This window comes from Argiope bruennichi, chromosome X1, assembly GCF_947563725.1.
Source record: "Argiope bruennichi chromosome X1, qqArgBrue1.1, whole genome shotgun sequence".
Classification (NCBI taxonomy): Eukaryota; Metazoa; Arthropoda; class Arachnida; order Araneae; family Araneidae; genus Argiope; species Argiope bruennichi.
The window spans coordinates 5,299,033-5,371,121 of NC_079162.1; the positions used below are offsets into that span (position 1 = coordinate 5,299,033).

Here is a 72,089-nt window from a genome sequence, read left to right on the forward strand (position 1 = left end):
TAAAGACCTATCTTTTGTGTTTTCTACATCATATGCTCCATAAGTACAGTAACAGTACTTATCCTGCAACAGAAGATATATCATAAAGTTGTGTTGTAATGTATATGACTTCTTTGTACTTTTTGAAAAAAATATTTCCAGCAAAGTTTTATCTAAATTCTCTTATAAATTATTAAATTCATTGATTCGGATGATCTCCAATGACTGCATCCACTCACGAAAATCCTTATTAAAGATTAATTCAAAAGATAAGCTTACATTTATTAAATAATGTTTTGTAAAAGACAATGTTCGATAAACAAAGGCAATGAAGATTAAAAAGGATTTCCATGAGGAACGGTTGTAGAAAGAACGCAGTTGTTTCCATTATTCACTAAGCTAAGTTCCTGCTTTTCACCAGTAGTAAGAACTTTACTGGATGGCAAAATTCCATCTCCATATCTACTCAACTCCATAGCTGGTATCCAGCTTGATTTCTTTGAAACATGGAGATCCACATTAGCTTCAGCAGAAGAAAATTCTCCATTACCTATAACACATTAGAAATAGAAGATAGAACAACATATAAGAAATGAGAGAATACTTCACATATAAAAGTACAAATGCATATATACATACACTGCAACAAATGCATCCTCAATATCACACCTGAAATCATGTGTTACATATGAAATTTTCTAATAAATAAGATTAATAAAAAGCTATTTAAAAAGCTGAACAAAGATATCAGTACAATAACTGTTACAATACCCAGATCGCCCCCCCCCGGGGGCCGAGAGAATCTAACAAACGAATACCTTGATTTTGTTCAATTTTCTCTTCTAGCACTCGGAACCAAAATCTTATCTAAATATGAAATAATTTTTTTTTTATTTAAATATCAATGACAAGTATAATGGATGGAGAAATAATGAAGCCTGATTTAAATTATTCATTACATTTAAAGTACAATAATTAAGCCGAAGCTTTCTCGTATACTGTCTAATAAAGATGTTGCCCAAATACCAAAATTTTTTGCAGGGAGTGATAAGTCAGAGAATGATTTGCATAGCATTGGCGTACAATAATTACGAAATAATAAGCTTTGGGTGAATTTAGCATTTTTACTAAATCTATTCATATCATTTTGGCTTTTTTTTTCTTTGCAACTAATCCCTGGCATGTGGTGAACAGTATCCGAAAATCAAATTTGTGATAGATGCGTTTTTCTCAAACGATTAAAACCAAAATTTGATACATGTAAATCGATGTGCTTTTGATTTATCACGTTTGCATGCTTTTGAAAACACTGACCGATAGACGATCAATTCCTAGTTGAATTTAGCTCAAAATTTGATAGGTATCTGTACTACAGATATTAAATCCGTGCAGCAAATTTTACCCATCTAGATTTCTCCGTTTTGTAGTTAACGTGTTAATTTGAATTCGAATTCATGAAAACTTACTCTGAATAGATTTTACTCAAAATTTGCTGGAAATTAATATAATAAATTACGTTTTTCTACCTCAAAACGTTTTTATGTAATCGTGTTCACTGACAGACGGATGGGCAGACAAGGAGATTCCTCAAAATCTCAAGTTCGAGTTTTTTGATGATTACAATATTTTCTCTAGACTTTTTAAATGAGGAAGTAAAAAGTAGAGAAAATTTATACGAGAGAGCCATTTACATAGCAAAATATTTCCTGAGGTTCTTTGCAAATGTGTAAATGGAATTGTCATTTCCCTATCTTAATTTATTCAATAATGAAATTTATTTATATGAAAGAATTATTAGGAGAAAAATATTTCAACTTATTAACAACATAGTATTTTCAACGAAGTAAAAATGATCCTTTTTCCTACAAGAAAAACTGTTTAAAAAGGACAAATAAATCCCTACCCTATTTTTAAGTCAAAACAAAATTGTTAACTTTTTCAAAAACAGACTCAAAAACGATATTCATAAACATGATTCAAAAGTGACAGTTTTGATTAAAACTCTGTCTAAAAGTAAATTTAACAAGAAAATGCACAAAATAAGGATTAAATAATAAAAATGCAATAAAAGTGATTTTTTGCATTTAAAAATTAACTTCAATTATTATTTGTCAACACAATACTCTCGATGGGTGCTTGTTCTTTCATATTCTCTCAACATTACTGTTGCCATGGAAAAATATCATGCTCATCTTTAACAATAATGCAACATCAATGCAATATTTCTGGTGAGATGGGAGCATAGAGCTGATATATAAATGGAGGGGGCTAGTCGCTTATTTCTAGTCTAAACAAGCGTACGCAACATGAGTCACGTATGATTTCGAAAATTTATACATCAATCTACCTCATGAAAAATTAATTAAGGTCTGTTCTTTTATATATGACGAATATGTAAATGAAAATGTCAATGGCTAGTCAAATGTCAAATTTAAATGAAAATGTCAATGAAATGTAACTGGCTAGAGTTATGTAATTTTAATATTACTGAAAATTACGTTTTTAATGGTATTAATTTTTATAAACAAGTTAAGGGCATTCCAATGGGAACAGCTTTCTCAAGTGCTTTAGCTAATATTTTCCTACATTACTATGAGAAAAAAAAATTTAATATAATTTAATAAACGGGTGGAGGATTGATGAACTACTTTTGATAAACTTCGACAATACTAATATTGTTACTAATTGCTATCCAAAAGATTTAATTCTACCAGAAACAAATAAAAATCAACTTGAGGCTAGCTTTCTGGATTTAAAAATCGAAATTGCTAATGATAAAACAATAGTTGGTATCTACGATAAAAGGGAGGAATTCAACTTTAAAGTAACAAAACTTTGTAACTATCATTCCAATCTAAATTCTAAAATTTTCAAAAATCTTATTTTCTCACAAGTTAACAGGATCAAAAGGGTTTGCAATAATAAAAATTCCTATATTGAAGCATCAAATAACCTCACTAAAAATTTAATTAAAAATGAATTTCCTAGAAATTACTGTAATGTCAACTTTTTAATTAAACAAGGTATGGTTTGGGACAAATCCTTTACCTTAAATAAAAATAGAACTTTCCTTGCATATTAGATCACTCAATGGATGGCGCTAGGTGCCTATAATCGTTTTTTACCTTAAATACGTTTGCTTTGTGGTCTTGTATCGAATACGAACACAAATTCTGTCCCAATGTCACGTGATTTTATCTTGTCCTACACCAAAATAGGGTTGCACTCCCTCCATCAGTATCTCAGCTCTATGGATGGAAGCATGTCGAACCAAAATCTATCAACTCTTTATTTATTTATTTTTTTCCACATTTTCAGATTGGGCACATATTTTGATTCAGTACATATTTCTTTTAGCCGTGGTTTTGTTGTTTTTTGCTTGTTGTTTGTTTTTTCCTCATCTGCAAAAGTTAGTCATCCAATTGTTCGCACATAAGATGTCAGTTTTTGATTAAATAATATTTCAATCAAAGTTATCATTTGGTTCAAACAAGAAACTTATTTGGTTAGAGTGCAGTGCAGAAAGGATCGCTTCAGTAATTTTCTAACACATCCAATTAGAAAATTTCGCGTATCTTTAAAAAAAAACGTGCTTAGCTGTCTTTCAAATACTTTGGCTTTCTTAATATGACAAAAAGCGAAAATCATTTTTTTATTTAAGAGATCTTGCTAAAATTTCAAAGTCCACATTCAAAATATTCCCCTCCTTGAATACCTCTTTATTCATACAAGTACTGTGATGCCTGATACGTTAAATTTTCTAAAAGAAATCGGATGAAGGATCATATCAGTATTCTCACATTCATTTGCAATGGAGTAAAAAAAAAAAAAAAAAAAAAAATGCAATTTCTGATGTTAAAAAAGCATTATAGATATGTTCTTTAATAGTGACAAAGCTCTGATTGGTAAGGTACCAGCTCTGATTGGTTCTCATGAAATCAATAAAAATTTCTTATAAGTGGAAGGATGTTCAAACATCGTTCAAGTACCTGCTAATTTTCCAGCGTCTGATGATTGGAAAATGAGCAAATTTTTAAAAAAAATTCTTTTGAATTAGTGTTAACGTATAGAGTTCTCATGAAATCAAAGATTTTCCAGTTGTTCATTTTACCTCTGTTTAGAGTCAGACTCACAGACTGCAATTCACAAGAGCCCATGTTAAGGACTTCTGGATCTTCAAGACCCTTTTTAATGCATGATGCTAGTTCCTTAAAAAATATATATTTAACAATGGGATCATCCATTGATATCGGAAAAGCAGTTCCAAGTTCAAAGTTTTAGCTGTTTCTTAAAATACAGGAAGTAAATCTTCAAATCAGCTACAACCAAGAAAAGCCGAAAAGAGATATCTTGTTTTAACTTCATCAGCAACCTAATACCAAAATTCAATGCAGAAATCTATTTGTTGTCTTTGAGAGATATTTTATTCAGAGATTCAACTAATATAATCACATAGCGCTCATATACAGCCAATTCTTTCATAACATCTTCTATAAAGTAAAGGGGGAGGGTTATCCCAAATATTAAGGAATATGCAATTTTATCCCTTCCTAACTGGATACCTTTTGCGATTTTAATAATCTTGAACATTTGAGAAAATAATTTAGCATTTTTTTTTTCTCAGCTCATTTTAATGGCAGGTGTGCAGCAATTACCAGCAGACACCAAAAATTTCCGACTTACAAATATCTTCTTTAAAAGATCTATACATATAAAACGCTTATGTGGATGGAAAATCAGGAATTTATTAATCATCATTTAGCAACAGTTCCATTGTTTACATATTTGCTAAAGTGGAAAAATCTCAGATAAGCCGGTGGATAATTTGAGATAGAACAATTAAATAGGAATGCCACTCAAATTCGGCAACACCTTATATAGAATCTGGAAATTTCAAATTCTTCTACTATACTTATTTATTGCAGAAACAAATCATTTGACAACATATCACTAAGTTTTCGCTCTTTAACATTTTCATTAGAATTAATTAAAATTACTCACAAATCGGAGTTTTAAACTTCCTGACGAATTCCGAAAAAATATGTGAAAATACTGAGATAAAGAAATTTTACAAAATCAAACTTATTAAAAACTTTAAAAAAAATATTAAAAGTTGAATATATATATATATATATATATATATAAAGCAACAACAACAAGAAAAAAAAAGATGTATGGGATATACTTGATAACTAAATATCTTTTTAAAGGGGTGTAAAATTTTAAAGCAACTCTAAATTTTAGTGACATGAAGTTCAGATGTGATCGAATTTATAGTACTTTGATAGAACATTTTAAGATTATTTGATTTTATGATTCTAAGAAGGTTTATAAAAACTGAAATTCCTAAATCTTCAGAATTTTTGATTATTTTTTTTCCATCTTTATATTACCATTTATAACGTTTTCTACTTTTATTTTAATCCTGCATTAGATGGCACTAAAAAATAAAATATTTCTAAAAATGCATACCATGACCTGAAGGCATTCCTTTCCTTTTCTTTTTTTCATTAAGCATCGTTTTAGTTAAGCAATTATCTCCAGATGAAAGAAAGCAGCTGTACCTAAACAATTTTAAAACAGTACATTCTACATAATAATTTCATATCTGAGTAAAATAATTTACAATTACAAACATAAAACGCTTTTAAGCTCTGAGAAATCCATTCTCGAAAATTCCGTTATAAGTTACATAACAATATAAGCAATGAAATTTACTACACAATGAACATATTTACAAGAATTATCTTTCAATGTAATTTTTTTATAAAATTATACTTACATTTAAAATTCTATAATATAAATATATTCAATATAAAATGAAAATAATTCTGATGATAAATTAAAGAGAGAATTTGCAATATTTAATTTTGAGATGATTTGTAAAAATAAATCTTTATTTGAATCTCTGTCTTCCAATTAAGTATGAATTGTATTCTACTGAACAGAAAAAATTAATTTTTGAATCTTGTGCAGCAGAAACCCTTAATATAATAAAGTAAGCGATTATCTGAACTGTTCTTTAGGTAATTTAGCTACTTAATAAATGAAAAAGCTATTGATAACTCAAGTAACAAAACAAAATAAATAACTTACTCATTCGATAAAGGTAAATATGAAAATACTTCATCTGCACCACAAGTTATCTAAAAAAACAAGAAAGACATGAAATAATTAATTATTTATAAAGTTGAAAGTAGTAAAAAAAAAGATATGTGCAACAACAAGAAAAACCTTGTTTCCTAATCTTCTTCTGCCTGCTCTAACTAACCGTTTACCCTGTCAAAGAGAAACAAATTTCAAATTAATCTTCAATTAAATAAAAAGATATAATTAGCACTTTCCTCTCATTTCAACTATCATATTACATAGATGAGTAAAATTTTTCAAATCAAAATAATAATAATAATAATGTATTCTAAATGCTAAAAGCGGCTACTTACATTATGTGATCAAAACTATATCTGAACACTAGGATTTACGCAATTTTCTGGATATCTGCAGAAAGACTGGACAAGCAGTCTTTTAACTCCAACCATGTAAAAAATATACTTGAACTCACATTCTACCATGAAGATTCAGTATTCAGTTACAAGACATTTAGGGGACTGATTAGAAATTGATGGAAAAAAGATTTCGGCCGACAGAAAGCAGCTATTGATTTAAAACCTTCATCAATGCATTTTATTTGCTGTAGGAAATAGTTACATGTACTTTTATAAACAATAGCATACATAATCAAAAAGATACAAAGTTTTTTTTTTTTTTTCATTTTGAAAATCTCAAAATTTTTCAAATGTTTTTTGCTTATAATATGCAGAATTTTCAATCAAATTAAGTAAAACTTACAGAATGTAATAAATATTACAAAAATCTCTAAATATTAAAGGAAATACATGTGTATTTTTAGTATATCTTAACTGCACATGCAAGAAATTAAAGCATATTTTTCTATTCTTAGTTTCAAAGCCATATATATAAGGTCACTTATATAAAAATGCCAGTTGACTACTATTAAGATTCAGAAAGCAACTGAAATTCACTTCACTATCAAGTCGATATCTTTCGAAACGAAACCAAATGATAAGCAGTTTCCTTCAAATTGGTATTCTTTAAACTTTAATCTTTGAATAGTTATACTGAAAGGTTGATGGCTGCTACTCTATGACGAAAACTACCCATTAATTTTCGGAAAGATTCTGCAAGAACTGCACATTATTCTTGCAAAAGAAAACTAAAAAGCACTGACAGTGATGTGAAGTATTTTGGTCTAGCTCGAATTTGACGTTTCATTTAACCCACAAGTGTTTCATGGAATTGAGATCAAGATTCTGAGCAAGCTAGTCAAATTTATCACGGAAGAATTGGAGCTTACCTTACCTATCTGAGATTCCAAATTGATGCACACATTAAACATATCAAACCTTTAAAGCAAAATGCAATAAATAATGGTCACAGATTTAAATCTCACAATGTATGCTCTGAATTTCATTTTTAAGGCTGAAAGAAAGGAACATTCTATGAACGTGTGCAACTTTTTCAAAGATGACGAGTATCAACACTAGATCCTTGATTCCATTGTTATACTGTATGTTGATGCTAGAGATGGTTATTTTATCTTAATGGCTGATAATATCTAGGCCCAATTAGGTAAGCTTGTCAATATATTTGAGAATTCACAGGAAAATTATTTTACAACTAGCTGACAAATTATGTCATATATGGGAAATACGATGAAAAAAATCATAATTAATAAAAATTCGGTACCAAATCAAATTAAATTTAAATATCCGTTAAAGAGAAAATAAAATTGAAAGTTGATGGCGAAGAATGGACTGGATTGGATTGAATTTAAATGAAAGTCACTGTATTATTTTGGTAGAAATGCCTCCACAAATCCAATAACAAATGAGCTGTTAATTTAATTAATTAATAAAACATCGTTTTCTTTCTCAATGTGAGGCATAAGAGAGGAACAGTATCTGAAGGTTCAGAAATTGCCAATGAGTGAAAAATTGTAACAACTCTTAAAACAAAACTTATATCGAAGAGGCCAAAACAGTTTTTATCAAACATGTTTTGAATGACTTATAGGCTCCAACTTAACACACGCACAGAATATAAAATAATACTACAGCTTACATGTACACTTTTTGTTAGAGAGACCCATCTTGGAAGAACTGTTGTAGAAAAATTCCAAATTCTAAAAAGTTCATATATTTCAAAAAGTTAATCTCATGAAATCCCTTATGGTATGTTATTTAAGAATTTCTTTGTAGCACCAAAAAAGATAGTCAAGAGTTATTTGAAAAAAAAAAAAAAAAAAACTTTAATTCTTGTAGAAAAATCTTAAAATTAAATTTTTTTAATAAATTTTTTATGGATGTTTGAAAAAGAAAGGAATATTTTTCATGAATGATCCAGAACTCTTTCAGAATGATCATGATCAGAAGAAAGAATTTCATCCTTTAAATTTTAGCTTTATTATACAAAAGAAAATAAACTTCTTGTGTTTGTTTGGTAGGAAAAGAAAACATTGCCACAGCAGCATACCACTAGTGGACCACATTAAAAATTGTAGATGACCCTTCGAAACTAAATGTTCACCAAAAGGTCCATTCATAAAACAGTTTAACCTGATTGTATCAATTAGATAAAAGCAATGTTAGAAGTAGATCTAGCAGGCATGTAAAAGTGACATTGAATTTCCCAAAACTGTAGTTATAAATGAATTTTTGCATTCTTAAAAAGAAACTGCAATTCACTGAACAAGGAACAATATAAATACTAAGGAAAAATTATTACAAAATCATATTTGATTGAACATTTATTTACGCTTATTAAACAAGGATTTTTCAAGTCTTTTTTTATTTCACTTTTATTAGATTTTTATATGCTTTTAGTAGCAAATAAAAGCATTTTGTCATGTACATTGATAACAGCAGTAAGGCAAACAGCATAATTCATAGATTAATTTAAATTATACATCAAATAAAGAAAACAGGGCAAAAATTGTTTTTGCTCAAAACAATATAAACAAATTTAATGACAATATACTACATCCGAAAACCATTTTTATCTAACATAAAAAATTGTAAATAACTACTTTTTTTTTTAAATTCATTATTTTTCATTTTTTAAATTCATTTATTTAATCAGTTTACCATCTTCCTTTTTAGAAGTAAATAAAAAAAGGAAAGTTTCCACACACTTTAACAACTTAAACAAAAGTATTTTCTCACTTCATCAGGTTCCACGAATGGTTTCTTTACTGTGATATTACAGAAACTTTTAGTTAAAATCTTTGGAAATTCTACAGCAGAAAAATCCTCATCATCCGATATTACACAATCATTTTCCCACCATGGAGAAAAGTTTGGCATGCCACATGCAGGTCCAGATTCTTGGAAGAAATCACTCTGCTCATCATCAGCTATAAGAAATTGAAAATAATAAATTTCAAACATTCATTAATTTTCATATAATCTTTGAAATTCATCACATTTTTAATAAATTTCAACACAGTGTTTGAAATTTAAAAATAGCTATTATTGATACTTATCAATTTGTAATACAAAATCAAAATGAATTTTACTCCACACTTAAAATGGCTTTGAAAATAAGCAAGCAGTAAATATTACTTCAAAAATTCTACAGAAATTATGGTTCATTTACATATTTAATTTTAAGACATTAGATTTTTTTAGAGTCCAGATATTTGCTTCAAAATCAAACAACATGTTTTGATTTTGTTTGCCTTTTGTGTGAAATCTGTTGTACTTTCTCATTAGGGCTACTCCACACTCTGCTACATCATTTACCACTCTCAGTGAACCAATGATTGTTTTGCATTTCTTGTATTTCTTTGTTTTCTTTCCATTCTGTCACATCTTTTTGCAAAAAATCTGCCAAATGGTTGTTGGTTCCTGATTGCACAGCCTAGTCCAGTTTTCTCATTCTGTTTTATAGCCTTATTTCTCGCCCCCCCCCCAAAAAACCCCACTATTCCTTATTCAAAGAAACACCTAGGTTCAAAAATAAGTGACAAAATAAATAAATGAAACGTTATAATAAGTAAAAATTTTAATCAACAGAAAGCATCCATTAAATTTGAGGTCTTCTTCTTTCTGTGCAATAGCTTGATATTTATGAGAACAGAAAGCTTTCATCTAATGAATCTGACCAGTGGCATGCAAATAGTGCCCTTAAGAAAATAAAACTCAAATATTAAATACTATTATAAGGAGTGCCAACAGATTTATTAAGGTAAAACACTGAAATTTTAAAAAATTGCAATCTCTATAACTATTAAGATACATAAATTATAAAATACAAATAATGAATTAAAGCTAAATATTATTTAGTGAAAGGTTGGAATAACATAACAAGAAATATTTAAATTTAAAACTGATTTAAATAATTAAAATATCTCTCAATTTTTATAAGTTCGATATTTTTTTAGAAGAAAAATAATATATTTCAGATATTTTTTCTTTTAAATGGAAGAAATTGAAAACAACCAAATTTCAAAGATGTTTTGTGTGAGTGCATGTGAACTAAAAGTGTAGTTAAACACCATCAGATACCAATCGATATTAAACCATTTCTTTAGAAAAACTGGATTTTTATTAAGTTAAGTTTTTTCATAATTGTCAAAAGTGCAAAACTATGAAAATGAAAATTACCTTCTCTATCTTCATCATTTGTCAATATTCCACATTCACTTTCACTGCTGCTTAAACCACTGCTATTTATTTCCCTAAAATCCAACAAAAAAATTTCATAAAACACAAAATATAAAAATAATATTTAATTATTCATAAAATAAAAATTTTAATGGGAAATAATGAACAAAACCTTAAATGAGAAAGCATGTGAAAATACCTGACAAAATTATGCAAAAAAAAAAAAAAAAGAAAAAAATTGGAAGTCAAATTGAAACCAAAAGCAATCATGACAAAAACAATCTCTGTATGATTTCCTCAGATATATTACCTTTTTCTTTACAAGCAAGACAGAAACTATACCAGCAGAATTTTTTCCAATGCTTACTAAATAGAACTGCTGCTAAACCTAGCAATAATTCAGATTTCACTCTACTTATTTAATTCTTTAATTATTATTTCTTCCTATAAATGGTAAATAAACGGATTTCTTAAATTAGACTCGATTTAAAAATAAAAGGTGGGAAGTATAGTCTTCATCGCACATTGTGGACCATTAAGCATTGTACCACTTTGTTGTTGCTTGACTAATTACAGGGTATTCCACAAGGTATGCAGCTTCTAATAATTACAGATTCGGATAGAACACGTCAAGACGAGTATTTTGCTGTATAACATGTGGGGTCGCCGAATATAGCGTCATAGTCTAATTAATGTGTGAAGCTTGTGTTATAAAAATTTCAAGAAATGGGGTGGGGGGGGGGACAAGTGAAAATCAATGCTTACTGAGAACTTTCAATAAGGTATTGAAATACCGGTATACAAATATATTGGTATTTTGTGCCATTTATACAATTTTGTAATACCGGTATTCACAAATTTAAATACCGTTTTTTCGATATTTACTAGAAATTTTTTGAATTGTCTCCACTATATGTTCAAAGATCGCCAACATAGCAAAATAGTATAGGTTTTGTTTTTATGTCTCCCTAACGGGCGAAATGAATTAGACTGTAAATACAAAGTTGTATCGTACAATCAAGAGAAATGATATCCAAGGAAGCGGGTCGAAACTATCCTAATACAGCTGCGAGCGATAATGCACACGCACAGGATTCGTAGTCTGATATTCATATCTGTGAAAACAAGGTTGTAATTGTGATGAAAGTACGTAATATTTCGATATTTTTTTTTAAGTGGCGAGTTTGTTATTCACATTGTAAACTGACGGGAAAAATCCCAACACCAAGACAAAATTATTATAGAGTAATGAAATTTGGACAATGTATTTGTCTAGTTAACATGTTTAATTGATTGAATTTAAAAGATCACAGGTAAATTTAAGCTCAAGAAAATGCATATCAAATGTGAAATGTTGTTACATTAATAAACGGTATATCCTCCAGAATTTTGAATGCAAGCCTGCAAAAGTCCATGCATTGTGTCATACAAGTGCCGAATGTTACTTTGTGGTATGGAATTCTATGCTTGTTGTACTTGTTCTGTCAATACTGGGACAGTCAGTGCTGGTTGTGGATGATGCTGGAGTTGTCGTCCAATAATATACAATACGTGCTCAATTAGAGACAGATCTGGTGTTCATGCTGGCCAAGGTAACATGTTGCATTACAGCAGCGGTATGAGAGTGAGCGTTATCCAGTTGGAAAACTCTCCCTTGAATGCTGTTCATGAATGGCAGCTCAACAGGTTGAATTACCAGACTGACGTACAAATTTGAAGTCAGTGTGTTTGGGATAACCACGAGAGTGCTCCTGCTGTCATAGGAAATTGCTCCCTAGACCATAACTCCAGGTGTTGGTCCAGTGTGTCTAGGCTGCAGACAGTTTGATTGCAGTGTTTTCCTGGCCTCCTCCTGCCGCCAAGGCAGAACATGCTTTCATCAGAAAACACAACAGATCTCCACTCCATCCTCCAATGAGCTCGGGCTTGACACCACTGACGTCGCAAAAGGCAATGGCTTGGAGTCAGTGGAATACACGCTACAGGACGCCTGGCTCGGAGCTGTCCTTGAAGTAACTGATTTCTAACAGTTCGTTGTGTCACTGTGGTACCAAATGCAGCTCGAACTTCTGACGCAGGCGCAGTACGATGTGCCACAGCCGTACGCCGAATGTGGCGGTCTTCCCTCTCAGTAGTGCCACTTGACCGCCAAGAACCCGGTCTTCTTGAAGCAGTACCATCCCTTGACCGCAGCTCCCAACAATCATTCACAATGGATACATTGCGGCCAAGTCTTTCTGCAATATCGCGGGAAGAAAATCCACCTTCTCGTAGCCCTATTAGATCGTTCAAACTCGGTGAGCTGTTGATAATGGCTTCATCGTCTTAAAGGCATTCTTGGCTAACATCAACTCAATACATCAGATAAAGATAAATAACGCTCACGAACTTTACGGCACGCATTTAAAGCAAACATGATATGTAAATTCTGAGTGGCGCTTTTAGCGCCACACTTATGAGGGAAGCGCGAATCGATGTCATCTTTCAGATGTATAAACATGCCTACCAAATTTTGTTTATCTAGCACAAGTCCTTCTTGATGTTGATTTTTTGTTTGTTTGTTTTGTTTTTCAACAGTGTATTTGCATATCATACTTTAGGGTTCAAAATATTTTTCCAATTTATTATATATATACTCATAAATAATAACCCATAATAATGAATAACTTTAAAGAACATAAAAAAATCAGTTGATAATACTTCGGTTTGGTTTCATTATTTATATGATGAAAAGAATATGGTGGCACTATGTAAAAAATATTCAAGAGTTATTAAAATGAACGGAGATAGTACAAGCGGACTCCATACACATTTAAAAACTAAACATATAATTTTTTTATAGAGGAAAGAATCTAATTGCGATGAGGATACAAATTTAAGCCCAGGCCATCAGGGATTTTAGATTATTTTGAAAAAAAAAAAAAAAAAAAAGATAATTTGGATGAAATTATAAGTAAAATGACAGCATTAGATGGTTTGCCATTTCGAGTGTTTTGCACTTCTACTGAATTAAGAAAATCACTATCCCCTAAAGGTTTTAAAAATCTACCAAATTCGATTAACACTATAAGAAGAACTGTTATAAACTACAGTAACGGTGTTCTCAGTGTTTTGAAACATGAGCTAACACAATTAAAATTAAATGGTGAAAAATTTAGGCTTACATTTGATGAATGGACAAGTGTAATAAATAGACGCTATTCAAATATAAATATTCATTCAGGAAAAAAAAATTGGAATATAGTACTTAGTCTCGGGAAATATGCCAGCCGAAAAATGTGTGGAAGTGCTTAAATCTGAATTAGCGAAAGAAGGATAATCCCTGAAAGAAGATATTATATCCATAACGGCTGATGGAGCAACAGTTATAAAAAAAGTAAGTAAGTTGACTGGTGCAAATCAGCAATTGTGCTCCCGGAATTCAATTACGAGTAATAGATGTATTATACCAAAAAAAATAAAGAACAGAAGAATCCAAATACTGTGGATATAGAAACTTCGGATTCCGACTTTAAAGAGAGTGAGAGTGATATTGAGATTGAAGGTAATGACAATGTAATTGTTGAAGATATTGCTAATGAGGATGAAACATTAACCCATCAAGAATTGCTACCTATAATTTATGAAGTGCGAAAAATTGCTAAGATATTTAAACGTTCCCCTACAAAAAATGCCATATTACAAAAATATATACTAACTGAAAATAAAACAGAATATATGTTAATATTACATTCTAAAACATGTCGGAACAGTTTACTCCTAATGATGGAACGATTTTTGAAACTGAGAAACCCAATCCAAAAAGCAATAATCGACTTAAACCGGCAAATTAATTTTTCAGATAGTGAATTCAACTTAATAACCAGAACTATATCAGCTATACTTCCAATAAAACTGGCTGTTGAGGCATTATGTAGGAGAGATTCTAATTTAATAACAGCTAATGCAACAATAAATTTCATATTGCAGTCACTGAAAGAACAGCACACATCACTATCTGAAGAATTATATATTACACTGGAAAATCGTACAGAAGAAAGGCATATCGAAATAGAAAATGTCTTACGGTATTTACATAATTATAATGATTTTAAAAATGAAAATGAAAAAGAAGAAAAGAGAGTAACCAATTCAAATCTGATCAAGTTTATAGTAAATTTTCATAAACTTTTTTACTCACAAACCTATCCACATTCAGAAGAATTCAGTACAGTTATCGAAGATTATGATGACACTAATGTCGATAGTGAAAAGGAATTGTCTCTTGATCAAAAATTAGAATCAGCGATAAATAAAAAAATTTCAACAAACCAAAATGGAATACAGAAATCAGCTATCTCCAAAACCATCCGACGAGAAATCGATCTATTTGAAGATGAGGGATTTAGAGGTAAATTTTTGGAAAAATTATATCGCGCATTGCTAACAGTACCACCAACTAGCGCAGATACCGAAACAGCGTTTTCGGCAGCTGGTAATTTTTGCACAAAATTGCGTTCAAGGCTTAATGGCAGCATAATTGATGCATTGTTTTTTAAGATCACATTTCAAAAATTTGTAATAGTATCACAGATTGAATAGTGATATTTACACTTTTTCTTAATTTAAATAAATAAGATGTTCCTTTACTTTTTTGTAATTCTTTATATACTGTTATAATTTATAAGTTAACAAATTATTTTTTGTGATATTTACACTCTCTAATAAAACTCGCAAATAAAACAAAGAAACGCCAGTGTTTTCTTTCTTTTTCTGAAATTTCTACTACCGGTATTAAAACCGGTATTCAGATCTAAAAAATACCAAATACCGGTAATGAACTTTTGGTCCGATATTGCAATCCCTACTTTCAATACAACAGATTTTTGAAATGTCGAACCTTTCGAACAAACGACAAGACGAAGTCTGCAATCGAAATTCGCAATTGTTTTCTGCAAAATGTGTTTCAATTTCCTTGACCTCGGTTTCAATTGCTACTCTCAAGTCGTCTAATTTAAGAGCTATGTGAAATACACTGTATCGTTCAAACGTCTCCCTAAAAAAAAGTCGCATGAGTTATGATCTGGTGAGTAAGGTAACTCTATAAAATTGTCTGTTTTCGTAATGGAATCCAGCCCGATCAGTCTACGGTGAAAATGTTCCGCTAAGAGATCGAAATTTCGCTGAGTGCGATAAGGTCTAGCGCCATCTTGCATAAACCAATAATCGTTTATCTTTCGTACGTACATTTGATCGTCGTGCCGCCGTTTATGTTGTAGTGACCACAGTCATCTAAGTAAGCTTCCATATATTGAGTAATCATAGTTTGAAGTAGAAACTGTCGAATTCGTAATTAACATTCTTCGTGTAGTTAGACTATGACGCTATATTCGGGGAACCGACATGTTAGACATCAAAATACTTGTCTTGATCTGTTCTATCCGAATTTGTAAATATTAGACGCTGCATACCTTGGGGAACACCCTGTACTTTGAATAAATGGCAAGATAAAGGAAATAAGTAGATAAAAAGGTCCTGCTAATTTCAGATACTTCTGAAACGAATTAGCTGATGGAAAAAAAAGTAACATTTATGGCGGATTTAATAGGATTCTTTATGTGGTGAGTTATTTATAAAGTATTCTTGAATCTGAAGACACAGGTGTTTTTAAATCAAAATACAAATCATTCAGAACTTCACTTACGACTAAATTAAAGAATTTGGCGTAACATTTAGCGATACTCGAAACTAATGCTAAAGAATATTAACAGACAGCACAGAATATTAGCAGTCACAGTTGAAACATATATTATATATATATATATATATATATATATATATATATATATATATATTGATGAGATTCAAAATGAAATATCCTTATTATTTTAAAAATATACTGTGAGCATTATCGTATATAAACAGATCTTGAAGCAGCTGAAAATTACCAACATAGATATCTTAAATTTCAATCAAAAGTTGATGAACAGGAATTATAAATCCCTTTCAAAACGTTCTTCCAAGACTCCAAAAACAATGCTGCAAAACTGAAATTGCCAAAACTTGAATTTAAAAAAATTTGGGGTGATCCTACCAAAGAATTTCACATTTTCTGGTTTATTTATTCAAAAATTCATGCATCCAATGATATATCTGGAATCACATAAATTCCAGTATTTATACCAATTTATGGAACCAAAGTCCAGATTTAAAAGATTGATTTCCTGTTTTTCAGATAACAAGTGAACATTACGTCAAAGTGATTCAACAGAAGAAAACATGAATTTGCCTGGAAGATCTTTTAATACATATATATATCCAATATCTTCTTTTCTAGTGATAAAGAATGCTACTGATGGAGAGAATTCTCCAGATTGTATCAACTCTCTACAAATTGTCGTAAACAGAACTGAGAACCGTGGAAAGCCTTTACGAAAGAGAAATTAGGTGACTTTTTGGACCCTCTAGTTGAATCATGTTTACCTGAAAACATTCTACCAGCCTGGGATATAAAAAGAGTTGCGGAAGAATGTAACTCAACAAGCCAAAGATCCCTTAAAATATTGATATGATTTTACGCCATGAGATTGGGTCAGAGAAAATTATACGTTTTAAATCTAAAGGATCTTGGAAAAAATAAAGGAATAATTAAATGAAATAATAAAAATAATATTTTAGATGTTCTGGATATCACATTAACAGCCATGTTAGCAGGTACAAATTCTTCTCATGAAGGGATATTCAGAATAAGCAAAACTGCATAATTTGTGAGAAATCTCATTTGAACCCTGAGTATCTTTTAGCTTAAAATCAAACAAAAAAACATCATAACGAAAATAAAAAAATACAATCTGCACAAAAATTATAACGAACTCGGAGACTCGTATTGCATCAATAACCTTTCTTTTGTAAGTAAAAGAATTATTAAGTGCTTGAAATTAAAATCTTTCAGATATGATAGGATGATTCATGGTCTGTTGGAGGAAAAAGAAACAGTTCCATTAAAAAACAATATTCATCCAAAAGAAATTAACAATATAAAAGATTCTTTCAAATGTTGCAATGAAGTTTTTTTTGCATCTTAGTTAATACAACAGGAAATCTTCAAAAATTCGGCTTTCAATAAAGGCAGATTTAACAGAGAAATTATTATTAGGAACGTGGACTCAGTTAAGTTATGGTTTAGCTGCAGTTTATACACAATTAGAAAGCACTGTTATTGATAAAGAAAATAGACTTCATTCCGGTAATAATTACACAGTTATGGAATCTGTGCAAACAGTTCTGTCTTTGCATTCTAATGATGCCTTTGTTTTTGAAAGAATTATAGAAAATCTATTCTACAGGTATTCGTGATTCCATTGAAAATTTTTTAAAAAGAAAGCATTTGACGAGTGACTGAAGAATTTCATGACATATTAGCTGTTCTTCCCTATGACAGGTACAAAGTGGAATTACAGTCGAAATTAAGTTCTTCATATTTTCTAGGTAATAAAAAATTAGTCTCAAAATGACATGAGAAAGCTACATTGAGGGTGCAGAATAACAAAAACAAAAAAGAAATATTCCATAAAGGGAAAATTCAAAACTTATTGAAAAAGTGTCAGGATTAGAATAAAACAAAAACATTTCTCTCTGCATAGATCTGTTATTAAAAACTCTAGAAAAACTTTTAAGATAAGACCAGTTTTTGATGTTTCAGAATGAGAAACCTTGGACCTAATTTCATCAAATTGTTACTTGATATTCCATATAGATACTTACAGAATGTTCCAGATCATTTTAAATACATAAACAGAACAGGCTTTTCTTAAAATTTAGATTGTGCCATGATGTCATGTGCCTATAATCGTTTTTTTCTATCCTAGTAAAAAAAGGAGAAATTAGTAATAAGCAACGTACAATAGCATTTGGAGTTATTTCTAATTCATTCATTTTAAGTGTAGCAACAGAATATTTGCTAAATCATGCTCCTCACAAATTTCCGATTTATACAAAAATTAATTCTTTCCTCTCATGTTGAAAACTGAATGATGTTAGTGTATAAACATATTTCATTTAAACGGCACAAAAAGGTAATGTTAAATGCTTACTTCCATCCTTGAACTTTCCATGTGAATAAGTTCTTGTATAACTTGTGCTTTAGATCTGATATGAGATCTTGATAATGATACCCTAAGGTCTAATATTAGTTTTAAAACCTTCACTTGTTAAATCAAAGTTACTAAAAGATTAATGTCGTCTCTTGTGCGGCAAATATTTGAACCCTTTGGTGTGTTAACCCCAGTCACTTAGTTCACAAACTTCTGTTACCAAAACTTGGAAAAGCAAAATTCCTTGAGATGAAATACTCCTAAGTTATTTTCTTAAGGAATTTTTGTAAATGGCTAGCTGATATGTGTAAACTAACTGATATAACAGAGTAAAAATCAGAGGTGGTGGCAGAAGTTTCCGGACGGGGAGGGGAGGGGACAAAATCCGACAAAGGAGCAAACACGGTTTCTCTAATTTGGCTACAAAATAACTCATAATTCATTTTACATATAATTTTTAAAAAAACAGTATTATTTATAGTAAAGTATTACTTAGCTTTAAAAAAAAATTCAGATTCTGTTCTTTTCTGCAGAAAAATATGCGAACTTAACGTCGTCGCCATCCATCGCATAGAGTTCTTAATGGGCCGACCAAAAATTATCCGCAAAATGCGACATCTTATTTATCTGTCACCTTGTTGTCAGATTTTTTAAACTGCATTTGGACATTTCAATTGCTTTTAGTATATTACTTTTAAGATGGTTTTTAAATTATCATAATCGTTAATGAACAGGTCTCCACAATCGTCCTGAAGTGGTGAAAACTTTTGCCAACAAAACTCTCAATCTCTCACCATCGAGTGGGGCGGACAATAGCCCCATTTGCCCCAATGCTAACGCCCCCTTTGATAAATATCTCAAGCTATTTGATCATTCTAGAAACTTCAGAATTTCATGCTTCTGTAAATGCAAATAAGAAAGTATATGCAGCTTTAATTTTTGCCTGATTTGTAAATTCTAACAGCATATTAGAGATTTATAACTAGAAGGGGTAGACCAAGCCGACGATTTAACCGACCTTCAGCAATAATAGTAGATGTACTACAAGGGTGAGATGGAAGAGTTTGCGCCATTAAGGAAAAAAGACGGACTGGAGTTTCTTTGAATAGTCTGTTTTTGCATTGAAATTAAGTATTTAAGGAAACATTTTTATCCTCAAAAAATTGATTTCTTAATTTTAAACTAATAAAATTGGGGGCATTTCACTGATTACGGATATGTATAATTTGTATAGGCGAAAAAAGTCGAAAGTTTATAAATTAACTTCTAACAGGAACTCCTATGGTAGAAAGAAAAGTTTTTTTTGCCTTTTTCTTGAAACATGTTTTCTTCAAATACCGATACACAAAGAACACATTATGCTTATTACAACAGTATGAAATCTTATACAACCATATTTGCAACCATTATGAGTCTACTAAACCAATATTTTTTTTTTCTTCCAACGCAGTAGTATTAAATTTAGAGGCTATTATCATGCGAAATACCATGTTTTTTTTTTTAAAGATTTTCAAGTTACAAGATATTTATTGCTTTCTTGAAATTTTTATTATTAGGCTATTTAAAAGAAAATAAGTTCACTATAATTATTATATCAATACTTGTATATTATGCCAATTTTTGAGTGAATTTACTTATTATAAGTGATTATTTATCAGGCAAAATATCATGTATTTTTTTAGATTTTCAAGTTACAAGACATTCATTACTTTCTTGGAATTTCTATTACTAGGCTATTATTTAAATGAAAATAAGTTAACTGTAATTATTAAATCTATACTCATATATTATACCAATTTTTGAGTGATTTTACTTACATTCCCCCCCCCCCGAGTGCAATTATGAATCTGGAAACAATCGCATCACAATTTTGATTTGCCATTAAAAAATACTTTAAGAAACAAATAATGTTTCGTAATTAAAATAAATCATTCATTCTATGTATCCGAAATTTTCCCCTTTATTCACAAACTAGCAGTACCCGACAGCGTTGCCCATGGCATAACATCCAAGAGGAAATATTAGCTTTAAACTTAAGTCTAATTCATTCTGTCTCTGTAATTCAATTGCAGTGCAATTTAAAGAGAGAAAGTTACTTCGCTCAACAGAAGACACCCCTTCCCTAAGTGTGGACATTCTTTCTCTGATATTCGCTAACCGAACGTTTCTTTCCTCTACATTTTCATTACCGCGCAACAAACGAAGCGTTTTAGCATTTAATGTGTTCCGGCCAAGGTTGGATTTCCTTTTTGGGGACAAAAGGAGTTTTGAATCACTGTTTAAAATCAGACGTAAACAAAGACGTATGCATACCACGGCTCTTGCTATTTGGCTTGTTCAGTTTGAGGTTTCCGCTCATGCCCGGATAAGTGCAAAGCATAGATAATGCTGTTTTACGCATGCGCGAATTATAGTAGGAAAATAATTAAAATCGCAACTATAAAACTCCTTTTTTTTATTTTGATATGACTTCAGTATACTAAAACCTTCCCCGATAAATGCCCTACAAAATGGTACAAATATCTCCAATATCAGTTAAGTATTTCTCGATTTTTTTTCTCTTTCAAACATACAGACGCTTTCAGGAGACTTCATTTTATACTACATATAGATGAAAGTTCATTTTATTTGTGAATAAAGGGGTTCAAATGAAAGTTAATTTGTGAATAAAGAAATTTTCGTAGTCAACAACGCCCCAGTTCCCTTAAAAATATTGATTTGCTCCAGAAACATGAAAAAAGAATGTAATTCAAACTGCATGTAAGGAAGATTTTCTGACACTTCTTCCAATACAGAACCATTAGATGTAAATTTATACGATATGGGCAATATATCAATGTTCCTGGTATGTTTCAACGAATTTTGTATGTCTTTGAGTAACTCACCAAAAAAAGTGGAGAGGATGTGAAGAAGTCTTCTCTATAGGAAAATGAACTGAAGTTAGTGACATATCCTTGAAGCCTACACAGACTTGCTCAGTCATTGATCGAATAAGAATCGAAATTATAAGCATTGTATAGTAATGTATTCTCTTGAAGTCTGTAATGTTAAATGTGCAAGTTTAAAATGTGTTTTTGCTGAAATTAAATAACATTTTGAAAATACAAATGATTATGCAATAGCACGTTGAATTATTTTGAATAACTAACCTGTAGATCTAAAGGTCCTACTAATTTGAGATACTTCTGAAACAGAATCATTAACATATGCAAATAACATTTCATGCCCTACTCAGTTATCTGATGCATAATTAGTATTTGATCACTAATAAGAAAAAACGTAAATAACAAATCATTGGGTGGTACAAGGAAACTGCAGATCTTTTCTTTTAATTACATGACAACAGATAAAAGAAGATATTCTAATTTCTTCACCAAAATCTCAACAGTAACAAGTTTCAGAGTGTTTCCTTAAAAGTAAAATTAGAATTAAAAAAGTAGAATTTTACAGGAACAACCTAATGAATATATTAAAAATCATACCGCAGATTCACCCCACCCCTAAAAAATTCAAACTTGTCAGCTTAATAGTAATTTGATTTCTAAATAATTTCCAATGATATTTCTGTAAAAATGTTTTTAAAATTAAAAACATTTAATATTGCACTTAGCTGTTGCCTTTAATATTGCAAAAAATTTAATAATGTATTTATTTTTTTTTAAAAATTACAAAATAATCTAGAAATATGTCAAATCACTCACTGTGATTTTGAATTACGACGCCCCAGGCGATGGAATGGATTAGAAGAAATCTTTAAGAACTCAGAATTATCTTTGGACGAAACAGTGGCTTTACAGCCACATCCATTACATTCCACACTTCTTTCATGAGCACATCGCTTCCTTTTGCCACTAGAAGTAGCTGCATTCCCAAACTCCATACAAAAATTTTCCATTTTAGAAGATAACTGAGAAACAGTTATTTTGGAAAGTTTAGCTGAAATTTTGGGAAGTTTTGGGGATTTAAGATTACGCAACCGTTTATTTTTCTGAGTAAATGTAACAGCACTCGGGGAGGGGTTATGGTCAGTCACAAATGGAGGATCAACTGTCATTCGCTTAAATTTTCTTTTCCTACGAGGTTCTTTAGAGGGATAGTGATTTTCATTCACAGAATCAGATTCCACTAAATTAGGTGAACAATGTCTCCATGAAGTCAAATGGTAATCAACATGATTAACATTATTATCTCTATCATCAGAGTCTGTATGATGATAAGAATCATTAACAGAAAAATCCATCTGTCCATGAATCCAGGCATCGAGACTGGAATCAGAATCTTCACTTTTTGGACTTGATTTTGGAATGCTATTTCCTAATATAAATCTATTCTTAGATTTTATTTGTGAGCGACATTTCCATGCTTTACTTCGTCTTGTTTTACTCTCATGTGTTCGACGATCAGAAGATTCATCTAAAGCATTGCTTAGATCTTTAGAAAGTTCATCCATTGTATCAGAATAATATGACGAAAGAAAATGCAGTTGCTCTATATCCTGGATAATTGGCCTATCCATGGAAAAACCTGAAATATACATAAACAATAAATGTATGAATATATAGCAAACAAAAATAATTTTAAAGTATAATCATGCATCCTAAATACTGCTTTCATACATTAAAGCTGTCTATTCACACCATTAACTAAAAGGCTGGGCAATGACTTCATCATCGTCCAACAAATATCGATATATCACGCTATCATTATTTATTTATAGCTATCATAAGTTATAAATAGCATCTATTAACATACTGAATGATCAGAACGTCACCAAATGAAAGGAAGTTTCAATTTAGTTAATAAAAATATTCATTTTCTTTTGAATAAAAATAGAAAATAACTGCGTTAAAATCCCTTTAATAAAGTGTATAAATGCCAAAGCAATGTCTGCATATTAAAATTTATAATATTGCGTTTTTTCAATATAAAATTTTTGAACATTTCACCCCTTTTACTAATAACTTTGAAGTGAAAAAAAAAAACTTCAGTATCTTTCATTCTTCATTAAAAAAGGGGGGGGGGACGACGACATAATAATGCCTTTTACAATTAAGTACTTTTAATAAATCATTAATTCAAAATCTGATGTCTTGAAAAATTAATTTTGTATATGAATTATATAAATTTTTATTCTTATTTTAATAGTATTATTGGCAGATTTAATTTAAATATGCACTAGAATTTTAACAACAGGTATGTTATATAATAATATTAATAATCCAATTTACTATTCCAAAACTCAAAAAGAGACGAAACATAGTAATTCCGAGTAAAACATTAATAACAAATATTATGGAGGATAAATTTATTTACGGACAAATGATGTAATACATTAAAAATTTTAGAAAAGGTCCTGATCATGTTCAAATAAAAGAAAAATATGACATACACTCATGTCCATAAATTAAGGATAATGCAAGATCAGGAAAAGAAAGTCAGAAGCCAAACAAATGCGACTTATTTATAATGCCTATTTATTAAACAAAAGGTAAAGAGCAACAAAGATGCTGTATGTTTGATATCATTAATAAAAATTGCGATTTTTTGCTCCCTGGAGCAAATTACGAAAAAAAAAAAAAAACTATTTCCAAAAACCAATATTACATGGTTGGTATGATGGTTAATGCATAGTATGTCTCACAGACGATGCAATACAGTCCGTACAACGCCTAGGCATGCAGAGTATCAAATTATCGATCTGATCTTGGGGAATATTACACCACTCATTAAGTAATGCTCTCCGAAGTTCCGGTAAACATGTAGGAGGTGGTTGACGGGCTGCAACTGGTCGGCCAAGCATGTCCCACATATACTCTACTGGATTCAAGTTAGGTGAGAATGCTGACCAGTCCATAAGGATGATACCCTCCGATCGAAGGCATTCGTTTTCGATATTTGCACGGTGAGGGCGGGCGTTGTCATCCATAAACACGAATTCTGCGCCCATGGCGCTCCGAAACAAACATACATGTTGTTCCAGAATAACGTCGCGATAGATTTGGCCTGTCTGGGCTCCAATTTGAACATGCAGGTCAGTTATGGAACCTAGAATAATTACTCCCCAAACGAGCAATCCTGCACCACCGTAACGGTGTCGTTCAATGATGTTCTCTTGGTGTTAACGGGTATCTGGCGCTCTCCATTTGAAAGTTCGTCGAGAATCAGACTGCAAGCTAAACCTGGACTCGTCGGAAAACATCACACAAGCCCACTGTTGCGGTGTCCACAATGCATGCTCTCTAATCCAGAATAACCGCAGGCGACTGTCAGTTGCAGTCAGTGGAACACATCTCACAGGCCTACGAGTAGGGATTGCAATACCGGTATACCGAATACCGATATTTTGAGCCATTTGTAAAATTTTGAAATACCGGTATTCACAAGTTTAAATACCGGTTTTCCGGTATTTACTAGAAATTTTTAAAATTGTCACCACTATATGTTCAGGGATCGCAATTATAGCAAAATGGTATACGTTTTTATTTTTATGTCACCCTAACGGGCGAAATTACTTAGCTAATTAATGGCTTAATTAATTGCTTAAATCTGAAGTAACGAAACATGGATTATCCCTGAAAGAAGATATTCTACCCATAACGACTTGATGGAGCAACAGTTATGAAAAAAGTTGGAAAGTGGATTGATGCAAATCAGCAATTGAGCTATTCACATGGAATTCAATTAGGAGTAATAGATGTATTATACCAAAAAAATAAAGAACAGAACAATCCAAATACTGTGGATATAGAAACTACGGATTCCAACTTTGAAGAAAGTAAGAGTGAGAGTGATATTGACAATGAAGATAATGATGATGCAATTGTTGAAGAAAATATTGCTAATGAGGATGAAATATTAACCTATCAAGAATTTCTTCCTATAATTTATAAAGTTCGAAAAATTGTTAAGATATTTAAACGTTCCCCTATAAAAAGGATATATTAATAAAATATATACTAACTGAAAATAAAACAGAATATATGTTAATATTAGATTCTAAAACACCTTGGAACAGTTTACTCCTAATGATGGAACGATTTTTGAAACTGAGAAATCCAATCCAAAAAGCAATAATCGACTTAAACCTGTAAATTAATTTTTCAGATAGTGAATTCGACTTAATATCCAGAACTATAACAGCTCTACTTTCAATAAAACTGACTATTTAGGCATTATGTCGGAGAGATTCTAATTTATTAACAGCTAATGCAACAATAAATTTCATGTTGCAGTCACTGAAAGAACAGCATACATCACTATCTGAAGAATTATATATTGCATTGAAAAATCGCACAGAAGAAAGGTATACCGAAATAGAAAATGTCTTATGGTATTTGCGTAATTATAATGATTTTACAAATGAAAATGAAAAAGAAGAAAATAAAATAACCAACTCAAATCTGATTACGTTGAGAGTAAATTTTCTTAAAATTTTTTACCCACAAACCCATCCACATTCAGAAGAATTCGGTTCAATTATCGAAGATTATGATGTCACTACTGTCGATAGTGAAAAGGAATTGTCTCTTGAACAAAAATTAGAATTAGCGATAAATAAAAAAATTTCAACGAACCAAAATACAATACAGAAATCAGCTATATCCTAAATCATCCGATGAGAAATCGATTTATTTGAAGATGAGGAATTTAGAGGTAAATATTTGGAAAAAATATATCGCGCATTGCTAACAGTACCACCAACTAGCATAGATGCCGAAAATCGTTTTCGACAGCAGGTCATTTTTACACAAAATTACTTTTCAGGCTTAATGACAGTACAATTGATGCATTATGTTTTTTAAGATCACATTTCAAAAATTCGTAATAGTACCACAGACTGAATAGTGATATTTACACATTTTCTGTGATTTAAATAAATAAGATGTTTCTTTACTTTTTGGTGATTATACACTGTTATAATTTATAAGTTACAAATTATTTTTTGTGATATTTACACTCTCTAAAAAAACTGGCAAATAAAACAAAGAAACACCTGTGTTTTCTATCTTTTTCTAAAATTTCTAATACCGGTATTAAAACCGGTATCCCGGTATTAAGATCTAAAAAATACCGAATACCGGTATTGAAATTTTGGTCCGGTATTGCAATCCCTACCTACGAGCATATAGACCAATCTGCTCTAAGCGTCTGTACACGGTCTGCCTTGAAACTGGCGCACCAGTTGTTGAAGAGATAGGTCTCATGCTATGCTCCGTCTCTTTCTTTTGACAGTAACTGCCAAATACCGGTCCTCATTCGGCGTTGTTAACTCGGGGTCGACCTGTGCTGTAACGTCTACTCACATTACCATCATCTTGGAATCGTTGCCAAAGCCTATAGATGACACTCTGGGCGATTCCAAGTTCCTCGGATACTTCCAGCTGGGTATGCCCACATTCCAGACGGCCGAAAATTCTACCACGTGAAATATCATCCAAATGCGTCTTTTGTGTCATAACTAGGCGGTTATTTCACTGAAAGGCTAATAAAGCGCTTGCGAACAATTTTAATTTTTTTGCCTGTATTCCTTAAACATCACTCTCTTACACTCTCGTCATTGTGACGTACTATCGATGTCATCTGCAATTTGCATATGATTTTTGAAGATGTTTGTAGTCATTTTACGAGTGATATATGTATTTTAGAGTTCCATTTCCGCGTGATTCTGAATTATCCTTAATTTATGGACATGAGTGTATATCATCATTAATATAAACTCAATGAAAAATAACCAACACTCAAGTACAAAGCTGAGTTTCTGAATATTAAAATTCTAGCTAATTATCTTTTATTTCTAAGTATTCCATCAACATTTTGGCATATTATAAAATTTAAAACGAAATAAAACATAAAAAAATAAAATAAAGGGGCGTGGTGGTGAAAAAAGTATTTTATAAAAAACAGTTAAAAGATTGAAAAATCATTACTAAAATATCTTTACATTAAAAACAGAAAAATAATAATTTTACAAAAAATTTTTCAAATCAACTGAATGCAGGAATTTTTAAATCAATTCAAAATACCGTGTATTTGAAAATAAAAAAGAACATGAATAAAAAAAAAAAAGGAAAGAAAACTCATTTAAACTGCGTGAAAATTATCAAAAAGCGCAACATATAATCCAATCACATAAAGTGAAATAAATTGGAGTAATAAAATTTATTCATTAAAATCTTTAAATTAAGTCTTTATCTTAAATAAAAAAAAAATTTATTGTAATTAAAAATGTATAATGAAATTGGAAAACAGCATTTTTCAAAAATATAAAACAAGAAAAATTATACATTTTTAGAAATATAAAAGCACATACTGCAGAAAAGCATGCACAATAAAAGAGAAAAGCACAACACATATTTTCACCATTATGCAAAACAATGCCTTGAATTACCCTAAAAATATTTGTAAAAGTCATGCAAATTCGATCACAATCGAAATCTCGAAATTTTACGTCAAAATTCGACGTATCGAAAATACAACAAATATGGAAAATTGGACAAGTATCGGCAATCCGATATGCATCAAAAATTCGGTAAGTACTAGAAGTTCGATCAAGAAGGATCGAGCACACAAACTAGTTTTGAAAGGAGTTCAGCAAGCAATTCATCCGCAAGGCGATAACGGAGATATAACGGCACTTTTTTTTTTTTTTTTTTTTAATGCGAGTAAACTTGAGTGTGAAAATGCGAGCTGCGAATAAAATTGTGGATTTAGTCTGAATGAATCCTTTTTGCTTTATTTCTGAAGATGAATATTTAGCGGTGAAACAAAGGTCAGTCAACAATATTCTGATAACTGCAATTATTTTTCCATAATGGTATCATTCAGTTAGGGAACAGAAAACAAGTTTATTCCAAAATGAGAGGCTTAAAACAAGTACTTTTATATAGTAGAATATGACAGTATTTATAAAAATATTAACAAAAATTATTTATGATGGTGAAATAGAATGAGGAGCAACAGAAATAAACACAAACGGATAACCAAAACGAAAACGCAAATTAATTATGAATATCGATTTATTGTATCGTGAACCATTATTCATGATCATGATATCGATATTTTTCAAAAACTAGCATCGAAAAATCATTTTTTTTTTTTTCCCTGATAAATCGAAAATCGGCACACTACTGGAAGGAAAGACACATCGAAAGTCACTACTGGAAAAAAATATTTTTAAAATAGAGAAATAAATAACATACAACTAAGCTGCAAATCAGTTAACATGTCTAAAAGCAGTAATTGTTGAAATTTAAAAATGTACGGGTAAAAAATTGAAGCTTCGAAATGGAACATTAATCTAACAAAGTAACTGGAAATATTCGGAGTATTTTTTATTGTGGTTTTTTGCTGTTTCTTAAAAATTGCACGTAAACAAACTTTTAATAAAAACGAGCTAACATAAGCAAATTGCATAGAACTAAATTATAAATGGATTAATATATTAACATGTGCAAAAAAGAAATCTAGGATACATAATATACTGTATTTCTCTGAAAATAGGATGCATTCAAAATGTTCAAAAGCTAAACTTTATCATAATTTTTCAGGCACTATTCTTAAAATAAATTTTAGTTAAGATCATGAGCTATATCGCCGTATAGTTATTGCCGAATGACGAATCAATGTATAGATACAATACATGCACACTTTTGATAAATATCATATGTAGTTCTGTCACATTAGAATCTTCAATATTCAGTAGATTTAAAGGGAATAATGCTGGGCCATATCATATCAAATGAACCAAAAAATGTGATCTGACACCCTTGATCTTAGATTTTGATTAAATTCCGTATGTTTGTTTCTTTTATAGATTTAAATAAGCATACAAAATATTTTTGTTTCATCTCAAATTGTTTAGGTCTTACAACCTGTTAAAAGTTTTTCATAATTTTTATCAAATAGGCCTAAGTATCAAAATAAGTTCTTTTAAAGAAAAGAAACTATCTTCCTCATTTATCAACCAAACTTGATGAAAATTCTTATGAATATACATTAATATAGAAGGAATTTGGAAAAAATAAATCAGCTGATACATATACATGTTCAGAAAAAAAAATCCTAGTTTTATTTTATATTTTTAAATAAAATGCAGAGTTTTATACTAAATGGGGTAAATTCCAAAGCAAAAAGGATAATTTTTTAAAAAATTATTCTGGTTTTAAAAGAATTCTCTGGCACATAAAAATATGAAATAAATGGTTTTTTAAAGTTTAATTATTTTTTACCATGTAGGAAAGATTAATTTTAAATTGAAGTGTTAGTTTATAGCGAATTAAATTCAAATCTTCAGTTTAAATACGTCCATTTTGCTTGCATTACCAAACTATGAAAAGTAGCCACTATTGTGTACTATAGACAAGATTACAAATTTGGCTTTAAGAATCAAGATTTTAAAGTAAATAACTAACAAAGTAAAAATTTTAATGGCAAAATTAAGCACATATTTACAACATTTGTTTAAATGAAAGAAGTACTATTTCAAATTTCACTATTAAAAAATATTTCGAATTCTATTTCCATTGTTTTTTAATTTTCTAACAAGTTTTTTAAAATTTCATTGAACATGTACCATGCATTCATGAGAGAACTGGTAATTTCTGCTGATTCATTATTTTGGTGGGAGGTTGCAATGATATGAGGAATGAGTATTGCACACATATCTCCTATCTTGGGTTAGAAAAAATGATACTGATAGTTCATGAGAATGTAAAAATTTACAGAGATGTATCTTCTTTTGCACTCACCATACCAAAATATCATATATTCACATAAATACAACCAATAAAATAATCAGGATATAATTTTCCATTTTGTCAAACAAAGTTTGCTACTTGTCACATAAGTTGAAAGTGAGAGCAGGTTTTTTGTCACAGCTGATATTTTTTAACATCCATCATTACCAAGTCATCTGTAGGTCAAAAGTTGTGGAATGATATTGTTGCAAGCAGATTCCGATAGCTCTGTTGTAACTTTTCAAATCAACCACTTCTTTAGAAATGCAAAGGAAATTAATGTTTTAATAGTGAATTTGCAAAATTTGATAAGTGCATTTGCTATAATAAGCAGTCCATCCAAATGTTGTTGAAGATTTTCCTTCCTAGTTAAACATTTGAAGTACTCCCTTTCCATCATTTTTTGTGTGTGTGTGACTGGCTGCAAAAAATGTTACCTGGGCTTTAAATTTAAACTGAAAATCCTTCTTGTGCAAACACATATTCCTGAAGATTATTTTTTTATTATTCAGTGTATCCGTTATTGAAGTAGTGAATTTTTGTTATATGTGGGTAATTATATTCCAGAACGATGATTAAAATTTTTTGGATCTCATATACTATACTCATGTTTTAGGCCATCAGTTGTGATGCAAGAATCAGTTTTCCATCACTTGCATCCTTATAATAAATTGTGATAGGATGAATAATGCTTGTATCCGAGATCCAATGATAGCCTTGAGCTTCTTCTTACATTGTAAAAGCACAGTTTTCATTAAAATCCATTAAGATAATAGCTATATATCAGGAAGACATTAAAAAAATTTTAATGAAGTTTATGATTTGGTAATATATGAATTATGGTATTAACTTGTTCAACTTTCCTATTCATTTATCAATAAAATTTAATTGGGCTTGAACACCATATCATTTCAGTTCAATAAGTTAAAAGTTATTGACTGTACTAAACTGGATCTTCATCATTAAAATTCTGACTGTAAAAACTGGAGATATAAGCACCTGTCACTGTGCCTTAGCATGCATTCGATTGTTGCTCCTTCACAAAATAGTGTACAACATAAGTTTATATATATATATAAAGCATAATGCAGTTTGTATAAAATATCGACAAGGAGTCGATATTTCGACTCCTTGTCGACAAGGATAGTTTCCTGTGAAAAATTATGAAATGAACTAAAAGAATTAAAATTAAATCCACGGGTGAGATTCCAACGTTACATTGCGCTCGCCGTGCTTCAAAGATGAATGATTCGGTGCAAGTTCGCCCAGCTGCAATGTTTCCGTGGCGAAGCTGTTTCACCGCCGTCTCCTTCGGCTACCTCAGGCCACACCGTTTCACGTATACAGTGGTCCAGGGTCCGGTCTAGTTCCCGTTGAATCCCCTGCATTTCGTAACCTGTGATCTCATCCGACATTCCTGCTCTGCTCTTCAATAGATATCCTTGTGTTTGTGCTTCTTATCGTCATGTGCGTGCTCCTTATATCTTCAAGGAATTGGGGCTCCTTGTCATCATAAAAAATTCCTGGCTCCTCACCTATGCTGAATAATCCCGATCTCGACATCATTTCCTTGTTATATTATCATCACCAAAATAATAGTCACCTGCCGTAGTGCCAGTGCCAGTGCTCAAAATTGCATTTTTGTGATTAATTAAAAAAGTGAGAATTCTTCAAAAAAGTGTTTAGTGTTTCCCGACTCAACGGTGAAAATCAAGATTTATATTGTGTGTTTTTCTTTTCTTTTGATTTTCATTTTTGAATTTTAGAATTATTGCAAGTTACATTTTTATAGTATTATTTAAAAAATTGAATTTTTAGCTTTTTATCAAGCCTATTCTTTAAAATTTTATGCATAAATTTATAATGTTTTTTATTTGAAATATACTTTAATGTTGTTAAAATCTGGAAAAATGACAATTATTAGTGTCCAGACACATCTCAACTTTACCAAGTCTAGCTAACTTGGAAAGTGTTTATAACCCTCATAGTAATGTAAATATTGTTATTGACACAGGATCCACTCTTTCAATTATATCTGCAGATATTGTAAAAAAACTTAATTTGACAAGAAAAAATATAAACCCTATTAGAGTCAAACAAGCACATGGAACGTTCCAATTAACCCAAATTTGTGACATATATTTAAAAATTGGTCAAATAAATCAGAAAATCAAATTATATATTATGGACAATCCTTTACCATATATCATTTTAGAACTTCCAGATTGTAGTTTATATAAATTAATTATAGATTGTGACAAAAATAAAATATTTCAAAATGGAAAAATTATTACCAACTTGCATACTAATAATATTTATATGTCTTTACATATTATTGAAAATAATAACACTAGTGATTAGGGATTGCAATACCGGGATACCGAATACCGGTATTTTGAGCTATTTGTACAATTTTGTAATACCGGTATTCACAAGTTTAAATACCGTTTTTTCGATATTTAATTGAAATTTTTTAAATAGTTTCCATTATATGTTCAGGGATCGCCAACATAGCAAAATAGTATACGTTTTTTGTTTTTATGTCTCCCTAACCGGCGAAGTGAATTAGACTGTGAATACAATGTTGCATCTTACAATCAAGAGAAGTGATAAAATACTGTTTGACAATGGATTGTAAAACCCTCCGAAAAAATATAATTTGGATGAAATTATGACAGCATTAGATGGTTTGCCATTTCGAGTGTTTTGCACTTCTACTGAATTAAGAAAATCACTATCCGCCAGAGATTTTAAAATTCTACCAACATCGGTTAACACTATAAGAAGAGTTGCTATAAACTACAGAAACGGTGTTCGCAATTCTTTGAAACACGAGCTAATACGATTAAAAGAAATGGTGAAAAATTTTTTCTTACATTTGATGAAAGAACAAGTATAAGAAATAGACGCTATTTATATATAAATATTCATTCAGAAAAAAAAAAAAATGGAAAATAGAACTTACACATGTCTCGGGAAGTATACCAGTCGAAAAATGTGCGGAAATGCTTAAATCTAAATTAGCGAAACATGGATTATCTCTGAAAGAAGATATTGTATCCATAACAACTGAGGGAGCAACAGTTATGAAAAAAGTTGGAAAGTTGATTGGTGCAAATCAGCAATTGTGCTATGCTCATGAAATTCAATTAGGAGTAATAGATGTATTATACGAAAAAATAAAGAACAGAAGAATCCAAATACTGTGGCAATAGAATTTGTAGAGAGTATGAGTGAGAGTGATATTGACAATGTAATTGTTGAAGAAGATATTGCTAATGAGGATGAAATATTAACCCATCAAGAATTGCTTTCTATAATTTATAAAGTTAGAAAAATTGTTAAGAAATTTAAACGTTTCCCTACAAAAAATGACATATTACTAAAACATATATACTAAATGAAAATAAAACAGAATATATGCTAATATTAAATTCCAAAACACTTTGGAACAGTTTACTCCTACAGATGGAACGATTTTTGAAACTGAGAAATCCAATCCAAAAAGCAATAATCGACTTAAACCTGTAAATTAATTTTTTCAGATAGTGAATTCGACTTAATATCCAGAACTGTATCATCTCTACTTCCAATAAAAATGACTATTGAGGCATGTCGGAGAGATTCTAATTTATTAACAGCTAATGCAACAATAAATTTCATGTTTCAGTCACTGAAAAAATAGCACATATCACTATCTGAAGAATTATATATTACATTGAAAAATCGCACAGAAGAAAGATATACTGAAGTAGAAAATGTTTTATGGTATTTACATAACTATAATGATTTTAAAAATGAAAATGAAAAAGAAAATAAACAATTCAAATATGATTAAGTTTATAGTAAATTTTCATAAACTTTTTTACCCAAAAACCTATCCACATTCAGAAGAATTCGGTTCAGTTATAGAAGATTATGATGACACTAAGGTCGATAGTGAAAAGGAATTGTCTCTTGAACAAAAATTAGAATTAGCGAATAAATAAAATTGCGCATAAATAAAAAAATTTCAACGAACCAAAATAAAATACAGAAATCAGCTATATCCAAAATCATCCGACAAGAAATCCATTTATTTGAAGATGAGGGATTTAGAGGTAAATACTTGGAAAAAGTATATCGCGCATTGCTAACAGTACCACCAACTAACGTAGATGCCGGAAGAGCTTTTTCGACAGCTGGCCATTTTTGCACAAAATTACTTTTCAGACTTAATGACAGTACAATTGATGCATTATGTTTTTTAAGGTCACATTTCAAAAATTTGTAATAGTACCACAGACTGAATAGTGATATTTACACTTTTTCTTAATTTAAATAAATAAGATGTTCCTTTACTTTTTTGTGATTCTTTATATACTTTTATAATTTATAAGTTACAAAATTATTTTTTGTGATATTTACTCTCTCTTATAAAACTGGTAAAAAAAACAAAGAAATACCCGTGTTTTCTTTCTTTTTCTAAAATTTCTAATACCGGTATTAAAACCGGTATCCCGGTATTAAGATAAAAAAAAAATACCGAATACCGGTATTGAAATTTTGGTCCGATATTGCAATCCCTACTACTGATAATAAGGTCAAGGTAGTGAATACCTCAGAGGAAATCTTCCCTCCTCTGACTGTAAACAAACTATCTGAACCTGTGTTATCTCTGGTGTCAGAACATTCTCATGTGTTTTCAAAAAATAAATATGAGGTTGGTAAAATAAGAATGGAACCTCCTAGAATAAATTTAACATATGATTTACCAGTTTCTGAAAGGGCTTATAGAACCTATGCTACTGATGAAATTGAAATAAATAAGCAAATTAAAAATTTGTTAGATGAAGGTTTAATAAAAGAATCTACTAGTAACTATTCCTCTCCTGTAACTTTAGCATATAAAAGAGATGAAAATAGAAAAAGTCGTCTTTGTATTGATTATCGTAAAATTAATTCTCTTTGCAAACCTGAAGCAGAGCCTCTCCCTAGAATAGATACCTTATTTGATAAATTAAGTACTGCTAAAGCTTCTTCAACTTTGGATCTTGCATCTGGATATTGACACATAGCCATGCATGAACAAGATAAACATGAATCGGCATTTGTAACTACTGAAGGTTTATATGAAGTCCTGCCTTTTGGCTTTAAAAGTGCACCTGCATTATCCAATAGAACTATTTGTAGAATTTTAAATAAACATAAATTTTCAAATTTTGCATGTCACTATTTTGATGACATAGTAGTTTTCTCCAACTTATTACATGTACACTATGATCATTTAAAACAGATTTTTCAAATGTGTGAAAAAGAAAACATTAAGTTAAAATTTTCTAAATGTGTGTTTGCTTAAGATAAAATTAATTTCTTTGGGTATGAAGTCAAAGAAGGATGCATGTCTCCTGATAATCATAATATTGAAAGTATTAAAAAATTACAACCTCCAAATAATGTTAAACAACTTCAAGGTTTTCTTGGTTCTGTAAATGTTTATAATAAGTTTATTGATTCTTATGCTAAAATAGGAGAACCCTTAAATAATCTTCTTAAAAAAGATACATCATGGCAATGGACAGAAGATTGTCAAAAAGCTTTTGAAATGTTAAATAATAAATTGATAACTAAACCAGTGTTACAACTATATAACCCTAATTTACCTCTTCATGTTTTTTGTGATGCATCTCAGATAGCCATTGGAGCTGTTCTAAAACAGCATGACTGTTCTGGTAAATTACATCCTGTATCTTATCATTCAAGAACTTTACGCCCTTATGAAAAAAATTACTGTATAACTGAGTTGGAATGTTTAGCAATAGTAGATGCTCTTGATAAATTTTATTACTATTTACATGGGAAAAAATTCATAATTCATACTGATCATGCTGCTCTTGTTTGGCTTAAATTAATTTTTAAAAATGTAAAAAATTAAGGGGAAGATTATTTCGTTAGTCTTTAAAATTAAGCATGTTTGATTATGAAGTTAAATATTTAAAGGTATACCTATTATAATTAAATATTAAAGGTCACCTATTGTTGAAGCTGATATGTTATCAAGGCATCCTACTGCTCAATATCTCCAACATTCTGTGCATTTATTGGAATTGGATGAGATAAAACACTATCAAAGTTAAGACAATTTAGATAATACTAAATATAACAATATTAATGATGTATATGCAGTTAAAAAGAAAAAATTTTTTTAAATAGTTGTACCTTTTTCTCTTAGGAGAAAAGCTTTGCAAACAGCTCATGAACAATTTGGGCATCCAGGCACTCAAAAAATGATAAATTTAATTACTCCTCAGTATTATTGGCCCCATATCACTCAAGATATTGCACTTTTTGTTAAACATTGCGATATTTGTCAATTAAATAAAAAGAAAAAGCAAAAAAGATTTGGCCTTTTACAGGCTGTGCCCCCCCCCCACACACAGATCGTCCTTTTGAATGCCTTTCTGTCGATACTGTTGATGGATTTAACTAGTACAATTCAACTAAAAAATTTCTTCATATAGTAATTGATCATGCGACTAGATATGTTTGGGCTTTTCCTTCCAAAAATGAAAATTCTGAAACTTATATTAATATATTAAAGCAAGTTTTACAAATTCAGGTTCCTTCCAAATTATTAACTGATAGAAATGGTGCTATTACCTCATCTAAATTCAAACATTTCCTCAGAAATTACAGTGTCAAGCATCTGTTAACATCTTCACATCATCCACAAACTAATGGGAAATGTGAAAGAGTTAACCAGTCAATAGTAACTAAATTAAAGTGCAAGGTCAATTCTTCTCCCACTAAAATTCCTTGAACTAGACTCTTAGAACAAGTAAACAATTAATATAATTTAACACCTCATTCAGTTACAAAATTTCCTCCTGCATATTTGTTATTTGGCACTTTAACTTATCCTCCACCCTTAACTCAAAATCAATTCTATCCTCCAGTCGAAGAAGCCAGAAAATTAGCTAAAGATAATACAATAAAATATCATGATAAAAGTAAAATAAGATATGATGCTAGATTTATAGATTCTCCATTCAAACTTGGCGACATTGTAAAGTATGAGGAATTTAATTACCCTAATCGTAGAAAATTATATCCAGTATTTTCAGGTCCATATGAAATAGTAACTAAAATTTCAGATGTAAATTATGAAATAACTAAACCAATCGCATTAACAAACAAAGCTACTGATATTGTCCATGTATCAAAATTAAGAACACATTAAGAACATCCCATGTCTCTTACACATAATCCCCAACTTAGGTTGGCACGTTGTCTCCACTCATAAGAGTTAGTTTTTCTTTTCTTCACGATGATGATGTGATAGGTGCCATCACAACATAAATTCAAATACAGCAGTTTTATTGAGATGTGAGTATAGGGTCAACCTCACAATTTATTTCTATCTCTTTCTATTTTTAGTCTGGGTATGTTGTTCTCCACTTTGGAAACAAATATTCCTGGATGAGAGTAGACAGAGAATAAGAATTACGTCCCCTTTCTTGATGTCCTAATTTTGGGTCATTAAGTTTCACCTACTACTAGAAATTGGTGGACAAGGTTTTACTATTCACCACTAATTGGCTAACTAGTGGGTTAACATTTTCCTTTTACAATTACACATTTTTATGTCATTTGTTTTGAATATTTACGTTATAATAAGAGTATTTTGAATCGCACATTATTTTCAGATTCAAGTCTTACATACAAAAATCAGAACTATGTTGATATATTACTATTATATAAGTTCAATTTGTTATTCCATTATTTTACATTGAATTTGATAATTTTGGTGAGCGTTCTACTATTTAAAGGACACTGTGTGCAAGCCTTCTTTAGAGACATTCCTCACCAAATAGAGACAATCTCACAGACTGAGAGACAATAGAATGAGTTTCTGCAGAAAATCATTTGTATATTGTACATTTTAATATTATTATTTTTGGTGTTGTCTAATATTTAAGTTTATTTAATATTTTCACAGATAGCATTTTATCTTTTTTATGCTTTACATAATCTTGTTCAAAATGATTTTTATATTAATGCAAAGGTAAGGGAAACTCGGGTATCACTTTTAATACGCCTTTAAATTTTAGTTTCTTACTTGACCACCACTGTAAGGTAAGGCTGTGTGTTAAGGACCCTGACATACTTCCACTGCTTGCAGTGGGGGGAAAATTGTAATGATATTTTAATTCTAATTTCAATTTAATTAATTTCCAAGATTTTATCTTAATTTAGCCCATAGTAATTTCATTCTATTCTCTTATTTCGTGATCCAATTCCACTTTCTCTACTTAATTAATTCAAAAGTAGCTTTGTAAATAGCTGAATTGGCTAAAAGCCTAATTTCTCCACACTCTGCGTGAAGGGACAGATATTGCTGACGAGACACATTCTTTTTTAAAAGATCCCCGTGTTTCCCCACCTCTTCGACAAGTGTAACGAAAATCCCTATCGAAATCTTAATATATTAGCACTATGAAAAAATATTTTCCCTATCAAAATCTCAGGTTATATAAGACCAGGGATAAAAGGATCAAGAGCTTTTTCCTCATTCCTTTTCTGTGTCTTTCTGTGTGCTCATCGCTTGTACATATGCCTGCTTCTTTTTCAAAATGAAATTAAACGATGTCAGAAATCAAAAGCGTCTTCACTGTCTTCAAACTGCATTCTACTTCACATAAAATAATGCTTATATATATAATTCTCTTTAATGAATCAATAAAATGATATTTTGATGTATTGTGGGTATGTACACTATGAATCAAAGTATCAAGCAAAAAGACACTATTTAAATATAAGAGAAAAAATTTTTAATGCTCCATTTTCAAGTCAGAGTATCCCAATTTAAAATTTCAATAAACCTCATTATGTTTACATAAAATCAGGCCAAGCTGATATTCAAGTATTTGTCCTCACAATGGCATCTTAATCAGAAGAATTCAAACCATCACATCACAGGAGTATGGCTTCCTTCAGCAATGTCAAATATGATTCTCGCAAATGATTAAATGTAAATTATGCATTATATAAGAAATCGCCAAGAAATAAGCCTTAGTGCATCTTTTAGTGCAAAAATTAATATAAGAAAGACCAAGTTTTATTTTCAGTAAAACAATGCAAAGATGGCTAAAATGTTAAATAATTTAAAAACAGAAAAAGAATTTTCTTCATTTATTGAACTTTTTAGGATGTTGCTGACAATAAATTGGGGGTAATTTCTTTTAATAAATAATGAAACTATACAATAAATGAATTATTAATGAAACATTTCAAATTGCATGATGAATGGTAGTATCGTGCATTTTTAATATATATTTAGCATCAAAAAAGGGGAACATTGTTAAAATAAATTTATCTGTATAGAGGAATGAATGGTGCAATAACAGTTGAAAAGTTATATCAAGTGGTTGACATTAACAAAAATCTTACTTAAATTAAAAATATTTTTAATGCATTTGTAATTTCATGTTAAAAAATTTGAAATAAGGTTTAATAAAAAAAACTGCTCATACTGCAAAATAAATTTAAATTAAAGTAGTATAAAACTGATGAATTAGAAAGTCCAAGTCTTAAAATCAAGAATTCATTTATAGATGAGTTTCTGTTTAAATTGCTAAAAGGGAGTGAAAGTAAACAATTTGAAATTTTTAAACAAATTATCCTTGTGCATTTATATACTATTATTTTCTTGTCATTTATTCAGTACACTTCTATTGATTTTAGTTGATTAATATGGTACTTCAAATACGGTACTTCACCAAATTTATTATGAAATCATATTTGCAATGCTATTTTCTCCTAGAATGACAATATCTAGAGGTGAAACTTCAAGTTCTATGCCAGCCTATCCCAAATAAGCATGAAAACAAACCAGACCATTTATGAGACTCAATTCCACATATCCAAATATATTTAAGAACAGGAGTGTAATTGAAGTATTTTATTTCCTCACAAAATGACTAATTTTTTATTCATGACTGAAATGAATTATTATTCATTTTCATTTTATTTAATGACAACAAGAAAAACAAAGAATCTAAAAATAACTCAACACAAAAAGCAGGCCAGATTTTTAATAAAAATGGATACAAATGAAGATTTTAATAAATGAATGATTTTGTAAGAAAAACTTTCTATGCAGATGACAACTTATAAACTCTCAAAATATTTTAATAAAGGATTTACTTATTTGGAAACACAAATTCTTTACTTTAAAATTTCACAATAATGGAATTCATGCAAAAAATTTTTATTTTCCATTACAGAAAAACAAACAATTTATACAAATTAAAACTAATATTAAGAAAACAATAAAAAGTTAAATGCAAAACACAAAATTTGATACACTCCAGGACTAAAGCTGCATGCTTGTCTCTTAGATCCTTTGTGAAGCACATGGTAAAAACACCATAAGAATTTTGCTAAATGTCAACAAAATCTCATGCGTTTTATTCCTCAATGCCTTAGAACAAACACAACGATACAGTTTGTAATTTAAAAAGAGTTTCTTTTTACATTTAGAAGAATCACAATAAGTAAAATTTAATAAAGAAATCATTAATAAAAATCAGATTCTGAAGCATCTGATCTTGAAGATGGCAGAAAAGATTCATGCAAATTCATTAAAAGTTAATTAATAAATAAAAAAAATGTAAAAATATTATTATACAATGCAATGAAAAACTGAAGTAAAGAAACAATCAAGCAAGAAATACCACTAACTGCAACTTACTCAGAATGATAAAATCGCCACTAGTTCTACAGATTCTAACACTTTCAATAACATCTCTTCTTTTTCAGAACATCGGCATATCCCAGGCAAGTCCCTATTTAATATCAATTATTCAGTTCCAAAGCAGTACACATAGCTATATTGCTAGTAAAAAATTACAGAAAATGTGCATTGTAAAAATATATCTACATTTCTAGAAAGACTTCACAAAATGGCCTATACACCCTGAGCAGTTAAGGGACTAAATATCAATAAAATAAGGGACTAATTCTAAAGAAAAGTGATTTTACAGATTCCAGGATATAGAAATGAAAATCAGGCAAACTCAAACATACTATTGCCATACTTTCCCAGCGATTATATAAGGAAAAGTGTATTCTGAAAACTATCATCCTAGAAATATACACAAACGCACAATAGACGATTTGAAGTTCATGAATTTTCAGAAGCTAGTCTAAGAATTCCTCCATGAGAAAAACAAGTTTACAAAAGTTTACCAAGTTTACAAAAGAGAAAAAAGTGATTTTTTTCAGGCAAAACTGAAATTCCCTTAATCATCTGGATGAAATTCTAAATTAAATAAATTAAAATTTTAGATTTGCACACAAAGTATTAATCTGATATATTTCACACTGAAGTAACAGAAACTATATCATGGTTATATTTTGAAAGAAAATGCTTCTTTGTGACACCAATTGCTAGATTAAGTCCTCTGTGAGCTTGTAGGCAATGGAAGTTTCAAGAGTTAGGCTTTCTCCTCAAATTTTAAAATCATATATTTGTTTTACTAATTTTTGATAGCATTTCTACATATAAAGTTTTTAGGTAGAAAACATTATGACAAAATGAAATTTTTTTAAAAAAAGAAGATTTTAATGCAGGTTACCTTCAAGAGAATTGGTTTAAGTATTCTGTGTACAAAAACAAAATTTAAAGTTCAAATCTATAACCTTAAGCAAAATGGTAAAAAATAAACTGTTTTTTAATGTAATCTAAATAACCTAATATAAAGTTTGCCAAGACTGTTGACTTTTGAATCTGGCAGCCAACAGCAAAACAAATTAAACCATGTTGATCTACAAAGGAATTTTAAATCATAAACTCCTAAGGATATTTTTCTAAAATTTAAATGACATTTGATTTAAATTTAAATAAGATTATTGCTTCAGTAAATGAAATGAAAGAAAATAAGTAAATTCTACCATAAAAATAATGGAAGGGAGATTTAATGGATCCCCAGACAGTTGTTTATTTAACTTATTTGATAATCTGGTTTAAGACAACATGTGCTTAATATTAGAGATGTTTATTATTAAGTTATATTAGAGGTAATTATAAATTAAATGGAAGTAATTATCATGAGGTGACAAATTTAAACCTAATTTATCATATCTGATTTACTTTTAAACATCCTTTAACAAAATGCTACATTCAAAAGTACATCTGTTAATTACTATACTAAGATATGAACATTAGTTTGATAAGTAAAAGCAAGAAATATAAGATTATTACAGTCGATCAAATTATCAGTATACTGCAAAGAATTACACTAAATATATCATGCACACTTATCTCTATATCTTAGCTAATTCATTTATATTTGGATCAAGTACAAAACTCGGCAATCTTAAAGATCAACGATTTTCGAACTACCCTCAAACAATTATAAATTATCTTGAATTCAAACAGTTCTCAGATTTTCAATTTAGCTACATTTTTATGAGTAATTTGTTAGGCAAATTTTAAAAGTATTATTTAATCTAGCTATATATTTCCAAATTTCAGGGGTTTTTACACTATAAACTGCAGTACTCTAGGGAGTCAGTACTAGAGGAGACTATCTTTCAGGGCACCCCAGACTTTATATAATTTATATTTATGTTTTTTAGAAAATAAATTTAAAGATAAAATTATATAAAATTTTATTTATATAATTTGTATTTCTATTTTGAATTCAATTTTATTGGTCACGACATCAAGTATAATAATGCAAAAGAATAAGCAATTTATTACCTAATTTGAGAAATACTTTCAAATTGATAATACAGATAAATTTACAAAGATTCAAGATCTATTTGATACCAGTGTTCCATCTAGATTTTTTGCTCAAGAAGAGAAGTAAAACATTTAATTTTTGACCTAATATTAGTTTCATTAAAAAATATTAAAGCTCCAAGCAATTTTATTGAGTTTTGGTGGTTAATAAATATGAATTCTAACAGTCAAAGAATTGCTACTTATTTGTTCAAACTAGGATTTTCAGTAGATGCTGAAATAAAATCAAAATAAAGTATGAACAATCAGTATAAAAAAGGAAATGAGGACAAGAATTTCATAATTTGAGGGAAAATGCAATTATCAAGAGGTTTGTTCTTTCTGCTGATTATCATATTTATTAAAATTTATTCAACAACATTTTAAATAATCAAAAGTTAGTTTTATTCATTTTTTTACATAATACAAAAAAAGTATTAATTATTTAACAAAAAGTACTCATTTTGTGTAAGATACCTTAGTAAAATATGGATTCAGTAAAGTTAATGGAGAGAAAAAAATGACATTATCAACATACAGGATAATTTCATTAGCTGATTTTGTGTTAATTATGTCAAAATACCCCTTTTATATAATTAAAACAACGTAATATTTTCGGAACTTAATAAGCATTCTAATTTCCTCCTCAAGTAAGAGTTAATAAAGATTTTTATACAAACACTATTTAGAAATGATCTTAATCGAAATCTAAAATTACAAAATGAAATATTCATTCATTAAAAGTATATTTCCAAATATGGAATAACTGATCCACATGAATAAATAATCTGGAAGTTGAGGGAACATAAGAAGCTGATATTAAATTAACAGTCTACTTGAAATACAATTTGTGATTTTAATTAAAATAAGGCAGGCACAGTTAAACTTTTTAACTCACTGTAGCTATAAGAAGCACATTTTTTTAGTAACTTAATGCTTTGTTATAACACTAGGAAATTTTTTCAACATAGCTAATGAAAATCATATTCTAATGTATAGAAGAAGTTATGTAATTATTACATGTAAATGAACATAGGCAGTTGGGAAACGAAATATACTTGATAAACACTAAGAATCCACTATAGATGTCACCGACACACAAACGAAAAGAGAAGCATCAAACAGACAATTTTATAATTGTTTATATTTTTTTCAGCATACTGTCAGCAAAATTAGTTATAAAAACAGAATTACAGGATACAAAGTTTAATAAATTAAAAATATATTAAGCACATTTAAATTAATAAACTATATAAAAATTATTCATGCATAAATAATTCCTGACACATCAAATTTATGATTACTGAAATAAAATGCACATTATCATAAAACTGATAACAGTTTATACATAATACCCGAAACAAATCACCCCAATAAGTATTTCTAGAAAAATTGCCGATATATAAGACAGATCATCAGGTCATTCATTTTTAATATATCGAAACACAAAATTAAATTTGGAAAAAACATTTTGTTCCACTTACCTTCATCTAACAGCTGAATCTTACAGATACTATATTTCCATCTGGATCAAAACACTGCTAAAAGAAATTTTTTACTAGTGTTAATCACATTCATTGAATGCATTTCATAACAAGAATCACATAAACATGAGCAGAAACGCCCTCAAACACAGTTTTATAAACACATTCTAAAATGCACAATCAAATAATAACATTAGTCCAAAAAGAACATTTAAAATTTACGATCAACAAGCACAATTTTACAGAAACGTATAGCGAGAGAACGATCATGTAATGTTAACGGACTTGGAAAATTTTTTCGGGAGAAATATCCACCAGGCAGCTCTAATCGATAATATTTCTCTAAGGTGCTTAATTTTTGCATCCATTTCACACTACGCACCCTGGATCAGATACAATATTATTTAAGTTTATTATTGTATGCAAATACTTTTAGACTATTTGTTTTATTAATTCTGTAATTTTTTTGCTTTGATTTAGATTTTTGTTTAACACTTTAAATGTGTCATTATTTAGAATTATGCATATATATATAGATATAGGGTTTTTACTCCCGGTATTAAGTCTATTGGCACGCTGCCAAAAGTGACGGAGTTGTCCTACCGAGGTTATAAAAGGAAATCGCAGTTTGTTATCGTTATCATAACGCGTTAATCATTCTGTCACTGAGTGTGCCGATTCATTAGTATTCGTTCTTTGTTTCAAGAGGAAAGAAGGATTAACGATTGTCAGCGAGTGATTCACTTTGAAGAAAACTCTTACAGGCCTTATTTTTATTTATTTTCTTATTTAATCTCTTTAAGAAAATTTGTTATAATTTTTTTCGTTTACTTAAAACTGTTGTTTTTAAGATAGTGCTAATTAGGGTTAATAGTAAACGTGCTAATTAGGGTTAATAGTAAACGATGAGTTTGATTAGTGTTATTTGATATTTTGTTTTTTCATGTAATAAGTGTATCTAAATTTAATTGCATAGCCTTAAATATTTATTTCTCATTGAATGTTTGTCATATTTTTCTGTTTAATTATAGTGTTAATTAGGGTTAAATAGTGAGAGGAATTTTACTAGTGCTTTTGTCATTTTATTTATTGTCATTCATAAATTTTTTTGAGTACATTGTATAGAAATGTTTTTTAGTGACTAGTTATTTATTGTCTTACAGTAGAAAGTGTATCGTTCATGTGGTAGCTAGTAGAATTTGGAAATATCTCAGTATTGCATTGACTTTGCTCTATTTGATCTTGGATTAGCTTATCTGTGTGCATATTATTCAGATATTTATTGCTATTAGTCATTTGTTATAAGGAAATCAGTTTAGAATATATAACTGTGTCACAATGAATATTCTTTTGATTGGAGATTCGATGATTAAACGCTTGGAAGCGCATTTATCTGAGGATTTGGATGTTATTTTTTACCGAGGAACAACCATTGAGAGGTTAACCAGTAGAATTTCTAAAATAAAGAAACACTACGATTGGATTTTAGTGCATGTGGGCACCAATAACATATCAGTTGATAGTTTAGAAATAATACTTCAAAAGTATAGGTCACTGGCTAATGAGATTTTACTAGTCAATCCAAAGGCAAGAATTATTTTCTCCAGTATCATTCCTAGAGATTTTAATTACTTTGAAAACGATTACTGGAAAACTGTTGAACATATAAAAATCTTAAACCATAAGATTGAAGCTGTAAATAAAGCATTAGAAAAGTTGTGCCATAATGAAGATGCTTTTATCTTTTGCAGTTCTAACAAGCCATCCTGGTCTGGTTTCCTGGGAAAAGATGGTTTACATCCTAATAAAAGTGGTGATCTTCGCTTGGCCAATTATTTCTGTAGGTTTTTAAAGAAATGCATTTCTTCAGATAATGCATCTCGAAAGGTATGTATGAATATTACTGTTTATATGCAATTTATAATAATATATATTTTTTAAGTACTGATGAAAGTTGGAAAAATATTTGTATTTATTTTGACTTTTGTTTAACTTTTGTAGAGGAAAAATTGCCAGTTGATCACCTCGGGATATATTTTGGATTCTTTGGAGTTTCCTCCATTGCCTTCCTGTGATCAACCTTCATTTTTATCATCATGGCCACAGCATTCTGGTTCTGCTGTGCCTTGTAGTGAGGTACCAACTTTTGTTGATAGAGTTCCTTCATATGTTTCTTCTTTTCCATCAGCTTCCCAAAAGGTATGTGTGTATATATATAATATAAATGCATCTGTTATCTGATTATTTATAATTTATATTGATATTTTTAATGTCCAGAGTTGTTTTAAAAGATCTGTTATTCATTTTTCTTATATAATTTTTACAGGATCAAAAATGCCAATCAATTGCTCCTAAATTCATTTTGGATTCTACTGAGTTTCGTGCATTGTCTTCCTCAAGGCAATCTTCATTTTTACCATCTTGGTCTAAACATCCTGCTTCTTGGCCTTTGGCACGACCATCTGTTTCAGCTTGTGCAGTCTCAACCGCTTCTTGCTCTCTTCCACTCTCTCCGCCTGTGCCTCCTGCTCTCTTCCACTCTCTCCGCCTGTGCCTCCTGCTCTCTTCCACTCTCTCCGCCTGTGCCTCCTGCTCTCTTCCACTCTCTCCGCCTGTGCCTCCTGCTCTCTTCCACTCTCTCCGCCTGTGCCTCCTGCTCTCTTCCACTCTCTCCGCCTGTGCCTCCTGCTCTCTTCCACTCTCTCCGCCTGTGCCTCCTGCTCTCTTCCACTCTCTCCGCCTGTGCCTCCTGCTCTCTTCCACCCTCTCCGCCTGTGCCTCCTGCTCTCTTCCACCCTCTCCGCCTGTGCCTCCTGCTCTCTTCCACCCTCTCCGCCTGTGCCTCCTGCTCTCTTCCACCCTCTCCGCCTGTGCCTCCTGCTCTCTTCCACCCTCTCCGCCTGTGCCTCCTGCTCTCTTCCACCCTCTCCGCCTGTGCCTCCTACTGGTCATGTTCAATTTCTTGTACCTATTGTTTCTTATATGCCTATGGTTCAGTTCGTGCGATTCCATTCTGTTGCTGCGTCCTATCCTCTATTTTATGTACCTGTTGTTCCACCATTTCTACCTGCTGCTGTTTCCTCTCTTCCAACATGCAGTCAGTCAGTTGTTGCATGCACTCTGCCAACCCACTCTGAACCAGAACCTGCTCGCACATCTCCAGTCCACTCTGAACCAGGAGCTCCTCGAATTTCCCCAGCCCAGTGTCGGCCAGCATGTGCTTCTAACAAACTTGGAAAGGCAAGAATTACTTAGATAAGTAAAAATATTTTTTCAAAATGTGACAAATATCTATGAAAATGTTATTTGCAGTATTTCTACAACAAATAAATTTGCAGTGTTACTAGATGATTGTAAAGAAGAAAATAGGACAGATATAGTCTTGGCTCTAAATTAAAAAAATATATATCACTGGAGGAGGTGCTCAAAATTTCTCATATTCAAAGACTTGTGATTATTGTGGGAAAACTTATGTCCAAGTCATCATTTTCAAAACATTTAAGAAAATATAAAAGTGTAGAACGCGTTAAGAGTACTTATCCTAAAAAATGTGAGGTATGCTTAAAATTTTATTCCTCGAGATCCTCTTTTGCAAATCATTTAAAACGCTGTAAACCAAAGATTTGTGATGTTTTACCAAAAAGCAATTGTATTAATTTATTGGAGGCTAGTGTTAGCTCTCAAGCAGAAATTGTAAAAAAGCCCAAATTATGTTTAGTGCCAGTCAAAACAACTTTAGATAATCAGCATTTAACTGATAAATGTGAAAATTCTCCCCAGTTGTGTCTAGAGTGTGGTAGATTTTATAGTGGTAATGAATATTTTAATGAACACACAAAAAGATGTACTGGTGACAAGAAGCATGAATTGTATTTTTGTACAGAATGTGATAAAGCTTATGTTAGTGTATGGAATTTAAATAAGCATCTTAATGTTGTGCATGACATTAAAAACATCAAAACTTATTCTTTCAATTCTATTTCAAGTTTTAAAATTTGGTTAGAATCTGAAACTATTGGTACTCATACTTATTTTAAAAAATCAACTGGGAAAAAAATATGCGGTGAGAAAACATTCTATTATTATTCTTGTCAATTTTTTCATCCGTCATATCAATCAAGGATTAATTCAAGGGCAGAGCGAAACGGTAAATGTAAAAATAAAAAGGGGGTAATTCCTTTCAATATAAGTTGTCCTGTTAAGATCTGTGTATGTGAACAAAATAATTTGATATTGGTTACATATTATTCCATTCATAACCATCAAGTCAGTTACGAGAACACTAAATATCATACCCTTAAGGAAAGGTCACGCAATTTAATTAAATCTTGCTTATTACTTTCCTTTCCTTTCCCATTTAAAAAAATTGTAAATTTATTACATGGTGATGTAGGATGTTGAGATAGTAGAAATTTTTTTCCTAAAAAGAAAGCCTTCAAATCTCGTAAAACTATACAGAATTATTTAAGGCGCTTACGCAATTCAATTCAGCCAGCCAATGATGTTATGTCTGTTTCTTGTATAGTAGAGGAATTAAGGAAAGAGCCATACAATCCTATTTTAATTTTTAAATTGCAGAAGTCGAAAACAATTTGGGGCCCTGCACATTTAGATAATTTGCAAAACTATGAAAGTTCTTTTGCATTAGGTTTACAGACTAAAGCACAAAAAGATATGTTAGTTAAGCATTCAGATAAAATTCTTTGTATTGATGCAACTCATGGCACAAACTTTTATGATTTTTATCTTTCTCTGCATGTTCAGGATGAGTATGGTCAAGGTTATCCAGTTGCACATTTTATCACTAATGATTTAGATTACCATACCTTAATTGCTTTATTTTCAAGTTTACATTGTCGAATTCCTGACCTGAATGTAAATACTGTAAAGACTGATGATGATGGTTATTCCTTTAAAGCATTTAATTCTGTATTTGGTCCAAATATAAAGCATCTACTATGCCAATGGCACGTTTCTCGTGCTTGGAAAAGGCAGTTATCTTCAAAAGTATGTGATAAGTTTCGCCGTCAAAAAATGTTAGACGAGTTATTAAAAATAATGAAGTGTCTGAAATAAACTTTTAATGTTTATCGACAGCAATTCAAATGAATGCCAAAATTTTATTGATTATTTTGTTAGAAATTATTCCGGGAGAAAAAAATTATGGGCAACCTGTTTTAGACAATTTCCACATGGTAATACTAATACTAACAATTATTGCGAATCTTTTCACAATCAGTTAAAAACAATATATCTTGAGCGAAAGTATAATAGGCGAATAGATGATCTTGTTTCAACTCTTTTGGAAATGGAAAGGGATCGATTTTTAAAATATTCTTGTAATGTTATTAATAATATTCCTACTTATTCCAAGTTCACTAAAACTGTTAAAGAGAAACATGACAGGCTTGTAAAGATTCAGAATACAGATGTCATTGAATATGACAATCATTGGGAGGTTAAATCTCAATCTGTAAAAGGAAAGATATATGTAGTAAGAAAAATTGCAGATGCTTGTATTTTATTGGATCATTGCAGCTTTAAATGTACAAATGTTAATTGTGCGGCATTGTGCAGTCATTTGTATCATTGCTCTTGTGAAGACTGCAGCAATTTGTGCAAGCACATACATAAAATTCATTTAATGTCTGCCAAACCTAATATGTACACAACTGATGATTTTTATAAATTTGATGAAGAAAATAGTATTACAATTAATTCTGATATTTTGAGTGAAAAATTAAATCCCAACATGTTATCTACTAATGAGAAGTGCAGATCGAAGGAGGCAGAGTGCAAAAAGTTATGTTCGGAAATATTAGAATTAATAGAAATTCCACAGATTAAAAAAATCATGTTAAATAATGTAGTTAGTTGTTTGAATAATTTAGTAGCTGGTATGTGTGAGGTTTTGAATCTTAAAAATAATCTGGCTTCTGTTACACCTAAATTATATGTTGCACCTAATCAAAAAATTAATCCACAGATTAAGTTTTTTAAAACTTCTCATAGAAAAAAAAGGAACTGCTCGGCCCGTGAAAATTGCAATAAGAAGCAAAAATTAAATGAAGCACTTCTTGATGAACCTAATAAATTCAAATTTCAAAAAAGGTTGGCTATACGATTCAGTCATTGATGCATTTAATTTTGTATTAACCAGAAGATTCACAAATTTCAAAGCTGTAGAATCTTTACACTCTCTTTTGATTTTTAATAAAAAAAAATAAAAAAAACATTCTTCAATTTCCTTGGATTCAATAAATAGCAAATTTTGATTTTCTTATAATTCTTGTAAATTTAAATTCCCATTGGACTTTAATTATAGCTGATTTGAAAAATAAAATATTTGAATATTTTGACCCACTTTGTTATAAGCCAGATAAGGATACTTCAACATTAATAAACCGTTGGTGTACAGTATTAAATAATTCGCTTAATTCAAATAGCCACTGGCAGATTGATTTTCTACCTCATGTAAAACAAATAGATGATTTTAATTGTGGTGTTTATATTAGCTACTATGTGTATCAAAAATTAAACAATTTATCATTGACTGAAAATTTTGATATAGTTGCTTTTAGAGCATTAATGTTTGTACAAATAACTGCAGGCTTAAATTTTTAAAATGCTAGTTTTGTTTTGAATACACATTTTCAGCATTGTATGCTCACTACATTTCTTTAAGTAATTTTTAAAAATGGGAATTGAACTGTACACCATTAACTTTAACTTTAAACTTTAAATTAATAAAATTCCCAATGGTTGGGTTTAGGTGATTGTCTAGACATTTTCTGGCTTTCATTTAAGCTCTTAACTTTTAGGAAAATTCCTTGTTTATTTCAGTTTCAGTAACAATCAAATGCGAATTATCAATGTTGCATTGGGGTAAGAATGGAGAACCTGATTTCCTAGTAAGTATATGAAATTTAAATCTGTAATATAAATTAAGATTATGATGTGAATTCTAGATATTGAAATGTGTGCTTTGAAGGGTTTAAAAAATTGTTAACTATTCATGTTGTTGCTTGTATTATTAAAAATTCCATTTTATTTATTTTGTCTTCTAATAAAGGAATAACATTCCCAATGGTTTGGTTTAAGTGATTGTCTAGATATTTTCTAGCTTTCTCTTAAGCTTTTAACTTTTAGGAAAGTTCCTTTTAATATTTTAGATTCAGCTGAAGTAATCAATTCTGCATTGAAATTGGAATGGAGAACTAATTTTCATGGATGTTCAAGAACCTTTTAACACTTTGTTGACCGGTGACGAGATAACTCGTCTTTTCATGCCCGAACGTTGTTGACCGGTGACGAGATAACTCGTCTTTTCATGCCCGAACGTTGACCGGTGACGAGATAACTCGTCTTTTCATGCCCGAACGTTGTTGACCGGTGACGAGATAACTCGTCTTTTCATGCCCGAACGTTGTTGACCGGTGACGAGATAACTCGTCTTTGCACTTTGATATTTTTTTCTAAGTTCATGAAATGCGAATATTTTTTCAAAAACTTGCAATGCAAATATTTTTTCAAAAACTTGCAATGCAAATATTTTTTCAAAAACTTGCAATGCAAAATTTTGTCATGTTGGCTTTTCAAAATCAAAATTACTTTTCTGATTTCTGTTTCCATTGCATTGTAAAAATTTAAAAAATTTGAACCATGTCGGAAGAACTTTTTAGCCAGTTATATGCGGATGTTTTGTCGGATTGTCCGAGTGATTTCGAGTTCAGTGATTCTGATAGTGATGATTCAGACATTAGACCATCAAAACGACAAAGAAGAATTCTTTCCGATAGTGAAGCAGATAGTGATGAAGAGTGGAATGATATTGATATTGTTCCTTCTTTGGAAGATTATTCGAGAAATTCGAGAGTACCGAACTTCGAATGTGATCCACCAAGCATCGTTGATGTAATCGATTCGTTTTTTGATGAAGAATTTTTTAATTTAGTTGTTTCTCAAACAAATCTATATCACACCCAAATGAAAGATTTGCATAAAAATTCAGCCAAAACTTTACAGTGGAAGGAAGTAACAACGAACGATATGAAAAAGTTTCTTGGATTGTTGGTATTGATGGGACAAACGAAAAAAACTTGCTGGAGAGATTATTGGTCAACTGACCCTTTGGTGGAAATACCAATATTCCCTAAAACAATGAGCAGGATGAGGTTTGAACAGATCTTCACATTTTTCCACCTCAGTGATAACGTTGAAAATGTACTTAGTACAGATAGGCTTTATAAAATTAGACCTCTCTTAGACTACGTTATTTCCAAAAGTCAATCGATGTATGTACCGAAGCAGCAATTATCATTAGACGAAGCAATGATACCATGGAGAGGACGTCTAAAATTCAAAACATATAATCCTGCAAAAATTACAAAATACGGAATTTTAGTGAGAATGGTTTGTGAAAGTGAGTCAGGGTACATTTGCAACTTTGAAGTTTATTCTGGTGTTGGGAAAAAACTTGAAGAAACAATATTGTCAATTTTGCAACCGTATTTTGGATTTAATCATCACGTGTATCAAGATAATTATTACAACAACGTTTCAACAGCTAGTATTTTACTTCAAAATAAAATACGTGTATGTGGTACCATTCGCGAAAACCGTGGCTTGCCAAAATTACTTATAGAAAAATCCAAAAATCTTCAGAGAAGGCAAATGACATTTTTACGAAAAGGACCGATTCTGCTCCTCACACGGAAGGATAAAAGGTTAGTGCGAATGATTTCAACAATTCATGATGCGTCTATGATAACAACTGGAAATCGAAATAAAAATTATATAAACGATAACATAAAACCTTCATGTATAATTGAATACAATAAATATATGAAAGGAGTCGATCGTGCAGATCAATATTTGGCAAACAGCAGCATACTGCGAAAAAGCATCAAATGGTCCAAAAAAACAGCATTTTTTTTTTATCAATTGCCTTCTATTTAATGCTTTCGTGATTTATTCGAAGAAGTGCCAAAATAAAATAAGATACAAAAAATTTCTCTTAGAAGTAGCTAGGATATGGCTATCTTCGGAATCAATTGAAAGCAACACACAACCAGCAAATACTTCTCATGCATCTAAAAGAGCTCCACACAAAGATCCTGTATCTAGGCTTTCAGGAAAACTTCTGGACCACGTTTTAGAACCAATAATTACTGCATCTAAAACAAATCCAACAAGAAAGTGTCGAGTATGCTCTTCAAAAGGAAAGCGCAGCGAAACGAGATATATTTGTAAGACATGTTGTGTACCTTTACACGTCGGTGAATGCTTTAATTTTTACCATACAAAAAAAATTATTAGTTATTATTATTATTGTTATTGTTATTATTATTAGTTTTACTATTGTTTTGCGCAAATAAAATGTTTTGAAAATCACTTCGAATTTTATTCAATTACATTTTTTGCCCCGGTGACATGAGATATTTTCTATATCAAATAGCGGGTGCCATGCATACATTTTTGTGCGAAATGGCCGGTCAACAAAATAAATTTTTGTATGAAATTGCCGGTCTACAAAGTGTTAAATATGCAAAGCTTTATTTAATGTAAGCTGAAATGTACTGTAAATTTTTTTGAGTAATAGGAAATGAAAATTCAATTAAAAGTGTTTTTCATTTGCATCTGAAATAATCCTCTCGTAGGAATTAAAAATGTAATCATTTTTTATTAAAATTGTTGCATTTTTTTATTTATAAACTTATTAATTAACAGCTAACTTAAAAGCCTTATTCACTTTCTTAATCTTATTTCTAGATATTTTTTTGTTGTTGTTGTCTTTGTTTTTGGCAATAACCTTTGAATATTACTACAACATAAAATAATTGTTTTCAATCTTCAGTCAGTTTTTAAATAATTTAAACATGTGTTTCAATAATATGTTTGTGTACATACATACACACACACACACATACAAGTCATATAACATGCAAAAATGCATTATGCTTATATGAAAAAAAAATGATCTTTCTATGTTTTGTTATCATGTTAACAAAAGCTGAAATTAATAGGTTAACTCTCACAAAAAAACTAAATCTAAGAAAATGTAATTCTTAACATGTATCTATGAAATAAAATATGAAACATATTTTTTAGAAGAACAAATGCAAGAAAAGGATTTCTGTAACTTAAAATATCTTTTATTAATTTGATAGTTATAGTCAGCTCAATGCCTTTGGAGTTTTCTTTGACCTATTAATGTTTATGATTGCAATATAAATATTTACTGATATATAAACTGAGATTTTATGATTTGAAATGATAATGTTTTAGAACTCTAAATATTAATGTATAATAAGAATTTGATCATTGTAAAATCAAGTGCATGTAAATAAAGTATAAATGCCAAAAGGTGTGATTTTATTCATCTAAATTTAGTAATAAATTAGCCAATAAAAAAATCATGTTGGAATTTAAAATTGTCAACTTTATTATTTATTTGATGTCTTTGCCAACATGGCTGATTTGTCAGGATATTGGTTGTTCTCAATTTCAATTATATCTCATATTTGACACTGTAGGTCAAATGATGTGGGCTGTAGAGAGTTAACACACATTCATTCATCTTTATTATTATTATAATAGATATTATTTTTTTTTAAAAAAGGGATCAAAAGTGATAAATCTTGTGCTTCCTCCTTATCTGACAGTAAAATAATTTTAATAGTATGTAAATATATAATATATTAAATGAAAAAAAAAATGTTTACTTTACATCAAATGATACTTAGTTATATATTATAAAAGAACCAATAAAAAAAAAGAAAGAAATGTATCTTTATGATTATGAGAGGTGTCTTTTTTTTTAAATTTAAAATCTATAAAATACTTTATTTAAAGATTTATATCAGTATATGTTTTGCTACCTGAAGTATGCAAGGAAGATTGGCAAAAAATCATTACTCCTCTTTTATTTCTGTATAATGTAACTAAGTTTATATGTCTGTACTATTCTAAATGGTATGGCATGAAATAAGAAAGGTGAAATATTAAGATAAAACTTCTGCACACATGCTAACAAATAACAGAAATGGGACTTAATTTTAGAAATAATATTTTCATAAGCACATCTATCAATAATTGTCTTGTAAAAATGTTTATATTAATAACATAAAATTTTAATAAAATAACTAAGAAAGAGACTACATATATATATGTGTTCATTACTTTTTAATTTCTTTCAACACTCAGGATGAGAAACACCATTAAATAATATAGAACATTATTAGTAATAACAATTTTTGTGTATGGCAAAAGCAGTGGTAGTGATAATCATTACAATAATTTTATTTGCTTTGAATACCATTTTTGATGAGAATTTTTAGAAATATACAAGTATACATTTATCATACAAGTTTGTAATTATATTATTGAATGATTTTAGAAATTTGAGGGAAGAAAATGTGAAAAAAATTATTCATTTTTAAGCTATCACATATCTTATTCCTCAAAACAACAGTCTGAGCCACAGTAAATATGTTAATGGTCCAGTAGCCATAACACTATATAATAAAATTGTAAATAATACATTTTTACTGTAATTTTTAAAATTCATAATTAAACTCTTTTAACAGATCAAGTTCAGTAGAAACTTCATGGTATCAGAAATATACAGGGGGAAAAACATTTTAAGGCTGAGAGTTGTATATGGAACAAGTTTCAGGATTTAAAATCCTTGGAATCATAGTTTTATTCATTTCTTAAAATTTTTTCCATAGACATAGAATGTATATTTCGCAGACAGATTTGAAACTTGAAATATAAAATTATTTCCTTCTTCTGAAGTAATTATAGATATGAGCAATTATTTTCACTTGACATGAAATAAGTTCACTGTCAGATAGAGAATTACTGATATTCACCTTGTATCATTTTGAAATTAATACTATTCACAACTTATTTCCTGAAATAGGAATGAGGGTAGTTGAAGATTCCTCGTGCAAAGAAGGAAGCATTGATATCAGTTTGTCTTTCTTCTTTTATATGACATTTTTGAAATAGGCCAACATTTCCAGAAAGATTTTTTTGTTTTTGTCTTCCATATAAACCTTGTTTGATATATTTGCTATAAAGAATGAGTGGAATTTATGATAGAGTTAATCACTTTACAATGCAATTGGAACAAGATTTTGTATAAATATTTCAAATAAATTATTGAATCCATGAATCAAGAATCCTTTTAATTAAATAAATGTTGGTTTGATGATACCTATAATTTGATGTCACCTAACTGATACTGATAATTTGATTTCAGCTAATTACATATTTCATTGTTTTTTATTATGTACAAGTTAAAATTTTTGAATGTTGATTCCAAAGAAATATTTCACCCTATGAGCCCTGCCCGCCCGATATCGCCCCATTCGATAGGCGCCTTCTTCAGACGCCTATCGACTGGGGCGGTCAGGATTCATAGGATTAAAGCAGATTGTAGGTAAAACTGGTAATGCAAAATATCATATGTGCATATATGTATTGTAAAGTATAAGCATATAATTTAAACGCATCAAATATTTTAATAAATTTAACCTTGAAGTTATGACTAAGATAGTTGTGAAAGGATAAAACTACAGGGTTGTGTAAAAATACTTTTTTTTATGCAAAATAAAATTTTCTATTTATAAAGTCTACAATAGAATAAGAATTTCAGAAAAATAATTTTAATTTCAAAATTATCTTTATATAAGAATTTAAAACAGGGAACACATAGTAATATTAACTGTTACTGAATAACTATTACTTAATTATTGCATAATTTTTAAGCAAACAAAATTAATTTATAACGCAAGAACTACTGAAAATTTCGGAATGGAATTTGACACTCACTTATATATAAAGGCATATTGGGCCCAAAATTTTGAAAAATCTGTTTCCGTAATGGAAAAATTCCGTGATACTAACACTATGTTAATCATCTTTATTAATTACTTTTTCGACCTATATAAACCTGTTTTCTTGAATAATTTTCATCGACACCAAATATAACATGAAAAGTCATAAACATCACGAAAACTCAGATTTTTATTTTCAGAGGCCCGTATATGAAAGTAATGAGAAACCGTATATGCATTTTTGGAGATAATTTCTTCTAACGATTGAAACCAGAATTCGAATTATAACATAAAAAAGAAAGGATTACAATTTTAGTAATAAAATAATCTATCAAATTTAATTTATTTAAATTGTTGCGACTTAACGTATTGTATTTATATGTATGTTAAAGTAAAGACAGATAGTTAATTTCCTGATGGACTCAGTTCTAAATATGATACGTATCTATATTTTATGTGCTGAATCTTTCTATCACAATTCATCTATCTAGCTTTTTATGTTTTGAATTATCGTGTTCACCTGCACCTTTCAGTAAAATCAATTTTATTTCCAGTCAATTCTTTAATTTTTCAAGATTTTAATGTTATAGTAATACATTTTATTACTTCAGTCATTTTATTTATTTTCAGGCACTTAGTGACTATACTAAATACATTTATTTTCGTACATATTCATTGCTATTTATTTTAATTAGGAGAAAATTTTCAAAATAATAACTAATCAAGTTTAATAAATTGTCATGCACTCAGTTTTTGAATTAGAAGTATGAATATTCTTTAAATTTTCTAAGCCTTGCTTGTGACAATTCTTTAGAATATTCATACTATTTACATTCTCTCTCATCTTCTTTCATTTTCGTAGCTCTATTTTTATAAAGTTGGTGGGAAAATGACGGAAGAGCTGTATTTTTTATTACTTTATTGCTTAGTAAACAAAATTTTTCAACGTCTTCTAGTTTACCGACTGAAATTTTTAAAAACCAAAAATGAGAAAATTAAAATTCGCATCTTTGCAAATATTCTCTTCATAACCTGTCAAATGGAAAGTGAAATTATTTTCTGAAGAGACAAATATTTGCATATAGGCAATTTAAAGTATTAATTTAAAGTCTTATCAGTGGTTTTCAAGTATTACGATTTCTTCAAACTTCCACATCATGTAAATGGAGATATTTTGTTGTAATTCGAGGAATTTTGTCGATTTTCACTGTAATATTCATACTAATCAAAATATTTTTTTAAGTTGCAATCTTAACTTCAAAATAAAAATAAAAAACGCAGCTAAACTTAATGTTAACAGAAATAGTCTCCTTGAAACTTTTTCATATACTCTCTAATAATGATGTTATCATCCCTCCTCCTACCACAAAAATGGACCTTAATAAAGGTCGTATACATCACGAGTATTCAAATTTTTATCTTCAGAGCCCCGTAAATGAGACCATTGTGCTTCTTAATACAGCTATGCAAACTACGCATGTATTTTAGGAACGGTTTCTTCTACCGATTGTACCCCGAATCCCAAATATAACAGAAAAATAGGATTGCAATTTTAGTAACAAAATTACCTACCAAATTTCATTTATTTTGATTTCAGTTATCGCATTTAGATATTATTTAAAATATGACGTGGAACTATATTTTAGGTGCTTTCTATAAAATCTTATAATCTATTTCTATACGTTTTGTACTTATAGTGTTCACCTGTACTCAAATAGTCGTACAGACTTCCTGAGCATGGATTTCGTTCAAAATTTGATATAAATCTACAAATTTAGTATAAAACCCATGCACGAAATTTTATAATTCTCGAAAAAAATACATAAATAAATAAAATAAAATTTAAGTAAATTGAAAGTCATGATTTTGATTACTGTGTATGTTTCAGATCTTCCCGAGTTTGAAAACATGTTTTGAGAACATGATAATTGAAAAATGATTTGAGCTACATGTACGAAATTTGGTGCATGGATTTTATGCTAAATTTGAAGATTTCATTAAAATTTTGAACGAAATCCATTCTTAGGAAGTCTGTAGGGCTACTTGAGTACAGGTGAACATAATAAGTAAAAAAGCGTTAAGAGTTAGATAATAAGGTTTTATTAAAGTACCTAAAATATAATTTTTTGTACATCACAAACATAAACAAAATCCTACGAAATCAAGTTTTAAACACTAGCAATAAACAAATAGCCAACATTAAAACAACAACAATAAAATATTTATTTATTTTTTAATTAAAATTTTTTTTCTCATTAACGAAATACAGAGTAAGTATTCTGATCTTTAAAACATTTGACTTGAGATTTTGACGAATTTCTTCGTTTTAAACCTCAATGAGTACAAAAGAAAAAAAGAATTGGTATAACTGTTGTTTCACTGTTTGTTTGTTTGTCCTGGAACACGATAACTCAATAGCGCTTTGAGCTCGACAAATGAAATTTGGTTCATGATATTTACACCAAATTTGTTTTCTACCAAATTTTGATCGAAATCCATTCAGATATAGTGTATCTGTCCAGCTGCGCTAATATAAATTAACATGATAAAAGGAATAGAGCTAGATGGATAAAATTTGGTACATAGATTTAACATTTTATGTTTAGATATCTATCTCATTCGAAACCAAATCAGTCAAGGGGTTGACCGTCTGTTGTTCCATATATTAAAAATAGAATTTTCACAAGCACTCTATGAATTTGTGACAACAATTGTAGTTTTGTATAAAATTTTGTTTTCAATGGATTTTGGAAAAAATTCGTCTCAAACCCAAGTTTAGTTTTCGGTTTCTATTAACAGCATGCTATGGAGTAATCCTTCTAAAAAAACCGTCGAAAATCACTCGATAGATTCAGTAAAAACACTAAATTTACGCCAAAGATTTATATTTCATAACCGTTCTTTGCGAATATTATAATAAAAATACAAGCCTTTATCCAAGATCCGCAATTTTATGTGGGAATAGGGAAAGAGATGACACCCTTATTAAAGCATAACGATGAAGTTTTGGGAAGATCACTCCAGCTGGCTTATTTAATTTCAAAATAAGATTTAATTTAAAAGAATGTTTTTTATTAGCCAGGGCCCTGTCTATATAGTTTGCTAGTATTCTTAAGTCCAATACTCAGATTGTATTACAAACTTTCCATACTTTTACCTTTACTTTAAAATTACTTTTTACCCGATTATCTGAAAGACATTGTAATGTTTCCTTAGTAAATACCCCTCCCCCCATCCTCGTCCTCAAAAAAGTCACAAATGTAAATGTCCTAATTTTGGGGTAATTCCGAAATACATTTTTTATATTTCGGAAGCAAAAACTTGGTTTTTAAAAATTATTGGAAAAATAGAATATTTTGAAGTATTTATTTATTTGGAGACTTTTAAAATATGTTGCAGATTACATTTTCATATGTTTACCTTCATTTTCAGCGTTATTTTAAACAAATATTGTAACAATCAGTAATTAATAAATGAAAATGTTTGATGTTTCTATTTAAAGAGTCAGTTACAAAACAAGTATTGAAATAATACATATAATTATTAGTATAATCAAAAATATCAATTTATTGTCATCGAAAGATATTGTTCTAAACTAATGGAGTTCGCTGAAATTTTTAGTTTTAATAACTTTGTTTCTTGTCTATAAATAATTTAATAGATAAAACTTTATCAAAGTAAATGTTAAAAATATTAGATATTTTTGATTAAAAGTCGACATTCAATTGTTTCTTTGACGATCTATGCTTTTTTTTTTTGTATGTGTTATTCATTAATTTTTTAAAAGAAATTATAAATTTAAGGAATTTATTTTTAGTTTCATTAAAAAGTTAAAATTAATTGACTATGAGTTATTTTACTGTTTGAATTAATCACATGATTATAAATTAAATTGGAAAAAACTGAGTATCAAAATTTCTATCTCGAATTAAATCATCGAAATCTTCTGCCCGGCGTGTAAAATTTCAATTTATTCTGACTTTCCAATTATTTTTTTTAAAAGAAAAAAGTCCTCATTAAATTCACAATAATATCACTCATCCATTTGGCTTAACTACTGTTGGCTTCATCTCGCTCTCCGGTATTTTTTTTTGTTTTGTTTTGTTAAAATAAGTATTATCTATTTAAGAAGTGACCTATTTTTACTTTTTATAAAGATATATACGAACCCTCAATCCTTACGCATGCGCAGAAAAGAGGACAACTTCGTCACTTTTACTTATTATACGAACCCTCAAGCACAGCCACGCCTCCTCCAGGCGGACAACTTCGTCACCGGTCTGGATAGTTTTCCTACCGGGAGGGTCGTTCGTAAACAAAACAGTAGTACGGTTGCTATAAGAGGGATCCGATGGGTTGCAATATTGGCGATAAACAGCTGGTGCACACTAATCTTCCCTTAGGCCCTTTTTTTAAAAAAAAATTCTGTTTTTAAATTGAGATTATTTAATTTGTATTATATGGATTTTAAATGTATTTTTATTTCATATATAAATTGATATTTTCAAAAATTAGAATAAATGCCTTAATTCTGAGATGATTATAAATGCATTTTAACATTGAGTACTAAGAAAACGAATTTGAATATGAAATAATTATTCATATTTATTAGTTAATGAATATTAATTATTTTAGATAATTACTAATAATAAAATTAATATGATTTTGTAAAATTACTAATCAATATTTCGCTTTAATATTTAATATTAAAAATTAAGAGAAACACACAATTGAAATACCTACCATAAGAAGTTCATTTAATTCTATTTTTTAAAGTTATTAAATGTGTATTTTAATATGAAACTATTTTTAATGCATTCTGGAAATTGGGACTCGAAAAATCTGTACTACTGTTTTTTTAATTTTTATTATTAAATAGAATTCACAATGTGAAGGTATAGCTTTCGAAAGATAAAAATATAAATACTGCTCACTGATACACGTTTTCCCCTTTGCTTTCCATGTAGAAGAACTTAAATGATTATCCTACTTTATATAGTATAAAAGTAATTCTGAAATCCTAACTCAATTTCATGGTCAACTACTCCAATTTAATTCCTCCCTTTCAATATGGCTTTCCTGCTCCTTTCTTTATTAATTTTCTTATCTTTTATTTTCTATGGATTAGGTACCACAGGGTAAAATTATTACTAAAACTTCGTCTTTCTCAGCTGATTATCTGTTTCTGTAGTTGAAGGGCTAAATTATTACTTTTAATATGAAAGGTGAACAACTGGTCACCGAAGGCGGTTAGTTTCTTTTAAGCTAAAAGAATATCGGGGGTACTTACGAAGATCTGGATGGTTTGGTTGTCGCCAATTTGTTTACCTTCTGTATCGCCAAACCGGTTACCGCTAATCTACGCACAGCTCTCTCTGGTAAACCCTGCGTGATGTAGTGTGCGCAGTAACGTATTCTTTGCAGCGCATTGATACATGGATTTGCAAAGGATGTATCACTGCGCATGTCTAGTAAGCACAATAAGGCATACATTTGCAAAGAATGTATCACTACGCCTTATGGACTCTGTATGCAAATAATTTTTACCTTTTGAAGTTTCCATCTTGTTCAAAATTAGTCTCACACTTTTCCTTGTGCAATTCTTTTAAGCACGGGGACAGATGACTGTTTTCTTTCTCCGTGTGTACTTAATTGAACTGCAAAAAAAATTAATAATAATAAATATAAAAAACTTCTTAAGATTAAAAAATAATGTACATATATATCAATTATATAAATCCGTATATAAATGTATAAAAATATATTTTAAAAAATAGTTTGTTAGTATTATTGGACGAATTATGTTGAAAATGAATCATATTCCCTGTAGAAGCTACATTTTCATATCAATTTCTTCACTCTGGTAAAGTTTGTGAAAAGAAAATTAATTCTTTATATATAAAATATAAAACACTAACGCTTTCTTATTTTCCACACATGATATGATAATTTTTCCACTATTGATGTATTTACACTTCTATATCTACTAATTCTTGCAATAAATGCTTATATTAAGATTAATACATATCAAAGTTTTTTAAGTAAAATGTTGATATTTAAATTACAAAACAATAGAAACCTATATTTTTCTCAAACATTATGTTAAAATATAAATAATATCTCTCTCTCTCTCTCTCTCTCTCTCTATATATATATATATATATATATATATATATATATATAGAGAGAGAGAGAGAGAGAGAGAAAGAGAGAGAGAGAGAGAGATGTAAATAGATTTTTGTACGTAAAATATACCATAAAAATATTTACAAAAATAGTCGATTTTCCTGCACAGCCTTTGTTTATGCATGTCTGTATGCATTGGACTTGAAATCCGGAAATGGCGGCATATCGAAAAAAAAGAAAAATTATTGTAGAGGGCGCTACGACTGTAATCGAAGGGGGAGTTGCCCCGATGATATGATTATTTGCCATTGTCCCAATGGTTTCATATGATCCTGAAGTAGGCATGGCTTTTTATTGCGCTCTGTAATTGGCCTAGTGTGTACCCTACTTAATAGATACAACAAGTGTAAAGGGAGAGCTTTATAAATTACTATCCTCTCAGCCAACTCGTTTGAAGTATTTGTAAGGAAATGTTAACGCCTCTGAAGCTCATTTATTAGCATAACATTAACATAGCGGATTTTTGACAGTGATTGGTTGGGCTAGGATTCTTTTGAGAAGTTTCAATTTATGTAAATAGAATTTTGACGTTCTCGATTTTAAAAGTCGCTGACATTTTAAGTATAAATAAAATCGAATATTTCCAATTTATAAAATTTATTCCTCAAATAAAGCTTATTTCGCATAGATTGAAAAATATATTTTACTCTTTAAAGCTGCATAAAAATATCTGTCATATATTTGATTTTTACTACGTATTTAAAGATAACTTGTGATCTAACATCTAATTGACAAGGGTGACCAACCAGAATAAGAACATTTGGATGGAGAGCCTGGGCGTTCTGCCTGTAATCTTCATTCCTTAATATTGCTGTTGAAAAGTGGCTGAGCATGCATAATATAACATAATAATGTATTGCAGAGTAGGATAATGTTGCTGTTAGCTGTTATTTAGCCCTCCAAGTAACATTTTGTGCAAAGCAATTCTATTTCAAGACAGGCGGAAACGTTATTTCGCCCTCTTCGGTTGTCTTGAAAATGGGCGCAAACAGTTTTTTCCTACTTTTCCTGGTTTATTAATTAAGAAATGGGGTTTTATTTTATAATTAAAATTTATTAAAATATCAAGGCGTTTCAAAATTGAATTTGAGAAGAAATTTATTTTCAATAAAATAAAAAAAGAAATTTATTTCCGAAAGCAATTTAAACGAATCTGATTTTAAGGAAATGGGGATACACAACTAGTTATATATAATCGCTGACAGATTATTCGTAATTCCAATTGAAAAAAAAATAACTATTTATGAGCTTTCGAATGAAATAAAGCAAGTAGAATGGTAAGTGGACTTGCATAATATACTTGTATTGCTTACAAACATAGCTTAATCAATTTTTGCAATCATCTGGCACTTTTTTTCACGTATTACAAAAAATTATTTGAAGAAAATATTGTTTAGAATTCGTGATGTAAATATTTTAATGCTTTTAAGTTGACGTATTTTCCGTGAATACGTGAATTTAAATTGACATATTTTTCGTGAAAAGAGTCAAAAATCGATGAAAGAAAATAATTGAACCTATTGCTGCCAAATTTGATTCGTACTTGCTATTTGCACAGTAAATGTTCAAAAAGAAAGAATTTTTTAAGAAAATAAAAAGTAAGAAATTTTTATTAAAATAGAACTTTTTAAAGTTTTGATCCATCGAAAATTTCCCATTTTCTTTCTTTTTATTTTTTCCTTATAATGATATAAATCAAACCGAAATTGATGTAAAAATTTTAATAGAAAATATTAAATCCATTACATCTGCAAAATAGCTTTCAAAGTTATTTGAAAAATGTGATAGCCGACATAATTAAATACGAAATTTTTTATAATTGAATTCTTATTCCAATGAGGAAGGTTGGATGAGGGTATGAATATTCAAAAGTAGAACATGAAATTGATTTTATAAATTTTAATGCTGTTTCATCATTAAAATTTATTAAAAAAATATGTATTTTTAGTGATTTATTGTCAATAGAGTATCTGATAGCAAAGAGGCATTTGTGAGAACGGCCTTGCAAAAAATGTCTTATTTTATTTATACCATCAATATTCTTCCCTTGTGTAATGTAGCGAATAATTTACTGGGTAAGGGTGGGGGAGATGGTTGCAGAACACATGGTTCACGCAGGTGAGCTATACCGCAAAAGGTATTCTTTGATAAAGAATGTTCATTGATTTCTTTGTTGAAGATTACAATGAAACGGGGAATCACGGTTGTAGCAGAGTGAACATGTGCTATTCATACTAAATACTTGAAGATGAAATTCATTCAAAGTAAATTTGAATTAATTTAATAAAATGTGATTGAATTTTACCATTTTATTACAGGTATCATTTCAGAAAAAGAACCGTGAATAAATCCGGTTAAGATATTAAACGCAAAAATGTTCACAAAAATTGCTTGTGAAAAGATATTCTTTTCAAAATGACAGTCTTAAAATATATATATTTAAAAAATTTGGAGTTTTTTCAAATGTTAGCATTACAAAAATTATTAATAGCGTTAGCTATACTTAAAAAAAGCTTTTCTTAAAAATTAGAAATTAAATTCTTTCTAAACTTTTGCAATTTAAAAAGTCCAATCGAATTCTACTTTTCCTTAGGAAAAAATACGTAACAGTCATTTTATTCTTTTAAGCTGTTGACCAATTTGTACAAAACTGGTCTCTGGTTTTGGTTTGGTTTGGTTTGTATTTTTCTGGCACAAGAGCCATCCTTGGCTAAGCTGCGCCATCCATGTGGTAAAAAAGAAGTTAAATTGTTTTTAAAATTTAAATATATGAATAGTTATACAAAAACAATAAAATAGTTAAAATATACTGGAAACAGTAGCAAATGATATGTATTTACAATGAAACGAATTAAATGGTTCAAACACTTGAAAGATTTAAATGTACGGTAAAAATTTAATAGCATATAAAAATTTAAAAATGCTTGGATGGTGGTTCTCTCCCAATAAATCAGTGAGAGTTAACGATGATGAGTGAAAAAACTTTTTACGAGGAATATTAAAAGTAGGGCATTCGATTAAAATGTGATGAACTGTAAAATCTGTGCGACATGTGGAACACATAGGTGCTCTGTCACCGAATAGTAGGTGCTTGTGGGTGAACCGCGTATGCCCTATACGAAGGCGCGTTAATATAACATCATTCCTACGCACAGGTAAGACTGGCCACAAGCTTATAAAAGGTTTCACTGAATGCAATTTATTGTTCCTGTGTAAATCCCATGTTTCTTGCCATAGAGAAAATACACGACATGCAACGGATTTCTTTGCATCACAATATGGTATTCTGCGATTCGAGAAACAAGTGGCAGTTTTTGCAGCTTGGTCTGCCTGCTCGTTGCCAAGAATTCCTACATGACCGGGAAGCCAGCAAAATAAAATGTGATAGCCCCTACATTGAAGAGTTTGCAAAAGTGTTAAGATTTCAATAGCAACTGGATGCATATCATAAGTGAAATGGGAAAGAGTTTCCAACGAACTCATACTGTCAGTATATATGCAGAACAGTCTCTGAGTTGAAACCGAAATATTATGAAGGGCCTGTGCAATTGCCACCAACTCGGCTGTCAAAACTGAAAAGGATGCATGCAGACGGACACTGCTTATGTCGGCACCAGATACAATGCCACATCCAACATGTCCCTCTGCTTTTGAACCATCAGTAAAAATGGGCGTGTACGAGGAATATTGACATCGATGGGAACAAAAAAGTTGCTGGAAAATGACTGGAGTAGTTTTATCTTTCACAAACCCAGAGAAAGGATTTAAAAAGGAAAATTTAGGAATATCCCATGGTGGGAAGTTAAGAAAATCAGCATGTTCAATGGCAGGCAAATTAAGTTCTGAAATTTCCGTCATTGTTTTAATTCTCTCACAGAAGGGAAGGATGTGAGAGGGGCGGGCGTTGTAAATCCTATGGAGGGTTTCCGGAATAGTCATGTGAGCAATGGGATGTTGGGGGTGAGATTGTGCTCGGAAATAGTATTGCATAGAAAGTTTTCTACGCCGCAAGTTCAGAGGCAATTGTTGGCATATGATATATAGGCTTTCTACAGGCGATGTACGGAAGGCCCCTGAGCATATCCGCAGAGCAGAATGATGCACGGTATCCAATCGTCGTAAAGTAGTAACATTGGCAGCGCCATATACCACACATCCATAGTCAATCCGTGACAAGACAATGGCTTGGTATATACGGAGTAGCGATGAACGATCGGCTCCCCACGACATGCGGGAGAGTACTTTGAGGATATTAAGAGATTTTTCACATCTCTTCCGCAGATCTAGTATATGTGGTAGGAAAGTGAGTTTACGGTCAAAAAGAACTCCTAAGAAACGCATCTCATTAACGACAGGTACTGGATTATTCTGTATAGAGATTGACGGTTCAGGGTGAATGCTTCGCTTTCTACAGAAATGAACGCATCTACTCTTTTCAGCTGAAAGAGTATGTCCATTCTCATCACACCAAGCAACTAATTTTGTAATAGCGGTTTGAAGCTGTCTCTCAATTAAAAGCATATTAGAACCCTGACATGAGATCTGCAAATCATCAACGTATAAATTTCCCTGCACGGATGGTGGTAAGTGGTTAAGGATGTCACTGAAATGAATGATAAAAAGTGTAACACTGAGAACGCTCCCTTGCGGTACGCCCTCAGCTTGAGTAAAAGGATCTGAAAGTAAATTGCCCATACGTACTCGAAAGATTCGAGAAGTTAAAAAATTTCGAATAAAAACAGGGAGATTTCCCCTAAAATCCAAATCAAAAAGTCTCTGAAGGATTCCATAACGCCATGTACGGTCGTATGCCTTCTCTATGTCAATGAAAATGGAGACAAGATGGTTTCTTCGCACAAAAGCATTGCGAATTTGGGTATCCAGATGGACGATATTGTCAACAGTTGAGCGACCCCTTCGGAAGCCACTTTGCATTTGTGGAATACATGCTCGTTTCTCCAATTCAAATATAAGACGGGCATTGACCATACGCTCTAGTGTTTTGCAAAGAACACTTGTTAAGGCGATAGGTCTGTAGTGCATAGGGTTTGAAGGGTCTTTCCCTGGTTTCAGTATGGGAATCACGAGCGCTTCTTGCCATTGATATGGGAAACTCTGCTCATTCCATATTCTGTTGAACAGATGCAGGAGATTAAGGAGCGATACCTCATTCAAATGGCGCAGCATACTGTTTGTGACTCCATCCGGGCCAGGACTGGTATCATGTGCTAGGGATATAGCCTTTTTCAGTTCAAATATCTTGAACTCGCAATTATATGGAAGAGTATTGCGGGTTTGAAAGTTCAAAATCCGTCGTTCTGAGCGAGTCTTGATCGCCCTAAATTTAGAATTATAAGAAGTATCGGCGGAAACTTGCGCAAATGTCTGCCCTAAAATATTGGCAATATCTAATGGAGAAGAATAAGTATTGCTTCCAGATTTCAGAATTGGTAAAGAAAACTCCTGATAAATTCCATTAACAGCCTTTATTTTCTTCCAAAGCTGCTTACTTGTGGTACGAGATGTAATCGATGAAATGTATTTGACCCATGATTCCCTTTCACTACGTCGACGAATGTAACGAGCTAAGGCTTTGGCTTTTTTGAATGCTACAAGATTTTCTGTAGTAGGGTATCTTCTAAATTTGTTCCATAATTTTTTCTGTTTTTTTGTGGCTGTCACGGCAGGCGACATTCCACCACGGCCTTCGAAATTTTCGCAGACGTGGCGAACTTTTAGGAATGGTATTATTAGCAGAAGTAATTAAGCAATTAAGAACATTTTGTACTGCTTCAGATATATCTGTGACATTAGCCATATTTTCAGTAATCTCGGCCATTTGTGTGAAAGCAGTCCAATCTGCCCGTTCAAATAGAAAACGCTGTGGAAACTGAATGTCCCGACCTCTATAAGCATGCGAGATTATTAGTGGGAAATGATCACTGTTATGGAGATCATCATCGACTGCAAAATTTAATAGCGGCAAAAGTTCTGGGGAACAAATGGCCAGATCAATACAGTGAAATGTGCGTGTGGGCCCATGAAAGTAGGTTTCCTCCTCGTTATTGAGAAGACAGAGGCAATTATCAGAAACAAATTGCTCAATCTGTCTCCCACGAGTATTCGTACTCCCTGAACCCCACAAGATACTATGTGCATTGAAATCGCCCATTATCAGAAAAGGCGTTGGTAGCTGACTCGCCAAGTTATTTAGTTCCGAAAGATTAATAACATCATGAGGTGGCAAATAGATACAACAGACTGTGACTAAAGATCGAGTATGAATCTGTACAGCCACAGCCTGTAGGGAAGTATGTAAATTAAGAGGGTTGCTCGGATAAAGGTTTGATGTTAAGATACAGACACCGCCAGAATTATTCATTCCACTGTCTGTATCTTTCCGAACAGTGAATTCGGATCCGCAGTGATCGGCGTGGTTGATATTTTCTTGTGCTCTTCAAAATATGGCTATAAAATGAAAAATGATGGATAATTTCTGTTGAATGTGATGATCAAGTGTAGCTGAAACCCTGGAGTAACAGGTTTTTGAATTTTATTCCAAAATTCTTTAGCATCTTAGAAGTTTTTGACTTTCTGAAGTGTAGTTGTGGCAGAAACGCCCACTTGTTTGGGTAGCCATTTTGTTGTTTGTTTACCATTTTAGAAACTGCTATCGATATCTGCGTTCAGTGCATGAACTATTTGCAGGACTCGGATATTGTTCTTCTGTATCGAAAGATTTCTTTATTATGCAGACTCTTATTTTGTGATTTTTTACCCATTTTAAATTCCAATTTATGGAAAGTGTCCATAATTGTGTTGAATATTAGTTGACAACAAAATTGTTTGGAAAATATCAGTTCTCTTTAGTGCATCTAATTAGAAGAAATTCTTGTTACTCTTTTGATAGTTTTTTGGTGCAAAAAAAAAAAAAATTGAGATTTTATTTGGACAGTTTTTTTTTTTTACATTCTTTTCTAATAATTCAAATTTAAAATTGGGAAAGCTTTCCAAACTTTCGTTAAAAGCTTGCTTAAGCTTTACTTTCTGTTGCACTAGAAATTTAGACTTTGTGGGAAAAAAAAATGGAATCAGACATAAACAAGACGGATAGGGAACACTTTGCTGATGATAGCGATATTCTAACTGATGATGAGAATTTATTTTACTCACCAAAAGGAGCGGGAAGGATAATCCCCGATACACCAACTCCAATTAAAGGATTTAAAGGATTGACATATAAAGACTTTAAAAAATCATCGGATTCTGATTCAAATGAGATAATTGAACCGTCAATGCAGACGGACAGCAAAATGCAAATGGCCACAAAACGGAAAAAGAAAAATGTAAAAATGAAAACAGGGGAAAATCTCCCTAAAGATAAAAGACCGTGCATTCCTCGTAAAGACAAAGAGAAAGAAAGAAATTATGGTATTGCAAATGCTAAAAAAGCAAAGAATGTGGATGCAAGTGTAAGCGAAATACCAGAGGAAAATAAGCAACCCTTTGGACCACTGGGAATATTGGAAACATTTGAAAATATTATCAGTAAATATAGGATTGAAGGTAAGGCGGTAACGCGGCTGAAGAATTGAGAGACTTATTTTTGAAAGTTTTGTCAAATCCTTCAGCAACCAAAATGAATTCAACAGATGATAATCATGGACCAACATTCGCAAATGTGGTGAAAAATCTTAACAGTGATGGCATAGCGGGAAAAAAAATTCCATTAAAACCAGGCTTAACGTTTATTAGAAGGATCCAAGCCTCTAAAAAGCTGTTGGGGGAAGAAAGGAATCAAATTCAACAAAAAATAATTAACGCGAATGAAAACGATAATAAAACAACACCATTGCTAAGACCTAAAGCAAACCTGCCTACACTGGTGGTTAGACCAATTACAGAGTCAATAGACTCATCGATTAAAATGAGAAAGACATTAGAAGCGAATATCAGCCCAAAGGGGATGGAAATTAAAATTATGGGTTTGAAGCCAGCAATGGGAAATGGAGTTCTGATTCAAGTTGAAACACCGGAAATGGTAACAAAGTTAAAAGATGCTATTAACAGTCATACAAATTTGCAAAATGTATGCAAGGCTACTACTCCACAAATAAGAATGCCTCAAATCATTATATATGATGTGGAAAAGAGTGAGAGACCCAGGGAGGAGGAGGAATTGGATTTTCTCAATCAAATCAAGCTAAGCAATGACATAGAAGGGAATATGCGGGTTCTATTTAGGAAAAAAGGAAGAGGCAGCTAGTCTCACTGGGTTATAAGTGTGGACCCCAAAGCGTTCCGAATAATTAAAGATAAAGCAAGATTACAGTGTGG

At 30.5% G+C, this 72,089-nt stretch overlaps 3 protein-coding genes across 5 annotated transcripts; 1 reads left to right on the top strand and 2 right to left on the bottom strand.

Moving 5' to 3' along the window:
- Positions 1 to 240: 240 nt before the first annotated feature.
- LOC129959478 (G patch domain-containing protein 2-like) lies at positions 241 to 45,243 on the bottom strand. 3 transcript variants are annotated; one of them, XM_056072326.1, is made up of 10 exons: positions 45,007 to 45,243; positions 44,722 to 44,775; positions 41,204 to 41,297; positions 22,438 to 23,260; positions 10,665 to 10,738; positions 9,222 to 9,412; positions 6,214 to 6,258; positions 6,076 to 6,125; positions 5,452 to 5,543; positions 241 to 529 (listed from the first exon to the last, which is right to left on the bottom strand). In XM_056072326.1, the coding sequence occupies exons 4-10, from the start codon at positions 23,250 to 23,252 to the stop codon at positions 315 to 317; spliced, it is 1,482 nt and encodes a 493-aa protein (XP_055928301.1). In that variant the 5' UTR covers positions 23,253 to 23,260; positions 41,204 to 41,297; positions 44,722 to 44,775; positions 45,007 to 45,243; the 3' UTR covers positions 241 to 314. The 3 variants fall into 3 exon arrangements, with proteins under 3 accessions (XP_055928301.1, XP_055928302.1, XP_055928300.1); XM_056072327.1 differs by having other exon boundaries at positions 44,722 to 44,778; XM_056072325.1 differs by lacking the exon at positions 45,007 to 45,243 and having other exon boundaries at positions 44,722 to 44,998.
- Positions 45,244 to 47,049: 1,806 nt separating this feature from the next.
- LOC129958440 (RNA polymerase-associated protein CTR9 homolog) lies at positions 47,050 to 47,673 on the bottom strand. The gene has a single exon (XM_056070931.1). It carries the CDS (start codon positions 47,671 to 47,673, stop codon positions 47,050 to 47,052), a length of 624 nt encoding a protein of 207 aa, XP_055926906.1.
- A 4,710-nt stretch (positions 47,674 to 52,383) lies between these two features.
- On the top strand, positions 52,384 to 57,151 carry LOC129958441 (piggyBac transposable element-derived protein 4-like). Its single transcript, XM_056070933.1, has 2 exons — positions 52,384 to 53,447; positions 57,055 to 57,151. The coding sequence occupies exons 1-2, from the start codon at positions 52,384 to 52,386 to the stop codon at positions 57,149 to 57,151; spliced, it is 1,161 nt and encodes a 386-aa protein (XP_055926908.1).
- The last annotated feature ends 14,938 nt before the right edge of the window (positions 57,152 to 72,089 follow it).

What these genes read in the sequence shown, in the direction of transcription:
- LOC129958441 (XM_056070933.1), top strand. Translation starts at nt 52,384, where the DNA reads ATGTCGGAAGAACTTTTTAGCCAGTTATATGCGGATGTTTTGTCGGAT. An exon ending in CTCACACGGAAGGATAAAAG is followed by an intron (nt 53,448 to 57,054) that starts GTTAGTGCGAAT and finishes TTGATTCCAAAG; the next exon opens with AAATATTTCACCCTATGAGC.
- LOC129959478 (XM_056072326.1), bottom strand. Translation starts at nt 23,252, where the DNA reads ATGGATAGGCCAATTATCCAGGATATAGAGCAACTGCATTTTCTTTCG. An exon ending in CGTCGTAATTCAAAATCACA is followed by an intron (nt 10,739 to 22,437) that starts GTGAGTGATTTG and finishes GTTGGATTTTAG; the next exon opens with GGAAATAAATAGCAGTGGTT. An exon ending in CATTCGTGGAACCTGATGAA is followed by an intron (nt 6,259 to 9,221) that starts GTGAGAAAATAC and finishes TCTCTTTGACAG; the next exon opens with GGTAAACGGTTAGTTAGAGC.
- LOC129958440 (XM_056070931.1), bottom strand. Translation starts at nt 47,673, where the DNA reads ATGACCAGTAGGAGGCACAGGCGGAGAGGGTGGAAGAGAGCAGGAGGC.